This window comes from Chenopodium quinoa, unplaced genomic scaffold (assembly GCF_001683475.1).
Source record: "Chenopodium quinoa cultivar QQ74 unplaced genomic scaffold, ASM168347v1, whole genome shotgun sequence".
NCBI classification, from domain to species: domain Eukaryota; kingdom Viridiplantae; phylum Streptophyta; class Magnoliopsida; order Caryophyllales; family Amaranthaceae; genus Chenopodium; species Chenopodium quinoa.
Window position 1 is genome coordinate 655,638 of NW_018744062.1, and position 66,977 is coordinate 722,614.

The 66,977-nt window shown below is 35.6% G+C and overlaps 3 protein-coding genes and 1 long non-coding RNA gene across 15 annotated transcripts in view; 2 read left to right on the forward strand and 2 right to left on the reverse strand.

Moving 5' to 3' along the window:
- The window catches only part of LOC110690659, a 12,588-nt gene extending 5,281 nt beyond the window's left edge, over positions 1-7,307 (reverse strand). Inside the window, exons 1-2 of one of the 2 annotated variants that reach the window (XM_021867514.1) lie at positions 6,340-7,307; positions 1,736-1,921 (exon numbers count right to left, since the gene is read on the reverse strand). In XM_021867514.1, the coding sequence (XP_021723206.1) occupies positions 1,736-1,921; positions 6,340-6,567 (414 nt within the window). In that variant the 5' untranslated portion in view covers positions 6,568-7,307. The remainder of the gene's footprint in view (positions 1-1,735; positions 1,922-6,339) is intronic. The other variant, XM_021867513.1, reaches the window with a different exon arrangement.
- An 8,243-nt stretch (positions 7,308-15,550) lies between these two features.
- LOC110690661 lies at positions 15,551-22,106 on the reverse strand. 11 transcript variants are annotated; one of them, XR_002505131.1, is made up of 7 exons: positions 21,889-22,106; positions 21,682-21,741; positions 19,329-20,682; positions 18,687-18,778; positions 18,366-18,578; positions 17,916-18,061; positions 15,551-15,909 (listed from the first exon to the last, which is right to left on the reverse strand). It is a non-coding gene; the product is annotated as an uncharacterized LOC110690661 (long non-coding RNA). The 11 variants fall into 11 exon arrangements; XR_002505130.1 differs by having other exon boundaries at positions 19,329-21,374; XR_002505135.1 differs by having other exon boundaries at positions 19,329-20,077; positions 20,552-21,741.
- A 10,792-nt stretch (positions 22,107-32,898) lies between these two features.
- Positions 32,899-51,672, forward strand: LOC110690662. The gene is made up of 9 exons (XM_021867516.1): positions 32,899-33,137; positions 33,237-33,299; positions 33,445-33,500; positions 35,284-35,377; positions 36,896-36,956; positions 47,306-47,387; positions 50,466-50,521; positions 51,170-51,233; positions 51,355-51,672. Exons 1-9 carry the CDS (start codon positions 33,012-33,014, stop codon positions 51,413-51,415), a joined length of 663 nt encoding a protein of 220 aa, XP_021723208.1. The 5' UTR covers positions 32,899-33,011; the 3' UTR covers positions 51,416-51,672.
- A 4,015-nt stretch (positions 51,673-55,687) lies between these two features.
- On the forward strand, positions 55,688-60,465 carry LOC110690773 (casbene synthase, chloroplastic-like). Its single transcript, XM_021867664.1, has 6 exons — positions 55,688-55,958; positions 57,925-58,285; positions 58,509-58,727; positions 59,029-59,170; positions 59,302-59,550; positions 60,154-60,465. The coding sequence occupies exons 1-6, from the start codon at positions 55,688-55,690 to the stop codon at positions 60,463-60,465; spliced, it is 1,554 nt and encodes a 517-aa protein (XP_021723356.1).
- The last annotated feature ends 6,512 nt before the right edge of the window (positions 60,466-66,977 follow it).

The following is a 66,977-nucleotide window of genomic DNA, read 5'->3' on the forward strand; positions in this document are numbered from 1 at the left end:
ACTATGAAAAGTCCTTGGATATCCATCTTCAGAAAAGAGACACATCACACTGGGGAATTAATTGACCATGCCAAACCAAAAACAGCAATCCAATTTTAACTCTGTAAACATGTTGACTTGTAAAAAGCAGACCAAGTGAAGCACTAGTAAGGAGGATTGAAGAGTGGCAAAGAGTTGGGATCAGTGGATCATGAGGGGTAGGGGAAACCTAAGAAAGCTTAGAAGAGGGTGATTGAGAGTGATATGAGTGCCTTAAGGATTGGGGAAAATATGGTGTTGGATAGGGCGTAGTGGAGGAAGAAAATTCACATCCAGGTTGTGTAATAATTTAACATATATACACGTACACTTTGGTTTACTTTATTTTAGTACTTACTTCTATTATTGACCCAATTCGTGTTTTGCGAATTTTACATATTTCCTCTGCTAACGTTTCTCAAACCTTTATGTTTTTTACTCGCATGTTTCTCTTCTCCTTTTTATCCCCTTACCACTCTAATAAAACTCTCTTAAAATTTATTTGTATACTCTTTCTGTTTCTCACTTTAAACACCTGTTTTTAAAAAGCTTTTATTCAATGATTATCTTGTTATGCTCTTGATCCCTTTCATACAGTTCCTTCAGACGATTCATGTTAGCCGGCCCCAATTCATTTTGGGACTAAGGCTTTGTTTTAGACATAAAAGTGTTCACTTGCCAGCTGCAAACTTCCTTTTTAAAGATCCTTCAGAACAACCACACCTATTTATTCTCTCAAAACTAGATAAATTGTCTTTCTTAACCTTCATCAATGAAATGATATAGAATTAGAACCCCTATGTTCAATCAGATAACATCATTTTATCTAAACATGTTTGTTCCATTAATTACAATTCATTTACCATGATCCAACTACAGTTAAAGAAAACATAGCAACAAAGTAAAGATAACCTTTAATTATTAGGTATTGTTACAATAATCAGAAATGGCATGACATATATTGTGCATGTGTACACGCGCGCGTGAGTGTGAGTGAGTGTGTACGCGCACGCGTGAGTGTGAGTGATTGTGTGTGTGTGTGTGTGCGCGTGGAATTGCATATACATAATGAAAACAAACGAGGACTAAATAGGCTTTTCAACTCATTTCACTTTTCTATTTTTCTTTTGTTTTATATTAACAAACAATCCTTCACGCTTTATAGTGAACCAGTACCTCTCAAGGGTCAACGAACCTAGCTACACGAGTCAACGCTTGAGAGTAGGGAGGGAAGGTGAGGGAATCTCCACTACTAAGAACAAGTAGAAGGTGAGGCTCAAATTTGTGACCCAAAAGTCACAAGGTAAATTTACCACCATCTCCACCAAGTTAGATTGGTAACTAATCATTCACGCTTGGTTAAGAGCAAACACTTGGTTAAAAACAATGGATTGGGCATAAAAATACAGAAAAGAGACAAAGCATGAAAACTATCAGAATATAAAAGGTTTTACTAAAAATAAAGCACCAAAATCTTAGTGGAGCACAATATGCATATAACAAAGTGATTGAAAGTAACCAGCAAGGGAATAGATATGGAATGTAAAGAGTATGAATGAACAGTATAATTGATTCCAATAGGGGGGAAAGACCAAAGAGTATAGTTTAACTCACAGCATTGTACAATCATTGTATCTATTCCTAAAGCAGCATTAAAAAGATCAATCTTATGGACAAAGAAATGGCCACCAATTAAATATTAAGTTAAAAGATAGACCTCTGCACGAATATACTGCACATCCTTTACAACAAATTCGGAGGCAGGGTTACGATCTTCTTCTACTAGAACAGTGTACACATCATTTGCAAACGCTTCCTCAAAATTAAAACCACAAAATGCAGTAAGATCAATGTCCCCATCAGGAAGATATGTCTTCAATGGTACTGATCCGAAAGGGAAAATCTGACAACATCAAAAATAGAAGTCAGCTTTAGACAGCTAAATATCATCACGTATGTAAGACCATGTTGCAGCTATAGAAACATTACACATGATGTCCAGTTAATGGGGAAAAAAAAATTGAAAAAAAAATTAAAATTAAAATTATAAATGTGCAATAAACATAAAGCTTCTTGAATAGCTCCAATTATGCTAAGAGTTAAGTTGAGCCTATACAATAGCTCCAACTTATATATCATCCTTTCGCATGACAGTAAGAAAAATATGATCAATACTCAAGTCAATGTTAAAGCATAGTTATGAGTATGTCATGTCAGTATATGCATCTTTGCACATCTAGAGCAAGAGTAATCCCTATTTTCTTGAAAAAATAATAAACCAATTGTACTGGAAGCAATTAGCTTCTTGATTTCCCAATTAATACATACAACTTAATTGTATTAAATACACAAAAATTGTGTCCTCCTACACATAATATATTGATTATTAAATCTTTAATTTCACTATGACTTTACTTACAACTAGCACTGCAGTCTGTACTTCATCCTCTTTTATTATGCTGTCCTTCCCAATCTAACATACACAGTAACAAGCCTTTTGCCCTAATCGGCGTAATGTTCAAGTCACAGCAATTAACAATCACCATAACACCATAACTACAGAATGCAGGAATTTCCCAATATGGAGAAGGATTGAAGAAAACAATTCTCTTCATTAGATGTAGGGCAACAACAACAATAAAAAAATATATATAAAAAAATAAAAAATAAAAAAGCTGATTTTGTCTAATTACCAGCTCCCCCGCCCCGGCCAAAACAAAGGCGGAACTGCAGAAGGGGGAAGAGTAAGGAATTATAAAATAGAAGAGTGAAAGCTAGCAATATCACCAAAGCAAGAAAAAATACGGTGCTTCCTTCCTAGCAATGATTTTGTAGCCGACCCACTTAGTTGGTAAAGCCTCAAGTAGATTCAAGAGATAATTCTTTCAGGCTATCTATGTCGCCAAAGCAAGAAAAATACGGTGCTTCCTTCATAAACCATCAATGCTAAAGTTTTCTAGCAATGATTCTATAGCTGAACCACCTAGTTGGTAATGCCTCAAGTAGATTCAAGATATAAACCTTAAGGAATATAATTCGATATTCAAAGATATATACTTAACCTCATCCAGCCAAATGGTACAACTGAGGGAGCAGATCTATCCATGTTCAGATATAATTATATCCACCTAAGCTTGTAAAGGAACAAGTGCTTCTTATGACACTTTTTTCCAACAATATTACTATAACATGTTTTCCTGCAAAAACATTGAACGTTATGCACATGCTTTGGGACACACTTCTAAGTTCTACCACATCAGATACACTCTGATATGTGAAAGAAGATGGAGAAGATAGGATGGGTGGTTTGATGACTCCAAATAGAAAGTAAAAAAATCTTCATGGGCACTTGACCCATTGAACCTGTTTCCATAAATGCTAAAAGCCTTCACATAGAATCATTGTTTAGAGAACCTGGTAATTTGACATCTAATCAAAGGGACATGATTTTTCATATTTGCCAATTACTACTTTTCTAATACGGAATATTGTGACTTACAATCTTCTGAAAATATAAGCTACAAACCTGCCAGCTAATTCATTTATACATTTTAACACTACCTTGGCTAAAAAAACCATAATCACTCTCTCTCAATTAATGAATTCAATATTATAATCTGTGAAACCATAGACATTAGCAGTTGCACAAACTTCCTTGCCGTAGAGAACCCTTTTGTCTCCCTTCTCATTTGCTAAAGTTGCGAGTGAAAGTTTGATATTAATATAGATTAGGAAAGAGTAAGGCAAATTATGAGATAATGGTGGTCAGTAATGAGAAGGAAGAGAATTACTGCATTTCAAGAGTAAGATTAGATCTCAACATTAAAAGGGGAGAGGATACTCCTTCAATTTTACAGGGGCAAAAAAATTAGGGATTCCATTGGGCGGAATTCGCAGTTTTATACTACCTCTGTCCCTTTTTGTTCTTTATGCTTTCCACACAAGTCAATTCCTTTTTGTTCTTTAAACTTTAAATTTATTCCTTTTTTGGCAATGATTGTTTATTATTTTATCTTCCCATACCCTACACAATCACCCTACTATTATTCTATCCTCCCTTACCCCACACAACCACCCCACTTATTCAATAGCTTATCATGAATTGCCCCGATTCCATGCATTTGCCACATGTTGCCCACTATTTAATTCTCTTCTTTTTGTCTTAGTTCTTATGAGAATAGTAATTGTCAAGGACATAGAGGATGGAATTAGTACATGAAAGTGCCTTAAGAAAAAAAAGCTGAAACGTCACAGAATTGGCACATTTACTAGCTTTACACCGCTTCTTAATTTTATATGGACAACAACTCCTTTAGCATACCATGATGATAACATAAAATTGGTTAAAAGGCTACAAAACATATACTTTTCAGTGAAATTTTAGCACCATTGTGTTCTATAAAATCCATGGATCAGCCTCAACAAGCAATAGCTATGAGTTTCACTGAGTTTCACTGTATATTTACTCCAAGCTCCTGCTTACCCCTAATATTAACCCAAGTAATTTCACCACATCCCTCCAGCATAGTGTCTAATTCATCCAATGTTCCACTGTTATTCATTTCACCATTAATTATGTTATCTTCGAAGCAATCTGTCAATGATTTTTAAGCTTCTGACTTGTAAGCGATGTGATTAGACAAGGACCATTTAACCAATTTTATTAAAAAAAAAAAAAAAAAAAAAAAAAAAAAAAAAAAAAAAAAAACTATTGAACTAAAATATAGTATAATGACTCCCATCGAAAACTTGCTCATTAGGACATAGATAGATATCCCTTGCTACCAAAAACCCACAAACACTACAGCCATGAAAATCCATATTATATAAAGGTGCTCTCAAACATGTATTACAGGAAGCAATCCAAGGGAAGATGACTTAGATTTTTCTGTGAGTAGGACTACAAGTGAAATAGAGTTTTACTTGGTTAGAATATAGGAACCATTAGAATAATGCAAGAGTTAACAACAAAATACAATGCATATAGACTTAAAAACAAAATCCCAAACAATGCCCGCAAGTTTTGAGAGCGCAGCCATCTAACCACTGAATCAACAAGTTCAGTGTTTTTTTTTTTTTTTTTTTTGAATAATGTATCAACAAGTTAATAGTTTTAATATGTAGAGCTTCTCTTAAGTAGGTTCCAATGCGGCACTTTCGACATAAAGCCACAATTCTAGAATTATTTTATATTAAAAAAAAAAAAAAAAAAAACAATCAATCATAAGTCCCAATGGAGAGGCTCAGATTTCCTTGCAAACCCATCTAAATCCTCTACAAAACCAATTTCTATCAGGAAACATGAGGCCTACAGTACAGTTCATATCGAGCCAATGGACGAAAGGATTTGACAAAAAATTATCCAACCAAACTCACCAAAAATGAGCATTATCAGAAGATTCATACATTGTATTCAGCCATTGTCCCATTGATCCAAAATTAATCAACAAGAATCTTGGGAGGGGAGGATATCATATGAAAAAGGAATACCTCAGAAGCTTCATTCTGACAGAAAATTATCCCAACCAAGGACCTTTAATAACCATCTTTAATACGCAAAAGAAAAAAATCATTTTCCCTTCAATAGTACACTCGTTCATAAACCCTTTTCCCTTCCATAGAACAATCAGTCAAGAACACACATATCTAGTACAGGATAGCATGTCATGGACACTGATTCAATCAATCCCAGATTAATTCCCTCGTTCATCGTCAAACATGTTACGAATCCAGCCATAATCATCACCATGCAAGACTTCAAAAGCATATATCTATGCTTAAGAACCATATTCTCATGAAGGATCTAGCCAACAACCATCTATTTGTAAGAACCATACACAAATCACACTTGTGTCATGGTCCTCGTAAAATCATGCAGGATAATTTGACGAAACAAGCTGAAGAACCCCAAAGGACAGCCAGAACCATCCTTTCAGCAGATTACCACGCACTTAACACACACCCGCGAATAATTACATTCATAAAGCATCTCAACAAATCACTCACCCAATGATAACCTACTGTGACAACAATAGCTATTCGAAATAAATCCACCCTCAGCTGCCAATCATCGAATTCCTTCCTCGAACTTTTTATAAACAACTAATCTTATCTAAAACCCTACTCATATTCATCACTCAACCCTTTTTCCAGCATTCACAAACATCCCACAAATTGAACAAAAGATACACAATCATCAAAAATAACAAAAACACAAGTACAATCAATTTACATACACTATAAAAAACATAAATAGTAGGGATTAATCAATCAAACAATTAATTAATCAAGCAAAGAAATAAAATGCAGAAAATATCTAACCTCACAACCAAGACAATTTCTAAGAAGCCTTTGAACATAATCAACAACATCTCGTCTCCTCTCCTCAGATACAACAGTGGGTTGAACCTGCAATATTATTTCATGGGTCGCCTGCTCGGCCCGGGCCCACACTTCCGGGCTAAAAGAGGAGAGAGAAAGAGAAGAAGAAGATGATGGTACCGGAGATTCTTCCAAAACGACACCGTTTGGTTCTCGAAAATCACCCATTCAGTAGAATAACCTTATTTTCCCCAAAAAAATCAAGGAAAAAAAACCTACAACCTCAAACCCCCCAAAATAACACAAACCCAGAAAAATTCATCAACCCACCAAAACTATATAATCAAATTCTTGCAAATGGGTCAATTAAAAATCGGATTTTTGGATAAGGGTTTGATGCAAAAGAGGGAATTATCAACAGAATCGAATCTGGGCACTAGCTCAAAATGTCGAATTATTTACCTAAAATTAATCATACAAAAATTAAAAAAAGAAAAGATCGAATGTCGAATCCAAATAAAAAAAAAAAAGGGGGGAATTAAATTTTTTTTGTTGTTGTATTCAAACTTATCATCAGCAGAAGCAGCATACAAATCCCATCAATCTGTCTCGATTCTCCTCTTCTCTCTCTATCTTTCTCGATCTTTTTCTCTCTCCTCGAATTTTTTTATTTTTTATTTTTATTTTTTGGGTATAAAATTTTTGCCCTCTTTAATTTCCTCCGTTGTTGTCTGTGTCCTTGTCTTTGTCCCTGTTTAGTGTTTAACCTTCTTCTTTTCCTCTTTGTCTAATTTTCACACCTTGACCCTTTTCGTTTTTCTGGTTTTTTTAATTCTTCTTTATTTATCATTAGTCCTACCGTAAATTAGGTCTTCCTATCGCGTAATCGCTTAATTGGTAAATTTATACTCCGTAATATGTCTAAACGTGTCGCATCGGCTTGTATTTGTGCTCATGCTCATCCTTATACTAAATTATTAATCAAGTTGAAAACCTTAACCCTAACTCAAGCTAAATTTATGATTAAACAATATGTATCATTTTTAATCGTTTAGTTAAAAGTGACAAAAAATTCTAACAATTTTTTTTACTTTATATCGTAATGTCGTGTTATACGTTAATAACTTAGTTTTGTTTAGAATATTTATCTTTAATTTGATAAAATAACTATTTTTCTTAAACAAGTTGATTCGTGTTAGTTTCATGCTGGAAATCTCGGCATGTCGTATCGTGTTGACTAATTTAATAATATGAGTCGTGCACCCTTTACACTAACCTTGTTTTTACTCTATACGTTTGCACCTTGTGAATACATTTGTGGAAAAATAAAAATAAAAAAAAAAATATTACGAGTAGCTATATTTTGCATGGTACTCGTATAAGACTATAAGTATAGTAGTATAATATAACTAATTGATGACCGGTTGGGACCAATGAAAATGAATATGTGCCAAAATTCAAATTATCTAAAAATAAATAATATAAAGTTGGCATTATTTAACGCTAATACGTGAAATTTTGAATCATTTTTACAAAATTTTCCTAACTAAAATGATAAAAAAAATAATAATAAAAAATAATAATAATAAAAAAAAAACCTACTCCCAAATAATGAATAAACGAGTTTAAATCTCGTGCAACGCACAGTTTTTACTTAATCAAATTATGAATCAGTGAATTATAATGTTAATACAACAATAATTTTTTTTTCAAAAAAAAAAATATTTTTAATTGAAACAAATACTTGAATTTCTTTTCAAAAAAAAAACGAAAACAAAAACAAAAACAAAAAAACTTGAATTATATTATATTGTTATCAAAAGTTATCGATTATTAAACATTAAAAAAAACACAAAAATTTAATGATTATAGTGTTTTATATGAGAATGCAATTTATAATTATAACCCGTGCAATGTAATTATATACCCATATGTCCCTATTTTGTTGGCATGTTTTGACCGGCATAATATTTTATAGCATACTTTAACTGGCACAATGTTTTACCAATTTAATTGACTAATTTTTATGAAAATTAATAATCATGATTTTTTAATTTTGTTTTATATTTATGTTTATAGTTATTGAATTGTAATTGTTTTATCAAATCCTGGTTATAGCAAAAAAACTTTCAAAGAAAAAAAACGTTGTAGAATGATACGAAGTACGAGAGTAGTACATTTTATTATTCTAATATATTACCTTATTATGTGTTTGTTTATTATAGAAAAATACCTATTATAAAAAATACGAAAGATATGCATATAGAATATATTTCGTATATAGTTGCCAAATTGAAAGTTAAATATCATAGGATATTTAAAATAATATTAATGAAGATTTTGTACAAAAAAAAATAATGGAAAGAAAAAAGTGGCGGGAAAATTTTTAATCGGAACATGACAAGTGTCATGTCAGATTCGCTTTTAGTATATAGTTATAGATAGATTGGTTAATATGAAAATGAGTTTTAAGTCTAATACACGTAGTACTGCGGTTCCTTCAAAAAAAAGTCTAATATACTATCGTACTAGTAACAGCCACTGAGAAGTGAGAACCAGAGTCCAAATACGGAGTACTTGTTAATTTGTTATTAATGTGGTAGTTCGATGAAAATTTCTGTGACTGTAAAAACTATGGTTATTTGATGAATATCATAATGATATAACAATACAAATTTTGTTTTGTCCTCCCACCTACCTAGCCCCATTCCTATGATCCTATCTCTCCAATTTTTTATTTTGGGGCTTTTATGGGTTCTTCTGATTTGTTATGACACCCACCGTTTTTGGTCAAATTTTGTGGAATTTTGACGTGTCTTTATTGGGCTTCTATAAATCTTGAATCAATGATCATATATTCAACCTGGGTTGGGTCCAATTCTATTTACTCCAATATAACTACGTAGTATAACATATGTGAGCATATCTAATCAATCCATGTCGGCATTCGTCCAAATACACCATGTTCCGTGTAAATAGCATGTTAAAAACTATCTAGATACAAATATAATATGATAATAATACTTTGATCCTATAAAATGTGTTTATGTTTGTCAAAAAAAAAAAAAAATTGTGTTGATGTAGCAAAGTGTCACAATTCAAATAAGATCTATAGTTTTAATATTATGTATTTGTGTCAATTGGGTTACATTTTACAGTTTACACTAAATTATTATAAAATAAGTTTCATCACGCAGACAATGTAATAGAAAAAGACTAGATACATTTGTCAATAAACTTTTTTTTTTTTTAAAAAAAAAGTTAAGATACGAGAAGAACTACCTACCTTATCACGTGAATGGGAAGGATGAGTATTAGAGTCGGTTTGGTTATATTTATGTTATTATTGTATTTATGTTTAAAAGTTAGATTTATGTTGAATATTTCTTGAGTTTAACAATGAGGAATCCAACCCCAAGTCCTTGGGGAGATGGAAGGGACTAACCCTAATGATGGTAATATGGTGTCAAATCTGTAAACTGGTGCCAAAGAAACTAATCCAAGTCCCCTAATAATTTCTAATTTAGTCGTGGACTTGGAATAAATGGTTGTTCAAATATGGGATCCAAACTTACAAGCCTTGAAGGATGCCTTGAAGAGTTGAAGATATACAATTATAGGGAAATAGTTGAACTATCTAGCACATACTTGATGTTTGTACGAGTGTAGGATATTATAGATGGTGGCATGAGTGGCATCCTAATGGAGTCTAATGATGAGAAGATTAAAAAGCTCTAAAAATTAGTTGTTTTCCTATAAATAGGCATGGCATGCATGAAGCTTTGCATTTGTAAATAGCACAAAATATTGTATAACTTTCTCATGAGTAATAGTCAAATGATTAATGGCACACAAGTGACTAGAATATAATCCAACATAATTATAGAACAACTGGTCTATGTGTCTTACTGAGATAGCTAAACAAGACAAAAAAAAATAATGGGAAATAAAACGTGACAAAGCCACTCCTATTACATCATTACACAAAATACAATATAAGGGTAAAGGGCACTTGAATCAACCCCGTCGAGTTGTTCTAATGGGTTCGATGGAATTATTTTTTTATTATATAACAAAAGTCATACTTTAATTACACTTAATCTTTACGAAATTTAAAATATCAATATATACTTGAAAGTATTTAACACTTCTAAATTTATGGCATCACTTCTGAACTAATTTGAATAATTTTAGATGTTTTTGTATCGTTATGGAGCTCCATGAATGTATAGTTGCAAAAGTTACAAAAGTTAATAAATGTGGTTCAGAATCAACATTCAACTCTACAACCCTAAATAGATTGATATAGTGAATCTATAGGAATAGGTTTGAAGAGAAAACTTAATTTTTTTTTTTTAGATTAGCACATTTTAGTGACACAAATAAAAAATGCAATACAATTAAATCTATATTATAATTGTACAGACACTTTTCACCAAAATCCTCCAACAATTACTTTTGTATACACCCGGTTTTCAGTAATTTACTGTACATCGAGTTCACTTTTGTCAAATTTAGTGTCACTTTTGTCAAATTTAGTATCACTTTTGTCAAATTTATCAATGAAGCATAAATAACTCTTATATATGTCACAGTAACCTTTGTGCGTTTTAGTGTAACTTTTGCGCCTTTTATAGTCACTTTATAACGGATGTTCAGTAATTTACTGAACATCCGTTTTATTTAAAAGTTTGTGATCCTCCAAAACCCAAATGCTCAACTCTCATGCATTTAAGGTTTTTTTTTTTAAAAAAATAAAAATAACTACCTATCCAACAACTTTATTTTTACTAGAGTGTACCCGCGCAAAATGCACGGGATATATATTTTATAGAAAGATATTACAAAGATTTAATAACAAAAATATATTTTAAATACGTGAAGTTGTTTGTGATATAGTAACTTGCTCCTTTATGTGGCTGAATACACCGTGTAGCTAGCTATTATGGAAGTTATTTTGTTAATGTTATAGGGATTATTCGGTCAATATTTTAAGGGTTACTCGTTTAGCGTTATAGTTGTTATCCCGCCAGTGTTATAAGGGTTGTGCGTTTTGTGTTATAGGGGGTTACTCCGTCAATATTATAATGGGTTATACTTATTCCAGTGCCACTGCTGGCTTGTCGGAAAAAAAAAATGTGTTGTCGCACAAAAAACATTATGTATATATTTTTTTCCGATGATTATTGAATTAATAATAAGGTAGTTAGCTGATTTAAAAATATATAAATAAACAATTAGAAGAATTTTTAAAAAGGAAAATAGAAGAACTTATGGTGGCGATATTATTTAAAAAAAGTGCACGTAATTTTGGAAAAAAATGTGCAATTATTGTAATATTGGTGTTTCTAAAAAAAATTGGACAACGTAAGTAGTTTTTTGGGGTAGTGTGTGTTATTAGGAAAAATAATAGTGAAATTTTTTTTGGAGGGTTTTTATTTTTTAAAAAAAAGACATGTGGAAGTTATTTATAGGGCAAAAAAAAGGGAAAAAAAAAGGGAAATTCTCTTTGGTAACACTGTAGTTTTAAGTTTTCTCAGTGGTAAATTGCAAAAAAAAACTTATTATCATTGGTAAACTTGAATTTTTGATACCAAAGAGAATAACTATTTTAACCAATTTTCCTTAACCATGGTTAATTTAATTAATTTTCTAACAATTAATTAAATTTAGAAATATATTAAAAAAAACAATCTCCCCTTCCACCACCAGCCAACTACTGCCACAACCAACAACCACCGTCGGCATCCCAACCCCTCTCTCCCCTTGCCGGCGCACATCCCCTCCTAGTCGGCGACCCTATCCCCCTCCCTTTCCTCAACCACCACCAACCCAAAACCTCACACCACCACCCACGATCCTCCTCCCACCGCAACTACATTACAACCATCCTCTCAATCTATCTCCTCCTTTCACGCAACCTCCCTTTCCTGCGCCAGATCGAACCCAAACCCACGACCTAAACCACCGGCGAAAATTAGCGGCGCAAATAAGGATGAAATCAATCAATTTCAATGGCGAAAATGAGCGGCGTCGCTTCAGGTTGAAGGCCATGGTTCTAAAAACCGTTTGGTTTCGAAGGTGGGGGATTTTGAAGCCAATTAGGGATTTTGATGGTGGGGTATTGGGCGGCTAAAGAATTTTAGATTTTCGGGGGTGGTTTCTGGGATTTTCGGGGGAAGGGAGGTGGGTTTCGGGGAAGGGGGAAAGGTGCGGCGTGGTGGATGCTGGTCGGGGAAGGAGGGCTGGATTTTCGTGGGGAAGGGAGGTGATTTTCGGGGCTGGAGACGCCGATGCTGCGCCGGCGAGAGAGGTGGCTAGGCGTCGACGTGGGTTGGGGCAGGGGAGTGGGCGCCGGCGTGGTGGATGCTGGTCGGGGAGGGAGGTGATTTTTTAAAAAAAAATAAATAAATTAGTTTTAAAATTATTTTTTAAATCATTTAAATGTCAAAAAAAAAATAACTATTGTCAAATATTTAGTTAAAATTAGTCATTAATGTTACCGTTAGCTTAATATAAGAAATTCGAGTTTACCAAAGATAATAAGCTTTTTAACTTTTTTGCAATTTACCACTGAGAAAACTTAAAACTATGGTGTTATCAAAGAGAATTTTCAAAAAAAAAAAAAAAGAGTGAATGAGAATTGAGAGATTGGGTTTTGGAGTGTTGTGGTTAAAAGTTGAAAAAACCACTCTACAATTATAATATAGATTTATTTTTTATCAATTTTTTTTTTTTACAAAAAAACAATAACTACCCATCCAATATTTCCTTTTTGTTTTTTTCAAAAAACTACTACTAACATTTAACTTTTTTTGGTACGTAGTATAATATATGACATATATTAGCACGAGTATACATTTTCTTTATCAACAATTCACTATAACACTCAAAATCCCCAACATTTCACTTTTTTAAAAACAATATGTACTAACATTTCACTTTGTTTTACGAGTATTTTTTGGTACATAGTATAATATATGTCATGCATTAGCATGAGTATACAATTCATTTATCAACAATTTACTGCAGTACTCTAAATCCCCAACCCTTCAATTATATGCATTTTTTTAAGCACTACCCTCTAAACAATTTCCACTTCTCTTATCATAAAAAAAAAGTACATCACGTTTTTGCGCAACTGGCCTCACCGAATAACTATTTGCAACAGATTAAAGTATATAACTCTTAGAGAAAAACATGCACTAACTCATATGTCATATCACTAACTGTGTAACCCGAGTAACCCCTATAACACTAAACGGGTAACCTCTATAAATTTGACAAAGTAAACCCCATAATATCTAGCTACATTGTGTGGCCACCGACATAAAAGAGTAAGACTTTGTTTTTTGAGCTTCTAAGCAAAGCAGGGAATATCATATGCAGAGCAGGTGTCAGCATGACAGAACAAGTATCAGCATATTGTTAATACGATTATTAATACTCACTAGAGCAAAGCTAAATAGGGTTCAACAGAGTCGACCAGTCCAAAACCGACCATTGCAGCCCAAGTATAAATTTTGACATTAAGATCAACTTTCCATATTTTAAATATATTTTTTCTTATATATCCCGTGCATTTTGCACAGGTACACTCTAGTATATATGTATAAAGGGGAGTTTTTTCCCGAGTTTTTAGAAAATCACGTATGATTTAATTTTTTTAGTGCGCCATGTAAGATAATAAATATTAGTGGTAGCCAATTAAATACGAGGTATTAATTTCTTTTATAATTAAATAATTCAAATGACCCGTAAGCAAAATTGGCGAATGAGGTTTCCCAATTAAAATTAATTAAATATAAAATATTACCTTTTGATATGAGGAATTTTATCTAAATATATAACAAATTTTAGCACATAAATATATATATAACTAGATGAAGCCCGTGCGATGCACGGTTTGTTAGTATTTTTTTAAAAAATATTTTTCATATTTATGCGATTAAAATTGTTATTATATTAGTTTTAAAATATTAGATAAAATTTCTAATCTCAAAAGATAATATTTTGTATTTAATTATTTTTAACTTTAAAATCTCATTAGTTAATTTTGCTTACGTGTCAATTGAATTATTTAATTGTAAAATAAATTAATAATCTTTTATTTAATTGGCTACAACTCAAATTTATAATCCTACATGGCGCACTAAGAAAATTAATTAAATCCTACGAGGCTCTCTAAAATCTCGGGGAAAAACTCCCCTTTTTATATATATATTAGATTATTTTTATAAAAAATTTAAACAAACCGTGCATCGCACGAGCTTCATCTAGTTACATTTATAATAAAAATAATTTTTTTAAAATGTGAATAACATCCTTTGATACTTTATTATTTTATTTAGAAACTCATAAAATAATGATTATTTAATTTCTCAACTACTATATATATTTTTTTTTTGACTTTTTTTAATGAATTTGTCATCTTATTGTTCTCTTTTAGGAGCTACATCATTTCTATCTAACTAGTTGTTGGTGCGCGCACAATGCGCGCGCCCCCCAACGCTATGATATGTAATTTTGTTCATGTTAATAAATATGTTATCTTGAAGATTATTAAAATGCATGCAAGTTTGATTTATGTTAATTGGATATGTTTTAATGATTGTAATGTGTTTAGGTTTGTATGCATGTGAATGGTAAAAGCAGCGTCCTGCTTAAAAACATATGTATATAACGTGTTTCGTAATTTTACTCATTAGAAATAAGTTCGATTCTTTATTCATAATTAATGCCCAAGTCACTACTAAATTGATATTATAGTGTAATACTTGACTTATACTGTAAATGTATATTAATATTTATGTTTTATTTGTTGTTATTTGACTGTTGGACGACACCTTTCTTCATTTTCATACTCTTAATCTTCCAACTTATAATAATCATTAACTTATATGGTTTTATTTGGATAATAGGTCATCCTTTGATAAAAAAGCCATAAACAATTTCAAAGTAAATTTGCCAAATATTTTCACAATGGGTTATACTTACACTTTTAAATTAAAATTAAAATATAATTAGACTTTGCAAAATTAAAATCAGATTACACTTTAAAATACCAAGGACAATGATTTATAATACTTTTAAAATTAAACTAATTTCAAACACCTTATTACTTATGCTAAAAAATTAAACTCATTCCAAAGCATTGCCCTGCTTACGAAAGTTTGATATTTGTATATAACAGGGAAATTTGGTGAATTGATTACATTCAAAAAAACATAACTCTTTGCAATTAGGCAAATTTATTGACTATTGAGTTATTTCCATGTACATTTTCCTATAGAACATTGGTCTAAGTAGTAGTTAACAACTAAACATATTACGACACAAATGTTTATAATTACAAAATCAAACAATAAAGGGCTACATCACCCTTGTTTACTAAGATGATTACTTTATATACCAATTATTGTCGACACCTAAAGCATTCTCTCAACTTCAATGGAGTTAAAAAAGCTTGGAAGCCCACGTTCTTGAACAAAACATACCCGAATATCAGCTTCTCAACAATGACCTCTAGTCTTCTTCTCTCCATTTTGACATCTTCTCGACGGTGACTTCCTAATTATATAAAATCAAACAGACTCATTGGATCATATAAGGAAACAGACTCCATTAGATCTTATAATGAACAGGTCCATTAGACCAATTAGATCATATAAAACCAACCACATATTAAATTTACTATAATCCCACATACTTTCCAAACTAATCATACATAATTAAATCAAGTATAAAATACAATCAATCACATTATCAATTCCTAATTAAAACCAACATAATCAAGCTAGGCAAGTAAAAGGTAATACAAAAAAAACCCAAAACAAGATCTACACAAGATTAAATCATCATACGATACAAAATGACCAGAAAACCAAAATCAAAATGAATAAACAAAGAAGAATTCATATCATCTCTATCCTTGTCGAATAGTCTAAATCTGAAAGTGATTCATCATCCATCGTTACCAAGCATGACTCCTTCCTAAGAGCTAAAAACTACTGAAAAGATTATAGTACTATCCCCATTTGGGTTTCATTATAGAATTGTTGGCTCAAACGACCCTTTTATCATGCAATTAATTTTGAATTGAAACAAAATTAAATATAGCATGCCAAGAAAGTTAGATAGGACAATCATCACTACATCATCTCATTATGAATCGTGTACAAGCTGTCTGAACAGATAATCAGATATGCATGCTCACCCACCCCTTAAAGCTATTCTCCTAATCGAAAAAATGTTCAGCCTTGCTAAAAAATGATGTGATCCCTGCATAACAGGATAGCAAATCCCAACAATTGATCAGAAGCTCTAGAAAGTTATCATACAAACATACAAAAAGTGCTCCCTACATTTGCTCAGTGTCTCTATAATTAGGCATTCAATTCCACCCTCTGAGAGCCCTAACCCTCCAACTGATAGAGAAAAGTCTTTAGCTTTTTCTTCATATTCTCACTCAATGACACAAATTTCCTCACAACATAACGACTCAATTAAGCTTCGTTAACCTCTACTTGTTTAAACTTAATTTATATTAGCTAAATTTAACTTATTTTTGTTTAGCTTAACTGATTTTTAGGATAAAAAGAACCATAGTTATCCTTTCGTTTTCGAGTAATTCGCAACTCACATACCTAAACTATGCATTCATCTCTTGTCCCTTTAATAAAGGTCACTCCACAAACTCTAGAGCTCCCTTTTAACATAACTACTAAGCTAAATGAATTTAATAAGCTAGACCTTACGCATTCACTTAAAACTCTTTATCACATTAGCATACACTATGCTATACCAAAACTCTTTAACTTGGCAGTGTAAAATGATTATTAAAATTAAAGATGCTAGCATAGTAGCTTGTTAGACCAACCAATCAATAATTGAGTGATTACTAAACGCTATCCACGTTACAACAAACTAGCACATCAAAATCTTAATTAATAACCAATCCACATCACTCTCTTTCCTTGGCCACTATACAACGTCAATATTGAAACTCTTCCAGCTCTATTGCATCAAGCCGTTTTCCAAGATATGTGCTTTACAATAATACTAAAAGGAAAAATTTTAAAACTTATAGAATGAGATTTTTCACCAAACAACCCAAAACTGCAATTTTGTGTACAACTTCTCAGCCTACAGAAAATTGATTCAACCAATTCAGGATACTAATCATGAAATCAATACCGCATTGTTCAATAATCAACATAAATAGGAAATTAAGAGAAAAAACACAAAATAAGCCAAGTCCTTCATTTATATTAATTGATTACGGTTCATATCATAGAGGAAAATCTTCAAAATTCAATAACATGTCATCAGTTATATAACTGTGTCTAGGGCATACAAAAGGTATCAAACATAAAGGAAAAAAAAATAACAACCTAGAATAATGTACATGTAAAATTAAAACCTCGCAAATATCCCAAAACCATTCAAAAAAGAAAACATCAGAATATCAGATTGATTATTAAGATACCAACTATGAGTCACCGACATCCCATGACTCATTTGTGTCATTTTTTTTAACCAATGTAGAGCCAAAGAAGAAAGTATGAGTTACATACTTGCTTAAAAAGCCCATGAACCGATTCCAACCAAATCCTTCAGCTGCACATATATTTTTTTTTTGCAAGCTTTGTATAATTGGATTTGTATAGCTGTAAAAATAAAATCCTTCGTCAAGTTAACACTTGACAGAAGCTTCTTGTACCTGTAATTAAACATCTACATAGTTAAAAACCTAAGATTTTTTTGTATAAAAAACAAAGTTGATTAAAAAGTTTACCATTTGAAGTAATAAAAACCGTAACTTTCACAGTAATTTAAGAACACCCAGATAATCACAAAACTGGTTTTAAAAAAGGTTTCAAAAGATAATCACAAAACTCTCAAAAATTAGCCAAATTGATTAAAATGATTATGGAGTAATAAAACATCACCAGGCTGAGCAACAGAATTAAACTAAACAGATCAATTAAATAATAACATATTTACAAGAAAAAGAAAATAATCACATTGAATTAGATTCAAATGAACTCAGCTGGGCATGAATATTGACGACTCGGTCAAGAATATCTTCTTTAATTCAATCATGACCACCAACCCCTGTAATTCTCCAACGTGTGCAGCTAGAAATGAAAAATTACGCACCATGGCCGGGATTCTCTAAGATCCAAACCTCTCTCTTTCTTTCTCTTCCTTCCTCCTGATTTTCTTCACTTTATGCCCTAGAAAATTCAACAATGTTCTATAAAATTAAACCCCAAATATTCAACATAATCATAAAAATTAAACGAAAACCCAAGAAAAAATTAATTTCCATTAGCCAATCGCACCTAGCTAGTAGATAAAACAACAGGGTCCAACATAATGTCTCTAAAACAAGATCCATCAAACCTTGCTCCGTCTTCCTCCTTCTGGCTTCCGCCTATTTTAGAGAAAAAACAGAGAAACTGGAGGATAAGAAAAAAATAACGGCAAAAAAAAAAAAAAGGAAAAAAGAGGAGAAATAAACAAAAAAAAACAAAAACAGTCAACATTCATATAAAAGGTTAAATCTAATAGAAGAGATGAAAATTGAACCAATTAGAACAAGAAAGACAAAGGAGACAGATATGGTATCCACAGCACATCAATAATCCTATTAAACTGCATATTATGAAATAGTACTTAGAATTATTGACTTAAATGACCCTAGAACCTCGAGATTATGAAATCGATTGGTACAATATTCCACCTTAGAAGAAGCCTAAAGTTACTATTCTGATAAATAACGTGGTGATAAATGTTACTGTCAAATTGAATATGGTGTGTAAAATTTCCAGAAAAGACAAGTGGTGTAATAATTTAAAATAAGTATTTTATAATAATAAATATAATTTCAGCAATTTATAGTCATCAAAATTCCCAAAAAAAAAAGTACTGTAATAAATACACAAAACACTTAACAAAACAATATTGTCAAGCATCCTATAGACCTCAGAAACTCAGCTGATTTTTGCATTTGTTCCAGTTGTAATAAGCTAGATAAAATATTTTTTCTTGCCAACTCAAAGCCTTTGCCTTGGGGTTCCTTCAAGCACATAAGAAGGTGGTAGTAATGCTGCAACACACAATGAAAAATGAAGTCTCATTACACTGTAGGTTTGATTAATTAATGCAGCCATCAAATTGAACAAAATTTTGAGGCAAAATATTATTATATGCCAATAAATTCTTAAGCAAAAGCTGTACCTTCCCTGAAAATTGCAATTTAGTCACTATGTTAGCGAATTTGTATCGGGTATTACAATCAAAACAAATTTTACACATGCATTAGCACACAGCAACAGAAATAGAGGCATGGATTCCGAAGAATATTGCAGAGCTTGATGTCTTCCGTAAATAAATAGACTTATAGACATGAAAGATTAAAGGCATCAATAAGAACGATTGTCCTCTCAATATATGCAGAGAAGGAAAATAACGAAAAACATCCAGGGCCATTGTATTATACTGTATACAAGCTTAAGTGGCAGAGCAAAAAAAAAAAAAAAATCCAAAATAGCACAACACTCAAATCTCTCGTCACATTTCTCTTGATGGTCTGATGTAAGATTGGCAATCAGGGGAATCTATAAAAGTAGCAAGAGTATATAAGGTAAGACCTTACGAAACCATAAACGGCACAACAGAGCTCAGCAAAAACCCTCCTCTAGATCTGGATTGGTCTGCAACGGTTCTTGAACTGCATTCCAAGAACCTAAGCATTTCAGCAGTAAACCAAACTACTTATAACAACATTAAACACTTGACATAGGTTGCAGTAAGAGCAGCAAGCATCATGCATAGCTTTTGCCTGAAGACGTTTACAAAGAATAAGCAAGTGAACCTTTCAGCCATTCCATATTACCAAATTTAAACTATTTCTTTAGATGAAATAAAGAAATCTAATTTACAATAAAACCTTTCACAATTAATAACAGTCACACAAACAAATTGCTTAAACATAAACCAAGTCTATTAAGAATCCAAACAAATCTTAGAAAAAAATTCAATTAACTAAACAATTGCACAGCTAAATCTGAAAAGACTTGCAGCTTAGAACAAAGGCGGTTAAGCCACAATATGCCTAAACTAAAACCAAAATTTGCACGCATTTGATAGAAAAATAAGCATTAAAATACAAAACCCAAAGCAAATTTAAGGACTAAGAGATAACCAAGAGAAAATCCTTGCTTCCCAGGAGTCCGGTAATATCAACATTGACTGTAGTTTGGACGTGAAGAGGGCAACAGCAAAAAATCAATTCAATCCACCATAACAAATTTAAAACAAAAATCTATTTACAACCTGCAAAATTATAAGAAATAGAGGATTATGCATTTCTATCATGGTAAAGTATGGAAAAAGATGACAGTTCAGCACTTGACTGTAACTGTGAGGGGGTGAGGCCCGTGAGGATGAGAGTGAGTGTGAGGTTAAATGCATTTTTTTTTTCACTTTTCAAACAGGAGGTGACAAGAGTAGCTACATGCAAGTTGTGACTCTTAATAGCATATGACTAAATATTCAGACAATAACAAGGAGTTGTAGATAACTAACACTTGTTTTGGACCAATAATATGATGCATTAAAGTTAAAAAGCTAATACTTGGACATAGACAAATCTGTACACAGACATTCCTCCCAAATACATACAAACCAACCTAAAAACGATGTATTAAAACACTTTGACACATGTACCTGAGCAGAAACACCCTACCCAAAAAGGGAGGAAGGGAGGATGGGGGGGGAGAGGAAAAGCATACCATAATTCAGAAAGCCCCTACTTTGGCAAGGTATGAGCGAGAAGAAGACAAAGGATGAATGAGAACAATTGCCCAATGCAATCAGCACCAGAAAAAACCCCACGAACCCAACAATTTAATAGTCAATTCAGGATAAGAAAATCACTCACTTGCTCTTCAATTTGCCCCAAAAGGTGGATAATCATCTCAAGATCTCCCATTTCTCAAAACCAGCCTACCCAAATTAGCTCATATCTACATAAAGCATATAACATATGACACAAACATCATAAAATTCACAAAATGAGAACACCAAATCATGCAAATCAAAGATAAAAACACTCTAAACATGTTCCAAAAAAACAACCAACAGAACTATAATCAAGGGAGACTAATACTAAGTTCGAATTTCACAAAAAAATCGCCTAACTTCAACTGATCTTGTTTCTCAATCAATCAAAGTAAAATTCCATCAATTCCATAAACCACAAACAAACATCAACAACAATAAAAAAAATTCTAGAAATGAAATAAAAAAAATATATATAACAACCAATAACACCTGAGTTTATCCAACTCAAACTCGAGTCCACCAAACCTTGCTCCATCTTCCTCCTTCCGCCTAATTTAAAGACAAAATAGAGAAACAGGAGGACGAGAAAAAAAAAACAGTTAACATTCATATATAAAAGGTAAAATCTAATTGAAGAGAATAGATGAAAACTGGATCAATTTGAACAAGAAAGAGAAAAGAGAGAGAGAATTATACCTGGAGATCAGAAAACCATTGTCCACAATCGTAACCTTAGAAACCGCCCGAAATCGGAAACGCTGAGAAGAATCGAAGCCCATAACCATCGTCGAAGGTATGATCGGTGGTTTTGAGCTCACCGCCATCATTGGTTTCACTCTCCTTGTTTCCCCTAAAAAGCAACTCAACCTTTTTTCTCTGAGATGAGATGATAAGAGAAGAGAGACATCGAAGGAAGTTGGTGGGAGAGTAGCAGGCATCAACCAATTAGGAATAAGGGGCAGAATTGGCAATTCATTAATGTTGGGGGCAGTGGAGTAAAAGCACAAGAAAATACTGTTCCTAAGCACAGTGAAGAGTGAATAGTTGGGGGTTTCAACTTTTATAAGGGTTATAGATTTATTACTCCGATATTACAAACTATTCAATAAAAATAAAATTAGTAAGTTCATAACTTGATTTATTATAATAATTTAGGCGATGTGTTTATTCTTAAATTTCATACCCATCATCTTTTTCTAATAATGAAATTATACTATTCTCATTTTCGAATAAGTAATTCAGAGACATATATATTTGGAATTTCATTTTTTTGAAAAATTATCTATATACTTTCTTTTATATGTGGCTTGCCATACTATGTGACGAACTACAAACTACTTTTTTTATATGGCTCTAGTATTTGAATCTTCATACCTTCAATTGTTCGGATAAAACTCTCTTTCAAATTATTATCCAAACCTTTAAACGTTTAATTGTTCGAATAATAGTCTCTTTCAATAATAAATTAAGCATCATTTGCATTTTAGCGCGTTTTCAATGTACCTATCACACCATGTGGCTGGCTGACACACACCAAAATACTAACCAGGTAACCCTTGATTAAGTAACCCCTGACTGAGAATAACCCTTGAACGAGTAACCCCTAACTAACCAAGTAACCCCTAACCGATCGAGTAATTTCTAACCGAGTAACCCTTGACCGAGTAACCTTTGACTAATTAACCGAGTAACCCTTGACCGAGTAACCTCTGACTAACCGAGTAACTCCTGGCCTGGCTGACTAAGTAACACCGACTTATCGAATAATTCTTGGCGAGTAACCCCTGTCTAACTAAGTAATCCCTAAACAAGTAACCCCGAACACATATTAAACTTACTTTTATATGTGGTTGGTCATACCGTGTGACCAACCATCATAGGAGTCCATTCGTTAGTGCTATGGGGGTTACTCGGTTAGTGTTAATAGGAGTTACTTGATCAATATTTCATAGGTTACTTGGTCAATGTTATTGGCTACTTTTTACATGATATGGCAAGCCGCACACAAAATATATTATTTGTTGTTATTTACTACGTTTTTTTTTGTTTGCAATTAAATACTGTAGACACCCATTTGTGTCTCCCCAAAACCAAACCCAGTGATGAGTACCTTTCACGTCGAATCATAATCGAATGAAGTGAAAGTGTGGAAAGTTTAGTGTTGCGGACAGTTTTTATTTCTTTTCTCTTCTCTCTGTTTTTGAAAACTTATTTTTACGAGAACAGCCAATCCAGATTGGTTGGTCCATGATATGGATCCAATAATAGTGTAGTTGGATGGGGCTTGACAAGAGCTTTCCAACGATATATTATAAGCCCAATTCCGATGAATATTGAGGAAGTTATGGCCAAATTACTAAACTGGGCCCGGTTTGAACTTTATATGCGGCCCAATGATCTAGGGGAGGGCCTAATATGATTTATCATTCCTAATGCAATTAGGAATGGTTTAAGTCTTCTAGATTCTTCTAGAAGGTTTTTTTCATTCCTAATTCAATTAGCATTGATAAATTGACTTTTGTTGACTTTTCAGAGTTTTAATTAAAATCAAATAGTATTTTCGAGGAAATTATATGATTTTATCCTCCAGTACGGCAAACTTATCTGATTTTCGAAAACGCGTTAAAAACAGGCTTGGCGCCTGACTCCAGGCATTGGCGCCTGGCGCTAGCCATTGGCGCTTGGCGCTAGTGTTGGTGTCTGGCGCCAGTTAGCCAGGGTTTGCGTCAGCTCTGTTTTACGTGCGCCAAGTGCTCTGTTTGATATTTTATCTTTTTGGCTTATTTCTCTATAAATAACGTATTAAAAACTCCGTTTTGATTCACCTACAATCAGTTTTTATTCGCAATCATTAATTCTCTAATTTTCTCTTTAATCATTCACCAATTCTCATCAAGTTTTCTTCTTTAATTCATTAATTCATCTTTCACTTTCTTTTTCAAACCTTGCTTTTACATTCAAAATTCCGCATTCACAAGATCTAGAAACACCTAGCCATATTCGAAGTTGCCTTCGCCCTAGACGTGAAAGGTTTAATTTCTGAGGGTTTGGTCCCAAATGTCTCTTTCAATTATTTAATTTAATTGTTGTTTGTTATTTTCCTTGAAATTACTAACGAGTGTATTTTGTTATTAAAAAGAGGTACGAGGCATCAAAGTAAGTGCTTTAATTGATTTATTGATGTTATGATGTAGAAATCATGTTTATATTGTTATTATGATATTCCTAGTATCATGTCTAGGGTTTTTTTTAATATCAAATATGCTTATTATGATTCCTGTGATGTTTCCTACTCTCTTCCTAATATTTATGATTGTTAGTATCATGTTAGGGTTAAAGATTTGATTTTTATTGTTTAGTGACATGCTAGGGTTTGTTATTAATCTTGTTAGTATCATGCCTAGGATCTTGCTATTATTTTTATGCTTTAATATTAACATGAACATGATTATGATTATAATTGTTGTAATTTATGATGGTTATGATTATGATTATTATTATTATTATTATTTTGATGATGATTATTTTATTTATGATGATATTATTGTTTTTATTATTCATGATATTGATAATTTATGTTGCTTGTTATTTATTGTTATTGCTTGATCATACCTTTTTATGCATGCTTAAAGGGAATTGGTACTTGTAATCACACTTAATAAGATATTTAATAATCTTGTTTAGGGTTAATTTTGATTATAAATTCAAGTGATCGCTAATAATAGATTTATTTGTGCATTAATGCTCAACCAACATAGATAAACAGGTTTAGGGTTAATCCTATTGATTGCATGTTAATTAAAAAGCGCACATGAATACGATCAGAATAAAGTAGAGGCCTATTATTAGGACAGGTTCAATCTCTTTTAGGTTGGATTTGTACCTTCATCCCCGAACCCTTATTTGGTTCTAGACCTTATGGAGTTGACGATCTCTTGGATCGTTAAGGGGTGTAACCTTCACCCTGTGAACGGTTTACAAGTTCCTAAAACTGTTGGCGACTCTTTTGCTCTATCTTCTTCCCTTTTGGACGCCACCGTACTTTAGTGTATGATCACAGTGGGGTTCAAGCTGGGGGTTTAACGCTTGAAATCTATTCCCTACAATGACATTTATTATGACATAGTTTAATGGAGTAGACTCGGTTTGTTTTTTTATTATTATTATTATTAAACAATATAGAGTATAGATAACACAAAGTTTCATATGCAGCTGACCGCACCGTGCGGCCAGCCACAATTTTTTATTTTTTATTTTTAAATTCTTCTTCTCTCTCCTTTCTCTCTCCTCTTTTCTCTAGTTAGCCCACCCAAACAAAGCTATTTGGTGCAATAGTAGTGGTGGAGGGAGCTCCTCGTACTCCGTCGCCATAAAATAAGCTAGAGGTTTTCAAGGTCAAATTCATCCATGAAAACTCTAAGATAGATCTAGAGTTTTCATGGTCGAATTTGGCCTTTTTAACCATATTCGAAGTGAAATTTGAAGTCATTATTAATTTTTAAGGAATTTGTTCATTAAATTTTTTTTTAAACGATTTTTAATTTTTTCGATTGGATCTAGAGTTTGGGTGTTGTCGAGGTGTGGGTCTGGTTGGATGTGATTTGGTTGTGGGTTCGGTGAATTTTGGTGGTGGCGTAGGGCAGCGGGTACGACAGTTGGTGGGGGCGTGGTTGTTGGCGCCGTGAATACGAGAGTGAATGTGCAGCAGGTGGTGTAGGTTGGTTAGGGGTTACTAGGTTGGAGAGGTTACTTGGTCCAGCGTTACTAATTTGGTCAGGGGCTATTAGGGGTTACTAAGTTGGTCAGGGGTTACTAGGTCGGGGGTTACTTAGTCGGTCAGGGGTTACTAGGTCGGTTAAGGGTTACTAGGCCATTCAAGGGTTACTTGGTAAGGGGTTACTAAGTCAGTGAGGGGTTACTTTGACTGGGAGTTACTTGAGGGGTTACTTAAGTGAGGTTACTTGAGGGGCTGTTACTAAAAGGGTTAATGATGCAGTACCTTACCGCACCGTGCGGCTGGCCGCACCAGAAACGCACTGGACTTTTGTAATCCCCCATATTTTAAAAATATATTATAAATGAAATTATATATTATTTATAATATTTATTTGTATTTTTCCAGAATTTAATTTCAAAGGTTTCAATTTTTAATTTGGGTCAAAAATTATTTTGGTACAAATTTTTATACATACCTTCATTCTATAATTCATGTCCAAATAAACAAAGCCAAACTCATCTTACTTACTTAATTAACCCATTAATTTTATGAGGCCCAATCTTACAACTGCCCTACACCACTCTCTCTCCTATAAATACCCCATACATTCCCAAATTTTTCCCCACACAAAAAGGTTAGTCTTATTTTCTCTCCTCTTTATTTTATTTTCTTATTTTCCTTTTATTTTTCTTTTTCCTCTTATTTTTCTTTTTCCTTTTATTTTCTTTTCTTTCTTCTTTCTCTTTTCCTACGAGAGTTTCACTACTCACCACCACTGCCGCCTAGCCACCTCCGGCGCACCCCCCTGCCACCGCCGGCGACCCTACCGGCCCAGCCGTGGCCTTCCTTCCCCTTATTCCTCCTTTGTTTTTACTACTTGTTTAATTATAAATGTATTAGTTTTGGGTTTTGATTTTTGTAGTATAAAGATTATATTTTTAGTATCAAAATCATGTCTTTGATGTTTTAAACTAATAATTTCAGATTATAATTGTGTTATAAATTTTTAGATTTTATAATTTTAAAACCTAGGGTTTCAATTTGTTTAAATTGGGATTTTAGGGTTCTTATGATCAATTAATTTGGGGCTTTTGTTCCTATTGAATTTCTAATGATTAATTAAGCATAAAAACATGTTTTTGATGAAGTTTTAAGGAGCTTTAATCAAAATTATAATGCTGGAAATTTGGTTAAGTATTAATTTATTGTTGTTGCTTGTTTTCTAGGAAGTGATTATTTCTTAGGAGACTTTTAAGTGATTAAAAGTGGCACAAAGGATTGTTTACACGAGGTACGTACATGTCTACTTCGTTGTAAGTAGTATCATGTTTAGGTACCAAAGAAAAGAACTTAGTTTCATGATTAGAGAACACTTGGATGAAAATTGTTTAATTATACATTTAATTAATTCATGTGCTTATATTTATGAGACATGTTTTGGTGAATTAATTATGTTTGTATGGAATTATGGATGCAAACATGTTGAATTATATTGGATTAATTGTTTGTATGGAATGTTGATACAAGCATATTTTTATTGGATCGGTTTGTTAACCACATTTGGATTATTAAAGGATTGAAATTGAATGGTTTAAGTGGAATGAATTTATTAATTATTCCACAAGGTTGTTATTTATTTTATTACTCAATCATGAATTGTTAGTACGTTGAGTAAAGGTGGATTAAGCCGAAATGGCTAGTGAGTTAACTATGTTCAACAATTTGGATAATTTGGAAGTTTAATGAAATTAAAAGTCAATTTGTGATGTGATCACCATTGTCCTAAATAAGATTAAAAGTAAATTGATGTATGATTTTTATGTATGGTCTATTGGATTGATTCGGCTATTAATTAAAATTGTAATCACGTAAAGTGAAACATGGATGAGCAATAAAACACTAGAAAGCGTGCACTTCTAGAGTATTGACAATTATGGGTTGGGGTACACGGTGGTTGACAGGGTAAATTCGTATCCCCTAATAAAAAATAGTTACCTAAGTCCTCTAACTAAAGTAGATAGGGAAGTAGGGTCGAACTCCACAGGGAAACAAGTCTTTTTACTCCTAATTAATTATTATAATCTAAATTATCTAAGTAACCAATATTTTTGTGAATAAAATCTAGACTACGAAGAATAAAGTAGAGAGAAAATCAAATATTAAAAGGCCTAGGGCATAGGTTCACTAATAAACAATATTCCAGGGAAATTCATAATAAGCAATCATCAAGCATTGGTTAATCAGATTATATAGGGTTTTCGCTACGTATTATAATCACAGAGTTAATTTACCGGTATTAAATCTCATCTGTCGAATCTCGACTTAACCATTTATAAATTAATCCGCCTATTGAAACTAAGCCTAAATATCAATTCTCATCTGTCGAATCTCGAATTAATATTGCTAAACTCATACAATTAAATCTGGCCAAACCTAATTGCACATCATTAAAACAATCAATAGGAAATCAACCAAGCACTGATAATTAACAATCACAAAATTACCCTTTCATATCATTTATTAGATCCCCATAAACCCTAGAAATTAAACTACTCACGCATCATCATAACTAAACTAATTAAATAAATAAATAATAGCATAATCAAAGAAGTAAATAAAATAGCTGAAATTAAAAGAGAAGAAATTGTTACCAAAAAGAAATATGGAATTAATGGAAGAATTAAGAACAAAAGTTGAGAGAGAATTTAAGAGAGAGAAAAATTCTAAGTAGAGAGAGAAAGTCTAAGAAAGAAGGTAATCTAAAAATCCGTACAAAAATCGTACTTAAACGTTTTTTCTAAAACAAAAATTAAGGCTAAACTAATCAGGTCTTTTGAAAACGCGCGCCCGATCGGGCCCGCCTTTTCTTCACGTTCCTTCCCATCAGTGTCGCCCGATCGTGCTAGAGGCTCGCACGATCGGGCGCGCCATAAGCCACGCACAACACTTAGAGCGCCGCACCCGATCGTGCTAGAGGTTGCCCGATCGGGCCCTTGCTCCATTTTGAGGCTCGGAATTTAATTGGGCTTGATTTCTCGGCCCAATCCGGATTTCCTCTTCGGGTCTTGAACACTCGGTCCGAATACCTCGGGATCCAAATTACCGAGCCCTTAATCACCGACTCTCACCGATCCCGGACTCCAAAAGTGGTCGTGTCCTTCTAGCTTCCGTAGTTGATCCATAAAGCCCGGGAAAATGCTCCAAGAGTGCAATTTCCTGTAAAATACAACTGAAACTACGAAAACACTAGAAAACACAAATTAGTAATAAAAGTGGCCCGAAAGAGCCAAAAACACTACTAATAACGACCAAGGGACGGGGGTAAAACATTATAAAATGGACATATCAGTGGTAGCCCGTGGCTTTCCGAGGCTTGTTTGATCAACATGTCCTTTTCTCTTTTGGTATTTACATTTTTATTTTATAATGAAAGTTAGATGGGATCCTAGACTAACTTTGTGAGAATGGAGTCGCGCCCATTCTTGCATCGCGCTAAACTTTTATTTTAAATGGTCATTTGGGACCAAAATGATTTGGTGGATTGGACAACCTTGTCTATTGCTTACTCCAAATTAAATTAATTAAATTAAATATAAAGAGTCAAGTGTTTGGAATTGATTAGCAAGTATGTTGAGTCGATTGAATTGTTTAAGTGTGGAGTCTTGATTAATGAATTCGAGTTGTATATTTATTTACTTTAACTAGTTGAGCATGCTAGATTTTGTGCGTTGTAGCTTGTATGTACTCAGCTTTGCTGATTGCGTGCTTTTGTGTGTTTTCTTTTGGTCATGGCCTTCGCTTTTCAATGACCCTGTGATGATCCAATTATTACACTTGTATTATTGGGGAGCAGTATTGCACAGATTAGCTTGATGATGTGAAGTTCGGTGATTTGACATACGCATTGTCAAGGGATTGGTGTGATTGAGAGTATTCGTTCTTTGTGTTGAACTTATTTATGTTTTACTACTTTAATTATGTTTTGGGACTTTGATTATTGGTTTGGTTTTAAATAAGGGCCTTTATGGTTCCAATTTGTAAGCTTTGACTTATTGGTTTTCTAAATTATATTATTTTAATATTTAAGTTGGATTTTCGCTGCAATACTTTGATAAAGCCTTAACGTTTTAACACGTGGCGGTAATATGCCAATGGTTCTCCTCTATTTTTAGTTAAAGTAAGTGGTTTGGAAAAAGGGAGAATTATTGGGGTGTTACAACTTTTATAGGGTATTTTTTTAAAATGGGTCTAATGACCTCTAACTTACTAAACAGGTCTTATTATTATTATTATTATTATTATTATTATTATTATTCACAAGTCCTAACCTCTATCTGGCCACCCTCATTTCATTGCCCCTTAGCCACCAACCCATCCATGTCCACTAGCCCACTCTCATCCCCCAACCACTCAACTACCAACTCAACTCCACCTGCTCATGAATAGTTGGACGGTAGGGGGTGTTTTTTGATTGTTCAAGAGGGGTCCGAATCCTCTATCCCACTCACATGTCCCATTCCATGTCCCATTCGTTTTGATTGGTCCACGTCACTTTAAATATCAATATTAATATTAAAAAAATTTAATGGCAAATTAAATTAAATAAATTTTACATAATTTATATTTTAGTCCTTATCTTTTTTTTGTTTCTCCTTTACACAATTACGTTTAATTCAATCGCATCATTTTTTTTCCTGTATACTACCTCTATAACTCTAGAAGAATCCTTGATAGACATGATAAAACAATCCGAGCATATCAATCATTATTATAAAAATTCATAATTGAGTAAAGATACAACTTCATTGTAAATTCAAAACCTTTAGGAAATTGAAAACGCAGAAAACACACACACAAAAATAAAACTGATTTACTTAACCGGATTCCGAATCCAATAGCTCTAGAATATCTGTTGTAGAAATCATAAGCTATATACTCTGATGCAAACTCCATCCCTATCATTGGAATGGCTTCATTGGGCAGCTTTGAGTGAATTTCATTCATATTTGGCAGAAAATTATCTTCTTCAACTTTATTATCTTCAAAGTTATTTTTAGAGTTATTGACCACATCATCATTATCATTCAATTGCTCATGCTCCTCAAAAGATAATCTACGACTAGTTTGTAATGACCCAATTTCTTTATCAAAATGACAATTCTGTACCACCAAAAACGCATATAAAAATCAATAAAAATACAATCATCCATAACCTAAACAACTATATACGCAGTATAATTTTGACAATGCTATGGCTTATACTAATAGTAATTATCAATATGCGCTCTAATAGCTACCCTAATGACCAAAAACAAACAAAACATATGCATATAGTATTTTAGATACGTAATTCAATAAGAATCATACCTCGTATGGTAAATTGTCGAAATCGCTTGTCAATACTTCTCGTGGAGTATCCATTAAAGTGAATTGTAGTGCTTTAGTATTTATGGATGCAATTAGAGAAAGAATAAATTGAGGTAACTTTTTTAAAAAAATTAGGGTTCTTCTAGAGTTATAGAGGTAGTATACAGGAAAAAAAATGATGCAATTGAATTAAACGTAATTGTGTAAAGGAGAAACAAAAAAAAAGATAAGGACTAAAATATAAATTATGTAAAATTTATTTAATATAATTTGCTATTAAATTTTTTTAATATTAATATTGATATTTAAAGTGACGTGGACCAATCAAAATGAATGAGACATGGAATGGGACATATGAGTGGGATAGAGGATTCGGACCCGTTCAAGAGAGGCTAGTGGCTTTATTTCTGCCGTATACTGAGGGCGGGCTAAAGGGTGCAAAGGTGGGTTTCATCACCGCTAAGGAGGGGGATTGTGTTCGGTGATGGAGGGACGAAGGAGGTTGGCGGAGGTGGGTTAGTCGATGGTGGGATGGGAGAGTGAAAAAGGGGTTCGGGCGGGTGAGAACGAGAGTCTACAATAGGATGGGAGAAAGAAAAAGGGGTCAAGGCAAAGGTCGACAATGGGGTGCAATGGTTGTTGTTTATGGCGTTTTGTTGTTCTATAAGGGCACTAGGGCATTGGTCGGCCACAGGACATGTAGGGGTGGAGGTGGAGGCTGGTTTGCGGTTGGAGAGTATTTCAATTTTAAGAATATTTTAATTTTTTGAAATTAATTAAAATAAGTAATTTTAATTAAAAAGATAAAAATAAATCAATCGCATTATGACACATGCTAATATTAACCCATAGAATCGGTTAATTTTCAAATCAACCAGTTATGACTCATTTTGAGAAAATACCCTATAAAAGTCGACTTATTCTTAGTTAATTAAAAGGTTGACTTTTTTTTTGAAATAAAATTGATTCATAAATAAAGTCATACGACATCTACAAAGAGATTTAGATCTAATGAATACATAATAATTGAATCAAATAAAAACATTCCGTAAGCAAAGCTACGATCGTTGTTGCAAATCGTACATTCTTCATACCCTATTTCATATCGTTGTGATTTACAGCCTTCATCGGCGAGGGGGTCTATCGATTTGTTGTAGCCGTGTAGAAAATTTCTGTCTGATTCGCTAGATTATAATCGAAATATTAGCCTGTTTTTCGATCCCGCTCAAAATTTTACCCATGAAACAACTCTATAGCAATCCATGAAATAAAAATGCAAATCCTTCCTCAAAAGAGAGAAGAAAAACCCGGTCTTTCGAAGGAGCCAAATCTTCTTATAGAAAATGAAAAACCCTGTCTTTCGAGGGAGAAATATTCCTCCTAGAAGCCCCTCTAAAATTTAACAATGGAGGCTAGAGTTTTAGAGAGAGAAGAGAGGAAAGAGATGCTAGGGTTTTTAATTAAAAGGTTGACTTATTTAGATATAACCGCTTAAAAATTGCTTATTCTTGACAAATTTTCTTAGGCGAACAAAACACGGTATGAAGGTATTATCCGAACCACACAAATTCGACCACGAACCTCAAAACTCGAACCAAGCCGAAGGCTCGAAGACAAATGTAAATTCAGGCTCAAAAAAAAAAAAAAAAAAAAAAAAGCAGAGAAGATCTCTCTTTATTTTGAAGCGTAGGAGAAGAGAGCCAAGTTGAAGTAGCGAGCTCTGAAAATCGCAACAATGGCGGAAGATGGAGCAGCAATCTTTGCTGCAATCTCAGTGATGTTGCTATCAATGGCTACTCTTTCTGCCGCATATAGACCTGGCGACATCGTCCCTTTGAGTAGGATGGGTCAATACCACTCCGTCTGTTTTCTCTCTCCTTTTCTCTGTCAAAATTACTGCAATTTTTGTCGATGATTTCTGATTTTTTCTTCGAATTTCTTGATTGATTATTGATTGTAGTCGAGGACTGTTTGGCATGATATTGTTGGTCGTCATTGTCCCATTTTTGCTGTTAATCGAGAGGTAATTTCATGCCCTTTTTATTATTTTTTTTTTAATTTTTTTCCTGATTTTTGTTTGATTATTGAATTTAATTTCTTGCTTTGAATGTTTGGGTGATGAATTTTGTTACTGATTTTGTAATTTCACTGATTTGAATGTTGCATAGGTTTTGATTCCTATTCCGAAACCAACTGGATACACTGGTGCTGATCCTTATAAAATGTAAGCTTAATTTCACCTTCAATACTTGTTTAAGTAGCAACTCTGTATTCCTATTCTCAAATTTCGCATATCGAGTTTGAAGGCTTACTATTCTAATTATTGAGTAATTTTGTAGAAAGTGGAATTCTTGTTAGATTGATTTGTGTTGTTTAAGTGCAATTAAGACCTTTTCCTGCAAAGCTGTAGATTTGGATTCTATGAGCGAAATCGGGTAGATAAATGGCTAATGAGGTTTTGGGTGAGGCCAAATTAATGAAATGTATTGTAATTTAGCACCAAGAAATTTAACAATCAGCTTCAGAGATTTAGTAAATGGCCTGATTAGTAGGCAGAAGGCAGCAAGATGGCAAAGCTTTATGTGATTCAGATGTCCAAAAATTGTTATTTTTATGTTGTTTTTCTGAAGACCAAATGCTTGGCACTATAGTCTAGTCTGATCTGATTTTGACATATGTATGTCATAATAATTAGTAATAAGTAATAAACTATACATATAATAAAATATTCCGGTCTATTTGATTTTGACAATTATATGTAAAAAGTTATTGAAGTAAAGAAATCATGCCCTTGGGGGAAGGGGGGGGGGGGTTGAGGTTCCACATCACATGAATTGGGTGGGTTAAGTTTTTAATTTATAAAGTGACAAGAAATTTTGGACATCCCTAAAAGAAGTAGATTTTTAGCCGGACAAAAAGAGAAGTTTTTTGGGCTCAATTGGGTGGAATTTGGTGTTAGCTGAAGGTATAACAGTGTAAGCCTATAGCTGGTTGAGAATTCTGAGATATTCTAGAATGTTCAGTATTCTTGTGTTAGGTACTTAGGTATGTAGTATAGCATTTGAAGGCAATTTTGAACCAATCATTTTCTTGGGTCCCAATTTTAATTAAGTAATGTAATTGAGGGGCACTTAGGCTGTTAGGCGTACTAAGAGGGGATGTGTTAGAACCCATCTCAATTTTGTGTGTATATACTTTACTTTATCCCTTGTGTTCTTTGAAGTTTCCTAAGCTTAATATTCCATAACGTTACCGCTGTGAAGTTATCTTGCGGACAAGCCTCTTTTTGTGGGATTTATGAATAGTTCACACCACTTGCTTTATTTACCTGAGTGTTGCTAGACCAATATACAATTTGTGCTTAAGCAAAGTCCTCTTGCCATCTCAGCCTAGTTGTGCCTGCTAGCTCTTGTTCATTACCCAACACACCAATTGGCAAGAGTTCCTCTTCTCATTTCAGAGCTCCGCATGTGCCTACACATTCACAAGCCCTTTCCTGCATCAAGGTTGCATCCTTGTCATCCGAAGACAAGTGTGTACCACATGGTTTGAGTGTTAAAACATTCACAGCATGACGCGATGGCTCTTTGCTCTAAACTTGACAACTATTGCGAGCACACTTCCTATGGTGATGGTCTATTTGAAATGTTTTATGATTGTATAGCTTGTTTACTCAATATATATCATGTGCATGATGAATGTCCTTCAACATTTGAGCTGTGCAACTTGCTTTGGCTGGTACACATCCTCACTTCATATACTTTAGATCTAGAGTTCATGATCTGCCTCCTCAGTGGACATCATGCCTTTATAATACTGGATTTTCTGGGTGCTCCAATACTTGTCAAGATTGTTGGTCGGCTAGTAATTCATTAGGCTGTCTGTCATCTATTGTTCTAAATTGTATTTTCTTGTTGATTGACTGTCCTTCAATTGAGCTCCTGAATTTTTAACTGTTATTACTACTTGGGGTGTTACCCACTCTGATTTCTTATTGCTTTCTGTAGAACGTTCCAAGTTGGGAAAGAAAAATTTCAGCTGCCCTGGCTTTACATCATAAATCGGAAGAGTTCTGAGGTTCCAATGATTGACATGCATTTGGTACGTACCGATTATTACTAGTGCCTTGGATGAGGCTTCCATTTTTGGAGTTTGAGAAGGTGGCAGGTGCAGTTTCTGTGGCCATACCTTGTATTCATAGAGATGATGTTTTTTTTTAGAATTGGATTGCCAAGGCATAGCTAGGTTCCCATATAATAAAAGGAAGAGAAATCGTAAAGCTCAGTGAGACAATTGCATTAATCTTTTTCTGATACTTAGTTGGCTTGTGTGAGTAAATTTATGTCTATGTGTTAGATGTAAAGCCAAAAGATCTTTTTGGTACTATTATTTTTACTCCCCAGAATACCTCATTAATATCCTTGAAAAATACAAAGGGAATTGTTTTTTATTTTTTGACGGGAAAGGGAGATTGAAAATGATTCTTCTCATAATTATCCAAAATAAATAAAAAATTTAAGCCCTCAATACATTTGCTTTTCTCCCAACAAGTTATTTCATGGAATTGTTTTATGCCCTTTCCCCTGTATTGACTCTACTGCTTTATGCTAAATTTTTTGACATCAATATCAAATCATTAGTCCTTATGGGGACGCATAATTTTGAAAAATAACATATGTAATCAATTTTAAGATAATATCTTTCAAGCTTTTACATTAAATTTAAGATTTATGTGTAACACCACCAAAAAATGTAAAGCTTATCCACAATTATCCTAAACATTTTTATTATTATTATTATTATTTTTTTTTTTACAAGCACATAGTCTTATGGAGCACAATTCCCACTTAAATTGCACACAATGCGTTTGTGTCTAAGCTTGTGCCAAATATTGTCTTTAACTATTTCTAGATGTTTCTGTCACTTAGTTTTACTTGCATTTGATGTAGCCTGTCTCTCAGAATAGACTTAAAGCTAGCAAAGAGATTGCATTAAACAGTTTGTGCTCTTTTGATAACAAATGGGTTGGCACTCTCAATCCTAACAAAGCCGTGTGAATATATTATTATTTGTATGGAAATTATAATGATCTAGCTGAATGTAAAAGGCACATATGTATTTATAGTATCTTGTAAAGCATGGTCCAGCTTTAGCATTTCTTTTGTTACTTAGCCAACTTCCGCATTCACCTTTATTCTTTCTTTGGGGGCCTCTTTTCTATTTTTAATTAAAGGGTAATTGGTTGATGCTACTTATGTTTAGGCTAATGCTAATTTAATCCATTTAAATAGATGTTTTAATGCTTCTTTCGGTGTGTGAAGTCACTTGATTAATTGGGTTGTAAACTCAACCTGAACCTGTTAATTATTGTGCTGGTTGGTACAATTGTCATGGACTCATGGTGGCCAACTTTCACATTCACTTTCTTCATCAGCACTTCTTAAGCTGTAAGTTGGCTTGTTATTTGTGAAGCTAATACTTAAGGAGTTGAATTATTGGTGAAAGAAAGGCTTGGTGATTGGCATTATGAGTGGAGTTGCAATTTCAAGTTTCTATGATGGAGCTGATTCTAGTAGGAGAAACCTCTTACCCTTGTCTTTCTGATGTTTTCTCATGCAGAGGTATTCAGGAGGTGATTTGCTTGGCATAACTGCAAAAGTTGTTGATATGCCTCATCATTGTATGTTACATTTTCCTTTCATCTATACCCGTATAATTGTTTTGTGCTGATTGTATCACTCTATCTTGTTTTGAATGGTTTACCAGTTAATTTTAGCAGATTTTTCACACATAGTTTCATGGACTCAAGTCCTTACCCTCATTCTTGGTTCAATTGGTTCTGCCTCTGTATATCTTCTAATTAGACATTAATAGGTGTTTGCATGCCTTAGATGCTCAATATGTCTATTAAACAGTGGTTCATGTTGAGTTATTGAGCATGAAAAATGATCCTTTTTATTAATTCTGGATTTATATCTATATTTTGTATATATTTAATAACTTTTTAAAAAAGGTGGTCCGATATACCCCGTAATTACGATGTCACTTTCAACTCTTATAAAATGTATCTTGTATCTATATATTTAGCTCTTTTACAATTGGAAAGTACATATTCAATGAATTGCTTACTGGTGTTTCCTTTATGTTCTTGTATGTAAAGTAAATGACACTATAGTAAGCCAATTAAGCGACAAAGTTGCTCCACATCTAGATGCTGGAATAGCTAGGTTATTTGAGTCTAATTTCATTATATGGACAATATTTGTGGGTTTGTGACATTATGTGTGAAATCCATGACTGACTTCTTTCCTATTCTATCATTTTATATTTTCTTTTGAGATGAGAATATGTAAAAATCATAGCTTAATGAATAGGTCTTTATTGTTTAACATGGGTGGGGAGGAGAGGGGGGGGGGGGTCACGAGTTCAAATCTTGTATTGACCTTGTTTGTATTCTCTTTAAAATACATGTGGATGAAGTAGCATGAGATCTGTTTAATGTGAGAAAGTGTTGTGTGACGGATGGACTAGAATATGAACTCTTTTTAATATGTGGAAATCTTATGGTTCCTTTAAAATTTCAACCAGGGGCATCAGCTGCTGCCTATGTGTCATTGTTTCATTGCTCATTCTTTGCAACGCTTATAGCCTTCTCTCAGTCCTACATGATTAACTTCTCTCAATGATCTCAACATTGCCGTCATTACTTTCATAAGTCTCATTAGGTACATGCAAACTGCCCCAGATTCTTGTTTATTTTCAATAGCTGAGACCTCTATGTATATTTACTTTCAACACACCACTTTGAAATGGACATTAAGAAGAATATTAGATGTAAACGGATTATTTAATTGAAATGATTTTACCACCGACAAGAAGAAAGTTTTAAGTTGATATGGTTAAATTTTTATAACTTAATTTGTTCATTTACCTTTTCTCATAATTTTCAAGGTGTGCCAAGGGGGGTCACGAGTTTAATTCTTATATTGACCTTGTTTGTATTCTCTTTAAAATATATGTGGATGAAGTAGCATGAGATCTGTTTAATGTGAGAAAGTGTTATGTGACGGATGGACTAGAATATGAACTCTTTTTAATATGTGGAAATCTTACGGTTCCTTTACAATTTCGCACATCAGCTGCTGCCTAATGCCTATGTGTCATTGTTCGATTGCTCATTCTTCGTGCCAAGTTGTGTTACAAATATAAAGAAAGAGGTAGTATAATTGGATACGTAAAATTAGCATAAGACATGTACAATACTTTTCCCCCTTTCCTGTCACCAACATGGTAAAAGAAATCATTTTGCTCAACATTGCTTTCCCTTTGGAAATAATTTGTTGTTTTTTGAAATATCTTTGACTTAGTATTAGTTCTCCTATATGTGCGACAATGTGTAGCTCTAACTAGGACTTTGTTGCAAGTCAGGTGTGTAGCTAAGCTCAGTGCTGTAATATTTGGTGTTCTAGAACTTAAATAGCATCTCAGCTTCAGCGCTGAGTAAAAGGAATTTTGGTTTGGAAAATGGTGGAGTGATTGTGAGATTTCTGGTTGGCATTAGGAAGTTGGAATATGTTTAGGAGAAGCCGTAGATATGTTACTTGGACTTGGGTACCCATGTCCGACACGGGTACGTGTCCAAGCGTCCGACTCGCTACTTTGTGAAAAAATTCCATGATTTTGAAATAAAAGTAAAGTGTCCGGGTGTCATACCCATGTCCGAGTGTCGAGGGTCCGACATGGGTATGTGAGGTGAAATGAAGAGTCCGAGTAACATAGGACTGTGGAATCGTTATTGATATCTGAATCCAAAAAGGAGAGACTATGAATGTCGATGATAGTTCATATGGATGATGGATTATTATATGATGAGTTTGAGAGAAAGTGCCTTGCTTGAAAAATATTCTGGTGGAGTTACTTTTGATGTGAAGCAGCAACATTTAGCAAGAGATGGAAGAAGGCGCTTCAGCTATATATGCGATACTGCTATTGTATTCTAATAAAATTTGATGATAAAGGTTTTTTTAGTCAATTCTTGGATGACGATAGGTTAAAAGATAATCGTTTGACTTAGATGCCAAAGGCTAATGTTGGCCAAATCACCTATTCATGTAAGAACCTGTTATATATTAAGCGGCTGAGCAATGTAACTTAAGAACAATTACTAGAATGCTTGAGTATTTGATTGATTGAATTGAAAGTTGGAAGGATTACAAGATGATAAGCATAACTTGAGGTTATGAGTCTCCTAGTAACTTTAGGCTACCAATCTCTATGTTGTTTCTTCACAATTTTCTGGATACCTTGCTAATGGAATTGACTACCTTACATATACTCAAGCTTAAGGGATACATGTGACTAATTAAGCTAAGAATGGAAAAACCATCAAATGACATTGTTGGAGTAGCTTGCCTTCTTTCCTTGAATTCTCTTAATTAACTTTGTCTTGTTGCACATTGTCTCTGGCCACCTTTGACTCTTGCTGCCCCTGTTTTGTGCACCTTGAATACACCAAAAGTGGTGGTTGACCTGACCGTTTGGTCCCATTGACCCATTCCATAACATCACTCCCCCCTTTGAGTTTCACCTTGTCCTCAAGGTGGAAGGAAGGAAAACGCATGTTGACCGTGTCGAACTCTTCCCAAGTGGCTTCATAATCGGACAACCCGTGCCAAGTAAGTAGGACTTCCAGTATGAACTCAGAATTTTTCCTCACCCTTCTCACATCGAGGAGTTCCTTTGGTTCCACCACTAGTTCCAAGTCGGAGGAAAGTTGTTTCAGAATAGTGGGTTGACAGGGGAGGTTGCCAAGGGCTCGCTTAAGTTGGGAGATGTGAAATACAGGGTGAAGTTTGCAATCATCAGGCAATTTTAGCTTGTAGGCAACTCTGCCAATGTGTTCCAGAATTTCAAAAGGCCCATAAAATCTAGCTGCTAACTTCTCAAATGGTCTTCAAGCAAGTGACCTTTGTCTATATGGTTGGAGCTTGAGAAATACCTTCTCCCCAATGTTGAATGTATCGTCCCGTCTGCTTTTATCCGCATTGAGTTTCATCACTTGCTGGGCACGATTCAGATTCATGCGCAACTCCTCCAAAATTCCATCTCTCTCTTGCAAATTCTCCTCCAAGCTGACCATTGTTTGTCCTGCCCCTAGTCGCCACAATTTTGGGGGATCTTTGCCATAAACGATCCGGAACGGTGTCATCTTGGTAGAGGTGTATGGTGACGTGTTGTAGGAATACTCCGCCCAAGGCAGCCAACGGGCCCAGCTTTTCGGTTGTTCAGCAACGAAACACCGTAGGTAGGTCTCCAAACTTTTGTTGACAATCTTTGTCTGACCGTCGGTCTGTGGGTGGTATGCCGTACTTCGTCGCAAGTGAGTCCTTTGTAATTGAAAGAGCTCTCTCCAAAATATACTCATGAAAACTCGATCGCGATCAGAAATAATGGATGCTGGAAATCCATTAAGGCGGACTATCTCCTTCACAAAGACATCCGCCACTTTAAGGGCGTTGAAAGGGTGTTTTAGCCCTATAAAGTGGGCGTATTTCGAGAGGCGATCCACGACTACCAGCACTGCATCTAAGCCGCGGGATAATGGCAAACCCTCCACGAAATCCATGGAGATATCTTCCCACACAGCCTCTGGTATCGACAATGGTTGGAGTAGGCCGAGAGAACGCTTAGTGACGGTTTTATTTCTTTGGCAAACGTCGCATTCCCGAACAAATTTTCCGACGTCCTTCCGCATTCCCGACCAGAACCAATCGGCGGCGAGGCGAAGGTAAGTTTTCACCTCGCCGTCATGGCCTCCCGTGGCAGTGTTGTGATATTCCTGCAAAAGCATAGAAACAAACTTGGAGTGGTTAGGCAAAACAATTCGATTTTTATAAAATAGCCTGGAGCCTTCCACATGGAAGCCCTTTGGCCCAGCCTTTCCTTCCTTCAGGCCCAACACAATCTACACAATCTGGCCCAAGAATTTATCCTCCTCCAATTCTTTCTCCAGCTCGGCCCAGTCCACATAGCAAGAGTGGACCAAAGCCCCAAGTTCAGCATTTACTGTTAACCCGTCTCCATTCCTCCTTTCAGTCCCCTTTACTGTGCGATCTAACAGAGCTTCATCCCGACGCGAAAGGGCGTCAGCTACCTTGTTGGCGGCGCCGGGTTTGTAATGAATGGTGAAATCAAATCCCACTAATTTCCTCAACCAACGCTGTATTCTCCGCCAACCTCCCGCTACTCGGTGAGGTACTTATGGCTCTCCTGGTCGGTGCGCACTTCGAATGGCCGACCGAGTAGATAGTGGCGCCACCTCGTGACTGACAGCGCTATAGCCATCAATTCTTTCTCATAAATCGATCTCCTTCTAGCCGGAATTCCAAACATTTTGCTGTAAAAAACGATTGGTCGGCCATGTTGCATCAATACCGCCCCGAGCCCGAACCCAGACGCGTCAGTTTCAACCACAAAGGGCTCTCGAAAATTAGGAACGGTTAACACCGGAGCAGTGGTGATAGCGGTCTTGAGCTTCCTAAACGCCGATGTCGCCTCCGCCGACCACCCGAAACTATCTTTCTTTAACTGTGAGGTAAGGGGATTAGCTATGTGGGCATAATGGGAGATGAATTTCCGGTAATAACCGGTTAATCCCAAGAACCCAAGTAATTCTCTAAGATTCCACGGTATTTCCCACTCGAGAATGGAGCGGATTTTCTCGTCATCCATCGCAACACCTTGCTCGGAGATGACGTGACCCAAATAAGCAATCACCCTCCTCCCAAATTCACATTTTTAAAATTGGCGTAGAATTGATTTTCTACCAATTTTTGCAAAACCAATTCTAAATGACATTTGTGCTCACTCACGGCTTTACTATACACCAATATGTCGTCAAAAAATACGAGCACAAATTTTCTCAAGTAGGGTCGGAATACCTCATTCATAAGAGATTGAAAAGTCGTCGGGGCGTTGGTGAGCCCAAACGGCATGACTAGGAACTCATAGTGGCCTTCATGGGTCCGGAAAGCCGTCTTATGGGTGTCTTCCGGTTTCACCCGAATTTGATGGTACCCCGATTTCAAATCGAGTTTAGAAAAAATTGTCGCCCCATGTAATTCATCCAATAGCTCATCAATCACCGGAATCGGATATTTATTCGGAACGGTTTCCTTGTTGAGGGCCCGGTAGTCTACGCAAAATCGCCACGAGCCATCCTTCTTCTTGACTAACAAAACCGGACTCAAAAACGGGCTTGTGGATGGTTTGATGATGCCGGATTCTAACATTTCACGCATAAGCCTTTCAATCTCATCTTTCTGAATTTGTGGATACCTATAGGGCCTCACACTAATTGGGTTGGCCCCATCTCTTAATACAATAGAGTGCTCATGGCCTCTATTAGGAGGTAGCCCATTGGGCATTTGAAAGACCTCCTCAAATTGGTCCAGAACCTCCACCAAAAATGAAGGTGGGCTGTTTGGAATTGGGCCCAATTCGCCTACTGCCAACTTGCTGCCAACGCTTTTCCTTTTTTAATACTTTCACCATAGCCTTGAGTGAGATCTTTGATTTCTCGAGAGTCGGATCTCCGGTGAGGGTAACCGGAAATCCTCCCACGGAGAACTTCATCACGTGGGTCCACCAATTAGTGACCACGACCCCCAACTTCTCAAGCCATTGCACTCCTAGAATCACCTCGGCACTTCCCAACGAGAGTGGAAAGAAGTCCTCGGTTATGGTGAGACCCCCACGTAACTCCACCTTGACCCCCTTGCACACCCCATTTCCACGAATAGTATCCCCGTTTCCTAAGGATACGACAAATTCTCCGCCTTGGTCGACCGGAATGGCCGCCCACAACACCACCGAATTTGCTAGGATATTGTGGGTAGCTCCCGGATCAATCATGACAACCACCTCATGTCCCTTAACTCGTCCCTTCAACTTCATGGTTTTAGGGTTATGTATCCCAATCACCAAGCACAAAGACATTCCTCCGTCCTCCTCTGGTGGTGCTTCCTTCTCTATCTCCGACTCCTCTAACTCAACGTCCTCTTCCGCGGCTATTAAAACACTAAGCTCTTTTCTTTTACATTGATGTCCCCCGCCCCACCGCTTGTCACACCTAAAGCACAACCCTTTTGCCCTCCTTTCCGCCGGTTCAAATTTCGACAACCGTCTCGTTCCCCCAGCAGTAGTTTGACTTGGGCCTGAAGTGGAACGGCCCAAGTTAACGGAGCCTTGTGACTCGGGAGCTTTGGGCCAAGTTTTAGGAGGCCCGTTGTTGCTGGCAGCCCGTAGGAAGCAATTAGGCCCCCTTTGTTCATTGACTTTGACCTCCCCTTTCCAGTTGCTCACACTCCTTTTTCCTTGCTGAACTCGATTTTTCTCCTCTATTCGTCCTGCCATTTCCATGGCTCTTTCGAGGTTTTGTGGACTGAGCAATCTCAGCTCCGTCTTGATTTCTTTACTCATGCTGTTGATGAACTAGCCGAGCATGATGCTCTCTGGCACATCCTCCAAGGGCGCCGCCAGCTCAATGAATCGCCGGCGGTACTCCGCCACGGTCCCTTCTTGAGACACCGTGAGCCATTGCTCATGAAGAGTTCCCGAGTGCGAGGGGCGGAACTCGTTTAGGGCTCGTTGCTTGAGATCCGGCCACCCGTAGAAAGGGTGTTGCTTTTGTTCCCATTGGAACCATTTCAGGGCAGCCCCATCCATGGCCACCACCGTGGCATCCATCTTCTCCTGTTCCGTCAATTTGTAGAAATCGAAGTACATTTCTGCCCTTGCTGTCCAATTATCTGGCTCGGTTCCGTCAAACAATGGCATCTCCAGTTTCCGATGCTTCCAATGCCCCCCACCACCAGTGCCCTCTTCGCCGCCGCGCCACCCACCTCCGCGCCATCCACCTTCGTCAGGTGGGTGCCAATTCTGTTCTTCGAAGGCCCCCTCCAAGACGGGAGACAGAGGATGCTCTTCCTCCTGTCGTGGGCTATTTTCTCCCACTATGGGTATGTTTACTTGCGGAGTCGTCTTCTTCGCCTTCTCCAGTTCCTCCCGTAACCTGGCCACCTTGCCGCGATCGATGGCCCCTTGAGTGTTGACATCCTCCCGAAAGCGATCTATACGATCCTCCACCCTACGTCTAGCAACCTCCAACATTTCCTCCGTCTTCTTTCTCTCGTCGGCCATGGCCGCTTTTACCGCTGCTGCCACCACCCTTGTGATGGTGTCCTCTTCTGGCGGCTACAACTTCTGTTCAATGGCGGATAACTGAGTTTTTAAACCAGCGAGGGACTCTTCCACGGATGCTAATCGCGGCAACGTACTGTCTCCCATTTTTCTCTTTTTTTTTTTTTTTTTTTTTTTATTTTATAAAATGGGGTGGTGGTTTCCGGTACCGGCGGCCGCAGGACCACCACTCTGATACCAAGTTGTTATATATTAAGCGGCTGAGCAATGTAACTTAAGAACAATTACTAGAATGCTTGAGTATTTGATTGATTGAATTGAAAGTTGGAAGGATTACAAGAGGATAAGCATAACTTGAGGTTATGAGTCTCCTAGTAACTTTAGGCTACCAATCTCTATGTTGTTTCTTCACAATTTTCTGGATACCTTGCTAATGGAATTGACTACCTTACATATACTCAAGCTTAAGGGATACATATGACTAATTAAGCTAAGAATGGAAAAACCATCAAATGACATTGTTGGAGCAGCTTGCCTTCTTTCCTTGAATTCTCTTAATTAACTTTGTCTTGTTGGCTTGTTGCACATTGTCTCTGGCCACCTTTGACTCTTGCTGCCCCTGTTTTGTGCGCCTTGAATACACCAAAAGTGGTGGTTGACCTGACCGTTTGGTCCCATTGACCCATTCCATAACAGAATCTTTTGTTAGAGGAAGTTGATAATTGACATATGTTGAGACGGTATGACTTGAGCCCTAGTTAGGTGTTATAGGGATTGAAGTGGGAAGCTTTTGAAAAGTAGATCATATACACTGACACATGTTTTTGATTGTGAGATAAATGGGTCTTTAGGTCTTCTAGACACGACACATGACACATTACACAGTTGCTTATAGATAATTATGGGGTAATGTAATAGATTGTACATTTTGCTTCTGTCTGGTTGTTTCTAGGGGATGTCTGTTCTGTTGTGATTAACGGTTATAGGTCTATAAACCTCTTTTTCAATTGGCTTTAGGATTTTATTATTAGGGGAGAAGAGTATGATCGTATTGCTGTACATTGCTCTTTTCACATGGTGTGATGAGATGAAGTGTCATTACAAATTAACAATACATGTGATACATTTTTTAATTTCAAGACTTTGGATGGCTTAGAGGTAGGAGTCGCACATTTTGCTTGATATTTGAGCTCATTATATCTCGTGTCATTGATCAATGTCGATACCTCGTTTAAGAATCTTTTGTAGGTTTTTTTCCCCCTCTTCCCGTATTAAGACATTTGTCGAAGCTTCCTGAGTTTTAGGGTATCATTTGGTGCGAACTTGAGAGGTTTTTTTTTTCTTCCTCTTTTAGGCATAAAATCAAGGTAGAGTCTTAAAGTTTGATGGAAATTTATCTTTCTTTAGAGGGGGTTTTAAGTGTTACTCTTTTGTAGTTGCTTGTCCAGCATTCCTTGTTATGTCAAGTTGTGATGTATGTGCGGTAAAATCATTTTGTGAACTAAGAGCCTGAGACTTATTTATCGGCAAAAGAAGAGGATGCTTGGGTTTCAGACTGTGGTTTGTAAAACTGTTCTAGGCAGAGATATGACTTTGGTGGTTTTAGCTGTAGCTTGCCTTATGAATGGATATATGACTTTAAAATGAAATCATTGAGAGCAATGCCTTATAAAAAATTTGTTTAAAGGACAGGATTTGACATTAGCAATCAAGCATCTTTAAAATACTTATCTGAAACTTCGTAAGAGATTGGTTTCAAGTTATTAGCAAGACAAAATCTCTTGTTTGATGGAAGAGAAATAAGGGAATGTCTTGTGAATTTGAAGAAGACCAGCCATCCACTTGAAACCTTGCTAGATAGTTAAATATTTAGAATAGAACCCCAATATAAATGCTTCATAAAATTAAGAGAATCTATGCAAGAGAGCTTGCTGTTCTCATACTTAAAGTATTCTGATGAGCATTTATTGCCACTGTGGTAATTTCAAGTTTGAATTTCTAAAGGACAGGAATCTGTAAGTAGTTCAAACTGGCATCGTGCTTCAGTGAGCTTGTTTTCATTTATTGTAATAAACTAATCCAAGGAAGGGCACTATTGGTTGTCTAGTATCTTTATTCTTTCGGTTAAGTCTTTAGATTTATTATAGATAGAGAGATGAGGAAAGGAGTAGACAGAGATTTGTATTAAGGAAACCTTAGAGAGTTATGGCCTAAAGCCATTACTGGGAGTTAAAGTCTCAAGCTATTTTAAGAGTAATAGCCTAAAGCTATCAAACCTATATGTCATTTGTAACCTCTTTTGCCATTATCAATCTATCATCAAGCTTTCATCTTTATTATTCATTCTTATTCACTCAATTTACAAAAATCAGATTATCTAGTTTAATCAAAGAATCAATCTTTTTTCTCTCTATTTTTCCTGTTATCTGTATGACTAAGTTAGCAGTAATCTCAGTCTATCACATTTATTTATATTTAACTATTTTTTTGATAAAATATCAATAAAATGCAATGCACTTCTGCGTTGTTGGCTCCCAAAGCACGAGGCAAATCTTCCACTCACATTGTCGTCAATCGCATGGAAATATGAATTGTATTTGGTAGAATAAAGCTTTAGAATACAATTCTAATTTACTATTAATTGTTTTTGGAAGTGACCCTAATTTGTACATCTAGTGATGACTGCCTGGAATAATGGAATGTCATAGTAATGTCTTGCAACTTTCCTTACTAGAGTAAAAATGTTTTTGCTAAATGGCGGAAGAATGAAATTAAGCTCTGTGTGGGTTTCTGTTAATATTTTATATTTCTGACCTTTTTGCCCCACAGATGTTGAAATTCATCCAGACATACGTAAGCAATTCTGGGATCCTCAGCATTGGCCAAAGCATGTGCTTGTCAGATATACTTGGTTAGTATTGGCTTCTAAACCTAGGAAGATCATTTCTCCTTCTGAGTTTCAAATCTTTTCCCCTATTTGTTTAAGAGTTTGTTTTGTTTTGTTTTGTTTTTTAATTGTATGTGTTTGGAGGCTTTAGAAACTTGACAGACCTTTCCAAGGTATAATTCAATTCATATGACATCTCACTCTTTAGTATGAAAATTAACTTGTTTCATCACCTTGTAGTAATATTTTGAGTGTATATCCACACACGTCAGTTTTAGTTTCTCCACTTATCTACTTTCCAAGTAATGTATTCCCCACCTTTTTATAATTCATTTACTATATTTGTTTCATATTATTTGCAACAAATGAGTTGCATGGCCTCCTAGGCAAAATTTGTTTGTAAGTATTAAATGTAGAGAGAAAGATAGACATGCATGTCATAAGGAGAGAGATAGACAGAAATGTCAACTTAAAAAGGAAAGAAATATTTGTTGCATATAATTCAACAATTTTTACTAAATGTTGCACATCATACGAAACGAAGGTATTGTTTAGAACTTTGACCTCTTATAAAAGGGTAAAGCACAAATACAATCCCTCAACTTTGGTATTAGTAGCATTTTAGTCGCTCATCTTTCAAGTGTGGCATAAAGGTCCCTCTGCTGAAAAGAGATGGCTAAGCAAAGTTGAGGGGCTTTCTTGATGACTAAGCAAAGTATAAGGATGTAAATGTTGACTTAGACAAATATATTGATATAAAATTTAAATTTTAGGAATCTGTAGGCTTACGTGGTAAGGGATAGAAATTAAATAAGACTTGGGGGACTTATAGGCTGACGTGGCAAAAAAACCATTACAAAGGAAACTCAAGGGGACTAGCTTCACAAGTAGAGAAATGAAAGTCCAAAATTAATTTTGTTAGAAAAAAATATCCATTTTAGGAGAATTCATAATTAAATTACCTAATAGGCTAATAGCAAATTTGGCTCCTTACATCAAAGTGAAAAATGAGACTTGGATTTGCTAGATTTCCATCAATTCTAAAACATATTTTCTTAATTTTAAAATTATTTACTTATTATCTTAAACTTGAAATGAAATTCGTTTCTTTTGCTATAAAATCTTTGTTATTATCTCTTAATTATCAAGGAAACTAATTAAGAGGATTAGGAAGAGACTGAATCTCAATGAGACAATACTCTTTAAAAATTTAGATGCAACTGCAGGATGGGTTCGGTGTCGGCCTTTGAATCACCGTCGTTATTAATCCCACAGAGACGCTTAATCGAAATCTCCTCCAGCGAAACGCAGTGTTTAAAGACAAAGTTTATGCCTTCAGCACTAAAGATGCTTGACCCACAATGACAAACGCGGCGATTGCGAGGTTGTTGAGGTTGGGGCAACCCTGGAGTTTCAAGTAAGTCAGGTTCCATGTACCGGAGAGAGACTAGAACGAAAGTGTCGTCGCTTATATTGATGGATTTATGGTTGCATCGAAGAGCAAGCTTCGTAACCAAGTCGAATTAGGAGGGGAGGTAAGTTGAGATCCCTGGGTTGTCATTGAGGGAGAGGCGGCAACGACTTTGACCTTTGAATAGGAACCACCATTTACAAACGAGGGAGCACTGTTTACAGTTGTCAGAGGAGAGAGAGTGGAAGGTGTTGGCCAGACATTAGTCCTCCACCCATCAACAAATGATGTTTTCTGCCCATCAGTTTATAAGTCCATGAACTTTCTTATTTACTTTTTATTTTTTCCGTTAAGCCTAAGTTTCTAACAATGTGTATTGTTTTATTTGTCCAAGTCAGCATTTACATCCCTAAACTTTGTTTAGTCATCAGGGAAGTCCCATAACTTTGATTAGTCGTAGAGGGACCTTTTTGCCACACTTGAAAGATGAGGGACTAAAATGCCTATTTGTACCAAATTTGAGGGATTGTTTTTGTGCTTTTACTCTCTTATAGAAGGATACCATTGTGCCTTTGTTGCAGAAGGCTTAAGTGTTCTGTACTAAATGATCCTCTAAAAAGCAAAAGAATATATCCAAAATGAAGTTCCCATTATAACATAAAATCATTGGCTTTCACAAATTCCACTTTGTCGGGTAATATAGGGTTGGGAAGCACCTCATAATAATTCCTCATTTCCTGGGTTACTTTTGTCTCTTGATGTAATGTTGCCCATTTGGAGGAAATACTGTTTTTGATGGTGATAAATCGAGATCTACTTATCAGAAGCTTCTTAGATCCTTATTTGCTTTGAGCTTGTGGCACTTATTATTGTTGTTGTACTGTGAAATGAGTCTGATATTGCTTTCCTTTGTGGCCTCATTATTTTTGTTATTAAAATGAAAAATTTGAAGCTGCTTTTAGTTGGTTAGACACCTCTTGCCATTTTCAATAATTCTTTTTACGGTAAACCTCCCCAAGCAAGCTGCTATAATGAGAAATGGAAACAATAGCATCCAATACATCTACTATCACAGCCCTTTTTTATTTTCTTTTTGAAGAAGAGGTATTAAAGTCATTACTTCATTAGAAGCTTTGCTCTTCTTGAGAGAACATAGCTTGAAATGTCCTCTAACTATCCCTTACAGACATGCACTTCAGATTTCGTTTTGATCTTCAGAGATATATTTGTTGGGAACCTGCAAGAAGATACGCAGCCATCTAAGTAAATAACTGCTGCAGTTATAAACTACAACAATATGAATTACAGTTGATTATTCCCCTTTCGAATAAATGATGCCCTTATCTGTTATGAAACCCACAATTGATGCTTGATGGTTCCAACTGTATAATTTGGATGTATTCATCTGGGTTTTACCTTACATAAATGGCCTACCTACGTTTTTCTTGAAGGCTCCATGATGTAGGCCCCTTCTAATTTTTTTTTCCCCTAAATAAATAACTTATTCCCCATTCGTTTTTTCCTTTTGGTCAATTGATTTTAATTGTGCTTATCATTCTAGCTGTTTCCAATGCATTATTTTGATTTGTTATTCCAGATGATCTATCTTGTTTAGCTTAATGTTGGATCCCTCCCTAATCTGTCTTAAGTTTCCCTTTTGATCGATTTATGTGTTTTGTGATGTATTACAGGGAAGAACACTCTGAGATAGATGTCAGTTCTGGATTTTTTGTCCTCTTTGGTTCAGGTATTTATGTTGGATTCTTTGAACTACTTTTTGTGCATTCTCAAAGTGAATTAAGTAAAAGCTCCAGTCTCCAATCCTTAAATTAGAACACAACAAGAAAATTGACACCTAACATTGTAAAGTTATATACTACCTCAGGATCGTATTATATGCAACTTTGGGGTATTATTTGTGAGGTATAAAAAATTCTAAAGTTGCATATAATATGATCCGGAGATTGTACAACTTTGCAGCATGTTCATTGAAATTTGTGCGTTTCTGTGGAGTTAATATTCAACTCTTAGAATTCTTTTAGCAATGAATCAAGGATCCCAATTTGATTTAAGGCATATCAGGGGTGGCCTAGTCCCCTTCATGTGAAGTAGAATAGATTTGGTTTCTTTTTCTTTAGTAGGCTGCATAATCAGTAGACACTCTGTAAAAGTTCTTATACGTTGTTGCAATTATACGCAGTTTATTGGCAATCTGTTTGACTCATCAAACTAAGTACCCACCTCTGCGTAAATAATGCATCATATTTTTTTACACCAATATAGTTTTAATTTACTACTCTAAGGTATCAATAAGGGAAATACGAAGTGGCCTATTCTATTGGGAGGTTGTATCTTGCCATACAATCATTATTTTGACTTTGGTGCTTTTTAACAGGTCTTATGCTAACAGTTGTTTTATCGATCTATATTCTGCAATCTTCTAAAGAGAAGATAGCAAGGTACAATATCCTGCTTCGTTTTGATTTACAGTCACTGAGATTATAAATGCTTCAAAATTTATTCATCATCTCTAAAACGATGTCCTCACGTTGTAGTTTGATATCTGTTATGATTTTCCAGGTTTGTGAGAGAAACTGTTGCAGATAACAATATGGCAGGTGGAGTGGAGAAAGTCGAATAATGGAAATCTCAAAGAATTATACTTCATAGCTGTAGTTTTATCTGTTGTTAGCAATTCCTGTGGTTGTAAATCTTCGACATGGTTATGCTTAAAAGATGTCGCACCTTACAGGGATATGTATAAAATTATAGTAGCTGAGATAAATTTACTTAATTTTCAGTTCTCCTTAGTATCATTTGAACAAAATCTGTCGCCCAAAAAGCCTGATTGACAATTACTCAAATTGTATGCAAGCTAATCCGAGTCATTAGCACTAATTTCACTGATTCTATGCAAGCGTAAAAAAAAAAAATACAGAATTTTTTTTTTTCCTACTACATTTGGATTAATGTAAAATGGAGCAAGTAAATTAGAACACCCAAATTAAGAAACCCTACCTCAACACATTACTCAAACCAATACCTTGCCAAACCCTCTTATTTTTTTTAGGATAATTTGCCAATTACTAACGTAAGTTAACACCACTTTGTAAATTGCTACCGTAAATTAAAAAAGTTGTGAATTACTATCGCAAAATTTTTTGAGATGTTGCGATTATTACCAAACCCCCATTAAACCCAACTATGACGTTATTATATCCCTTTAACCCGTGTTTGACCATGGTTAAGGGCTTTAACCAGCCCCCCTAAAAAAGAAAATGGTTTAGGGATATAATGACGTCATGGTTAAGGGCTTTAACCATGGGTTAAAGTGATATAATGACGTCATAATTTGGTTTAATGGGCGTTTGGTAGTAATTGCAACATCTTAAAATTTTTTGCGGTAGTAATTCACTACCTTTTCAATTTGCGATAGTAATTTACAAAGTAGTATTAACTTGCGGTAATAATTGGCAATTTTTTTTTTTTTTAAATAATGTTTTGACCTGATCCAAACATTTACCACTACTTTAAACGATACTGCTGAACAAGGCTTTAATAAAAACCTTCAATCTTGTCTTCTCAAAATTATAAGTGTGGATCATTATAACAAAGAAGTTAGTTAAAAAATACTGTAGTACTTCGTAATATGTTTCCAAAAAGATAAAGTATTTATTTAATATACTCTTTTCGTATTTTATTAATGTACTTGCTTCATTTTGTATTTGCGGAGTTTTACAAGAAATAGTAGAAAATAATAAAATATGAAGAAAGTGGAGTTGGTGGAAGAATAAAGTTTGATAGTTGAGAGGAAAGAGAATGTAGACACTCGTACTCCCTTCGTTTCTTTTTAGTTGCAACACTTTTTTATTTTGGAAAATTTTAATTACTTGCAACACTTTTCATTTTTGACATTTCTTTCTCCTTATCTCTCTCTTACCCACATGGATCCCTCTTATTTTTCTCTCTATCTATCTCTTCTTAAAAAATTGCTTAGGAGAACGTGAATTTAAAAATGTTACAACTAAAAAAAACATAAGAAATATATTAGAAGAAATTAGTTAAAGGTTTTCAAAAAAGAAAATGTAACAAATAATAAAATAAAACCGTAAAATAAAAGTGGAACAAGTAATAAAATACATAAAGAGTACCAATTACTTAAAAAAGCAGAGAGAGTACCGCCAGTACCGTTGCTCCGCGTTTTGTATCCATGAGATAAATGACTTACTCATACGTAGGGCTGCTAATTGAGTTGAGCAGCTCGTGAGCAACTCAGACTCAACTCGGTCAAAGCTCGGCTCGAGTTGGCTCGACTCGAGATGTTAACGAGCACGAGTTGAGCAAGTTCTAACTCGACTCGATAAACTCGTGAACCACTCAATAATATATTTTATTAATATAGAATTTACAAACAAAATTGTTACCATGAACAAGTTTGAAACTTAATAAGAGTTAATATATATTATAAAAAAAAGAGTAAATCTTTAATAATAAATAAAAGAAAACTATATAAAGTGAAAAAAACAATAAAGGGCTTTAATTTTAAAAGGGCTAAAACTTTAACGAGCAAATTGTGAGCTACTTGACTCGACTCGAAATTTTAACGAGCACGAGTCGAGCAAATTTTATTGGCTCGAAACTTTAACGAGCACGAGTTGAGCACATGAAAAAAGTTTTCGAGTTGAGTCGAGTCGAGTACCCCTTAACTCGTAATCGACTCGCTCGATTAGCACCACTACTCATACAATTTTTACAATACAGACAAACAGTACAGGTAGCTAAACGTGGAAGCGAGATTTGCCAAATTTGACTTACATGTGTTCGATTTAATAAATGATATTGGGAAAGATTGAATTTGGGAATTGGGACATCAAGTAAAGTTAAGTTAACCCACCAACTACAAAGTATCACCCATCATCGTAATTATTGTTGTTACAGGAGTATTAATTTATCATTATCATGTTTGAGCTGTCCATTTGGATATTAAAAAAGGGTTTGTTATTAATAGGATCAACGTTATTTTTATCATTATCATGTTTGAGCTGTAGGGGTGTCCATTCGGTTAACGGTTTGGATTTAGTCTAAATCCGATCCAATTCGAAATATAATTCGATTTTCAATTTTCCACTCTGATCCGATCCGAATTTCTATCTTGATCCAATCCGAATTAAAATTCGGTTATTTGGATCCGATCCGAAAATCCGAATTATAATATATTATTTTTTAGTGCCTAATACAATTATATATAAAAAAAGATTTACTATAGATAAAAGTCTTCAAAATCATGATTAAAATATATAGTTCAACGTCAAGTCATTAATTAATTACGGAGTAATACAAAGTCTCTCTAATTTATTTTATGTAGTAGTAAGTATTTGAGCAAAACTTCAAAATATACAGAAATCCATATTTATACAAGCTTAATTTTACAATTCGGTTTTCGGTTTGGATTGGATCCAATTAGGGTCAATTCGATCCAATCTGAAAATCCGAATTTCCATAAAATCTCAATCCGATCCGATCCGATCCGATTTAAAGTTCGGATTCGATCCAAATAGATAATTCGGTTTGGATTGAATTGAATTTCGGGTTTTATTCGAGTTATGGACACCCCTATTGAGCTGTACATTTAGATACTGGTATTAAAATAGGATCATGATTCATTCATTCGATATATATAGCCTCTAAGTTGGGTTCAAGTTTCAATAGAGTCAGATTTCATTTGGTATAACAAAAGGTGTCCCCCTTATTCCAACAAAATTAATAACTTATTAACTTATATTATAATTTTTTATTTATTTATCATAGCATAGAAACCAACGCGAATATTAATTATAGATTTATAATTGAGTCAAAAATTTTCATGAAGCCCCACCGTGTGGTTGGGGTTACTTATTTAGGGGTTATTTATTATGGGACTACTCGATCGGTAGGGGTTACTCGGTCGGTTAGGGGTTACTCGGTCGGTCAGGGGTTACTCTCACGCAGAAAACGCGCTAACCGACTAAGTAACCACAGAATAAGTAAACCTTTGACCGACCGTGTAACCTTTAAATAAGTAATCTCGGCCGCATGGTGTGGCCAGCCACACATAAATAATGTCTACACATATTGGTAAATTAATAGTTCATAAATATTCTATATCTTAGACTCTTTGTCTCAAACTCTCTACCCTCGTTCGAGTGCAACTTCACCCCTGAGGTTCACTAATTTTCATAGCCATGTCTTTCCCTCTTGCACTACTCACACCGCCGCGCTCATACCAGTGTGCGACACCCTTCGCCGCCCCTCGATGCTATGTGCTCCCTTCCTAAAATACCAGAGTTTTGTGGCCAAATGTGATTACCGACGACAAAGTTCTTACTCCCCGACCAACACATCCAAAGGAGCAACATCTTCTCAAGAAATTGTAGATGTAAAGGCAGATAAGCATAGACCTCTTGGTCATTTTCCCCCGGACATATGGGGTGACCGCTTCGACAACTTCACTCTTGAACACTTATCGGTATTACTCTTTGTGTCCAACACTTGATCCTACACGATATATATACATATTTTTGAGCATCTAAATATTATACTACCTCCGGTCCAAATTACTAGCAACTTTGGGGTATTATTTGTGAGATATAAAATATTCCAAAGTTGCGAGTAATTTGAACCGGAGATAATATTATACTTAAAAAAAACACCTATTAAAATCTTATACTATTCCCTCCGTTCTTTTTTACTCTTTTCATTTGAATGATTGACATTATTTATAAGTTATGGAGGGTCTTACTTGATCTGTGTCAATAAGTAATTAATTTATGAAGTATAAATTTTCAATTGATATAATTTTACCATAATTTTTTTAAAGATATTTTACAAATTGATGTGATTCTAACGATTTTAATTTTTTAATTTTTTTTAGAGGATGGATGAATATGCAAAAGAAATCAAGCCACTGAAGGATGAAGTGCGATTAATACTAATGGATAATTCTACCGATCTGCCCCAGAAGATGCGTTTGATTGATGTTGTGGAACGTTTAGGGTTTCCCTATTACTTTGAGAATGAAATCAAAGAATTATTAAAAAAGTTTTATACACAACTTAAGAAAAGTAATTTTGTTATGGCCTATGATTTATCTGATACTGCATCGTTTTTTCGAATTTTCAGGCAACATGGATATAGTATGCCTTGTGGTAAGTCTGCGCTTATTTTTTCTCCCCGATTTAATATTAACTGTTTTTTATCGTCTTATTTAATGGTGGTTGTTAAAATTGGATGATATTACATACATAATATGTTAGATTTAATCGGAGTACAAACTCTTAAATAGACATGGTACACATTAATTTATTGTGGACCACTAATGGTAGAATTACTATGGTCATTTTATTAATAAAAAAAAATCACTATGTTAAAAGACAAAAGCTAATGAGCGCCCCCGGGGCGTTAGATAAGAGAATTAAAGTGCAAATATTAGAGTAAAATTAACATTAATTACACCGAATGACGCGTGATTTTGTCATGAATTCCTAACTTAATACCATTTCAACTAATATAATTTATCCTTATCTAACGCCCCGAGGCGCTCGTTAGCAAGATCGTATTTAATATTAGGGTCATTATGTTCAATACAATGCCAGTTGCGCTGCACATGTTTAGTACTTCGGATCCACAATAATATATTATTGTGAACTAGGTCCACACAAGTTTTTCTGAAATCGGAGTATATGGTTACTTAAAAATTTACAACTGGGCAATAAAACGAATAAATGAGCACACAGTGTTAATTTTTTTTTTTTTTTTTTTGAAACAAGCACATATTGTTAAATAATGTGGTCAATGCCATGTTAGAAAAAAAAAAGATTGTGGTTCTCTAAACACAAAAAAAAAAAAAATTTAATTTAGAAATAAACTTCTATAAGATCGAGTTAATTTTTTTTTTAAAGAAATTTTGCATTTTAACAACACAAAAAAAACACTAAATTAATTTTCAACCCTACAAATAAAAAAGTTTAATTTAATACCACCAATATTTTAAAAAATTGGCTTTTACCATCCCTTAACTGATAAAAAATTATATATATATAAAAAAAACAAAAACCCTAAAGCTAACCTAGTCACCCACCCCCCACTGTCAACCCAACGCCGGCCGCGCGCAACCGCCACCGCCATTGCCTCACCCTAAACCCCCGTTTCCAGCCCCAACCACCGAAAACTTCGCCCCCTCCCTTTCCCCCTCCCCAAAACCGGCAGCTCTCCCCAACGGCCGGGGAGAGCTGTCGGTTTTGGGGAGGGGGAAAAGGAGGGGGAGGATCGGGAGTTTTCGGTGGCTGGGAACAGAAGTGTCAGGATGGGGCTTTGGTGGCGGCGAGCTGTCGGCGGTGGGGTTGGGTTTAGTTTAAGGGTTTTTGTTTTTTTTTCTAAACTAATAATATGGCAACACGTGGCACAATGGACCCTACTTACCGGAATTTTGGATGGCAAATAATAAGTGGTGGTATAATCAAATTTTTTTTAATTTTTGACGGTGTTAAAATAAAATAAAACTTTTTTTTTTTTTTGGTAATGTTAAAAACCATTTTAGTGTTTTTGAGGTGTTAAAAGTCAATTTTTTTTTTAATTTTGACAAAAAAAAATCAAATTTTTTTTTAATTTTTATTTATTTTTTTTAAAGAAGACTTTTCAATGGCTACAATAAAATTGTAGCCATTGTAATTATTTTCAATTTAGACCCTTTATTTACAAAAATCAATGTTGTCCATCCATTCAATTGACTTTAAAAATTATTTAAATATAAAATAAGCAAGGAAAAAAAAAACTGTTTTGCAGTTAATTTTTTTAATTAAAAAAAAAAAACAAAAACTGCTTGTTACAATCGAATCTCCATTGTTATTGAAGTTTCAGCGCAACGTTCAAATTGAGGATGCTAGTATTTTTGATGCAACTGAGGGAAGATGATCTGTATTTTTTAAAATTTTATTTTATTACTAATAGAATTGTATAGTCAAATAAATGAATGGCCATGATTTAATATTGCATATCAATGGTGCATATTTAAAAGTTACAATGGCTACAAAATTATTGTAGCCATTGCAAAACTGTCCATTTTTTAAAGAGGAAATATTATATCATCCAACTAAAAGAATTGGAACATTGCAGATGTATTCTACAAGTTTACAAATAATAAAGGCAAGTTTAAAGAATCATCAAGGAGCGATGAAAGGGGCATGCTAAGCTTGTATGAGGCTGCCCATTTAAGGATACATGATGAACACATTCTTGAGGAAGCCCTTACTTTCACCACCGATTTTCTTAACTCCATTTCAACATTCTCTGAGCAAGCTCGCCTCGCATTGAAGCAGCCCTTGCACCGTGGAAATCAAAGGTTACAATCACAACGATTCATTAACTTTTACGAGCAAGATTTTGAGTCTTGCGATGAAAAGCTTCTTCAACTCGCAAAGCTTGAATTCAACCGGTTGCAGTTGTTACATTGCCAAGAGTTGAGCCAAATCAAGGAGTTAGTAGCTAATCCATCTTTACATACGACCACTTAATTAACCCCAAATCTTGGCATGCCTTTAATTTATTACTTTATCCAATTTCTCCTAAAATTCCGCGCATGAAGAAATGGAGCAAGTATTTAAAAACGGAGGGAGTATAACAAAAGGAAAAGGCAATTAAGGCTATAATCTGAAGTGCCTTAAAGTCTAATTATTTTGATGATTTTGCCTATTTCACAGGTGGTGTACAAACTTAGATTTAGCAAGAAAATTTCCTTACATAAGGCAGAGATATGTTGAATCTCACTACATGTCAACTATTGTGTATTATGAACCTCAATATTCTTTTGCTAGAGTATTATTCGCCAAATTTTATGTTCTTCTCGGAGTATTGGATGACACATATGATGCATATGGAACTTTTGAGGAACTCGAGGGTCTCACCGATGCATTCGAAAGGTACTTTACATCTATACTTCATGTATGTGATTGAGATGAGTAGAATATATTTCGATCTAAAGAAGGGATGAAAATTATGTTTGATTTATTTACACGCATTTAAGTGTCTAGGGTTAGGATCCAATGAGAAGTTTCTTAAAATGAGAAGGATGAGAAGAGATGAATGTACATATATTTTAAACTAATTCAACTAATGTGCAAATTTGATTTTTGAGCTAATAAAAAAGTACAGTTCAATTTAAGTACATATATTTTAATGAGCTTTTCATTTGACCCTAAATTTAAGTACCTATATATGCAGGTGGGACTTGAATTCAATAGAAAAGTTTTCGCAAGATTATATGAATAACATGTACGAGTTTGTCATTAATACTTTGGACGATGTTGCCAAGGAGATGACTAGCATCGGAAAGCCATATGCGATTTATTTCGCAAAAGAACACGTAATATAACGCAATGCCTTACTATTTTGTCTATCATTTTGACACTTTTTTTTTTGTTTTTTTTTTTTGTTGTGTTCATGTCATAAGGTTAGTTCTCAACCTTTGTATTGTATATATGTACCGCGATTCAGGTGCAAAGATTGATAAGAAACTACTATACTGAGATCAAATGGATGAAATCAAGGTATGTGCCAACATTTGAGGAATACATGTTTAACGGGAGAAATACGTGTTGTATGCAAATACTCGGTACTCTTTCCTTGATGGGTATGGAAGAGGTCACGGAAACAAAACCATATATACAGTTACTGCAATATAACAAGGTGACCATAGCTTCCTCAAACATTGGCCGAGTCATGGATGACATGGCAACCGGCGAGGTAAGGCATCAATTCATCGCAATTTTGATGGTGGATAAGCGTCTGTTCTCATACGTTGAAATTCAGTTCAGTTTAGTTTAGCTCCTAATTTTCTTCTTTTATAAAATATTCATTTCAGTTCAGTTCAGTTCAGCTGGTTGAGTTGAGTTCAGTCAATAAGAACAGGCCCTAAGAGTGTATAGTGAGCAATAAATTCCATTCAAAAAACACAAGCGTTTTGTGTTAAAATACATGACTTTTTATGGGAAAAAAAAAATAGCATGGGTATGTTTTTGATTTATATAGCAAATTTTAAAATTAAAATAAGAGAATGTATCTCATTATTCTCATATTCTTTTTAGGATTATTTTTTGTGAGTAATTACCTTATATAATACAAATTTTGCAAATAACTACCTCATTAACTTTATTTTGAATATAACTGCCTTGTATATATATACAATTTGTGTTGTTAGCACTACCTTTAAACAAAAAACATCCAAATTTTCTTTAAATTTATTTAGGTCATTTTTGGCATAAAGGTGCATTGTGGTTAGCATGGAGTATTGATGGAATTTCTTCTTACATTGCTGACTTTGGTTCCATTTAACATTACTCATAACAGGCAGAGCTTGCTAGAGGTGTGCGCCTAGCGACAAGTGTGGAATGTTACATGAAGGATTATAACATGAGTAAGGAAGAAGTGTTACAAATATTCCAGAAAATTATTGATGATGCATGGAAGGATCTCGTAAATGAGGGGTTGCTAATCAACCAATGCCGTAACGACGACGACTATGATCACTTGTCCAAGCCTGTCTATGATCGAATACTTAACCTTGCTCGTGCAGCGGAGTCTTTCTACAAGTTTGGAGATGGCCTCACTTTTGTTAAAACCACAATCAAACAAGATATCGTCTCAACCTACGTTCCATAAAGTGGCAAATCCAATATGATGAGTTAGTTCCCTATTGGATTTTGAGAATAATCCATTATAATTCTGGGAAAAAAAAAATCTATTTACTGATTTACTATAACAATTGGGAAATTCGCTGTTTCTCATGGTTTCTCATAATGACATTTTCGTGAATAAATGAACAACTATTTTATTTGTGGGCTCCACAATTGAATAAAGTTGTTGGTTTATTTACGAAAATGTTTCTCACCATGAGAAATTGGGGCATCCTCGTAACAATTACACGCACAATAGGCTACATTGTAGTAAAGTTTAAATTGAAAGAAGGTAATCCAGGTATTGATGATGAAGACTTCGAGAGTTTGTTGTGCCTCTAGTTCATCAAGGGCTTTTGTGTAGGGGATGTTTGCATGGTTACTTGGCAACGTATGTAGCTGATGGAGTTACATGTTATTATTTCTTTGGTATTTTAATTTCAATTAATTGTGTACTTGTGAGGTTGGATTTTGTCAACCCTTGTTACGCATAAGTGTGAGTTGTTAGGGAGTTAGCTAGGTAGGAAATAAAAGTTATAAATATTATCTTATCTTCTAAGATAATATCTAGCAAATAGCAGTTGTAAATATTATCTTTATTCCAAGATAATATTTAGCTAGTATTGATCGAGTTTGGGTTGTTATGTTGTTAGGCCAGTATTTAAGCTGAATGTTGTACTCATTTATCATTCATTGAATAGAAAGAGGAAAAACAGTATTCCAGCCTTTTGTGTGTTAAGTAAAACACTTGACGATGGAAGGGAAGGGAATGAGGAGGAAGGGAAAAGAAATGAAAGGGAGGGGGAGGTGAGCTCCATTTTCCCTCCAAATTTGGAGGGATTATGCTTATTAAAAAGAGAGGGGAAATGGATCCCTCCATATCCTTTCCCTTCGTTCCCCCAATCCTTTACCCAAACAATAGAGTTTGTTCTCCTCCCTTTCTCTTCCCTTCTTTTCCCTCCATTTCCTTTTTATCCAAACAACTGTCTCGTACCAGGTTCTTGTGAATGGGAGTCTTACACCCTCCTTTCGACCACAATGTGGTCTTAGACAAGGTGATCCTCTGTCACCATATCTATTTGTTTAGTGTATGGAGGTGTTGTCGACCTCTCTTAGGCGGGCGGAAGAACATGCTTTGTTTTCTGGTATTCGTGTGTCTAGGGGCGGACCTTCGATTTCCCATCTGTTCTTTGCAGATGATTCACTGTTATTTTTCCAAGTTTCGCCCCAGGCGTGTGACAATGTCATGGCCATTCTTTCGATTTTTGCTCTGCTTCGGGTCAGATGATTAATCTTCAGAAGTCCTTTGTCAAGTTCAGCCCGAATACGCCTCAAGACTACCGTGATTTTTTAGCTCGCAGTCTTCGACTACAATCGAAGGCTTCTTTTGGTACTTATCTAGGTCTTCCTGTTGACCTTGGAAGGAGTAAAGTCGCGGAATTCAGGTTTCTAATTGACAAGGTTGCTAGCCGGTTGTCTGCTTTTTCTTCTCTTCGCTTGTCAGCAGCAGCGAAACTGGTTATCATAAATTCAGTTTTGATAGCATCGTTTAATCATATCTTGTCGGTTTTCAAGATTCTGTCTTCTGTAGCTTCTCAACTTGATAGCATGCTTTCCAACTTTTGGTGGAGATCGTCTGGTTCTCGGAAGGGTTTGGCGTTGCGCTCAGCATCTCTTCTTCATTTACCAAAAGGTTTGGGGGGTTTTGGTGTGCGCAACATTGCTTGCTTTAATTCAGCTATCCTTGCTGGTACAGGGTGGAGGATGATTCGAAACCTCAACTTTTGGTTTCTAGACTCATGTTTTCGAAGTACCCCTCTCTGCCAGTCAATCCGGAAGCTCGGATTTCTCGCCCCTCTTGGGGCTGTCGTGGGTTGCAGATGGCTCTTTCGGCTGTTTCTTCTGGTGTACGTTGGAAAGTGGGTAGAGGTGACAAGGTACACATAACAGCCAACAACTGGGCTCCTGGGGGTCCAGTGTTATTCAAGGATGGTTTATCTCAGTCGGATCTTCCGACTCATGTGTCTGGTATAATTGATCTGCGTTCTAACGCGTGGGAATCCTCGAGAGTCCATCGGTTTTTTGATAGTCCAACTGCCGTTAGGATCCTTAGTTTGGATCGTCCGCAGGAGCTTATGGATGATTTTGTATATTGGAAATTTACCAAGGATGGCTCCTTTTCTACGAAGTCTGCCTATGCTCTCTTACTTCAGCAGACTATCAGGAGTCCTCCTTTGGGGTCCTTGCCTACTCCCTGGTGGAAGAAATTTTGGGCGCTCCCCCTTCTTCCTAAATGGAAGATCTTTGGCTGGAAAATAATTCATGCTGGTATTCCGGTTGCCTCAGCTCTAGCTGTTCGCGGCGTTTCCGTGGATTCGACTTGCTACTTTTGTCGAAGGGAGCAGGAGACGATCAACCATTTGTTTCAAGACTGTGATTTCGTTACTCCTTTATGGGTTCGCAGCTCGTTTCATTTCAATAGTCAGGGTCTTCTTCATCTTCCCTTTCTCCAATGGTTTTCTGTTATGGTCTCGTTGTTAGCGACTGCTAAGGATTGGGAGAACTTGGTGCAATTTTTCTCCCTTCTTTGGGCTATATGGTTGTCCCGTAATAATGTACATTTTCGGCAACAAGCTGTCTCTCCCGATGATGTTTTGCTTCTTGCTTCTCAGTGGAATGTGTGGGGGAGGCAGGCTCAGGATTCTCACCTTCCTTCCTCTACTTTGGGTCCTAGCCCTAGGCCTGTTGGTTCGGGATTTGCTGCCACTCTTGCTGGGGACCCTACATCGGGGTTTGATATTTGTTTGATTTGCGATGGGTCTTGGTCATCCTCGGATAATTCGGCAGGTGCTGGTTGGGTTCTTCGTGATTGTGGTTCTCTTTCAGTCCGAGGAGGAGGGGCCCGTTCTTCTTTCTCTTCTTCAGCCTTACAGTCTGAGTTACAAGCTTGTTTTTGGGGGTTACGTAATGCATTTTCTCGTGGTTTTCGTAGGATTCTTATTTACTCGGGCTGTGAGCCTCTGTGTCGGATGTTAGCCCAACAAAAGAAAGATGAGGTTTCTTTATACTGGTTACTTCGGGATACTCGGGTTCTTTTGTCTACCTGTGCGGCTTGTAAAATTCTTAAGGTTCCTAGGGAATGGGTGTCTCTTGCACACTGGTTGGCTGGAAAGGCTCGTGCTCGGGAGTGTCTTTTTTGGTCTTTTTAGTCTATTGCTTATGTTTTCTTTTCTTTGTTCTCACTGTAAAAAAAAAAAAAAAAAAAAAAAAGAAAGTTGGTGGATTAAGCTTATGGTTGAGGCCCACGAATATGTTTTATACTCTATCAGTATTTCCTGTAAACAAATCAAGGTTAACCAATTAAACCTTAGCTAGTTTCTGGTGGATTTTCTTTATTTAATTAACATTTGTTCTTATTTCGATACATTGGAAATAAACTCATTAGATTACGCATCAGAAGGGAACTCAATCAATTAATTTATGTTTGCTCGGTTTGTGTACTAGGAGAGCATGCCTAGGAGGAAATACAAGACGATCAGCCTGATCGACTTGTGATGCACATCAGGTGGCATTTTATGTGAATACTTGACACGGGTTGGGGGATATGTGTAATTATACGGGGATGGGTCTCACACGATAGTTGTATACAAAAATTTGTTGACTAACGGTGAACTTAGTCAAACCAGTAACGTGAAGTCCTGCCGTTTTTGTAATTCACTTTCCTAATCTGAAATTCCCCCATTTTCATTTTGACCTATCTTCATCTTCTCCGACGATATCAAAATAAAAAATTTCCAATATTGATTGTTCATGATCAATTAAGCTGCCGTTTCATGCATTTGGGTTCGCTGACTGGAGGAAGTTATTAATTAAATTTCGCATTCAAATTGCAATTGGGATCACAACACTTCAATATCGAATGACGAAATAATCTACCCAGGTGGAATCACTGTAAGTACAACTTTATGATTGCAATGCAATGTTGTGGTGAATAATTGTTACAATTCCGAATAGAAATACCTGGTATTACGAGATAAAGTAATCTATGTTTGCTCGATGAACCTCAGATCTGAATGAGATGGGAAATGGGTAAACATTTGAAGTGAGAATATCCCCTATTTCATCATCCAAAACTAAAATGGATCGGCCATGAGATGTGAATGAAATCCTCTTAGAAATGGGATGACAATGGCGAACACTATTCAGCTAAACAATAAAGAAAAAGTAGCCAATTTGCCGTTACTTTATGATCCTAACGACGTTAATTGCTAGATGGTGGGCCCTGTTGGAGTTTTTACAATTCTAGTAATGCAAATCGGAGATTTACCAAGTGAGTGTGCAAGGAGTTGATGATGGAGTGGTGTGTCAAGCAAGTTAGTGAGTTGCGCGAGACCGAGCTAGCAATGGAGCTAGCGAGAGAGCTATAGATGGCATGGCAAGTAGACTACGCAAGGTCGAGCTAGCGTTAGAGCTGTAGCTCACATGGCATATGAGCTATTGCAAGTCCGAGCTATAGCTCGGATGGTAGCTCGTGTGGTCGCTCTGCTGATGGCAGGTGCGAGCTATAGCTCGCGTGCTAGCTCGCTGCGCTTGTTGCTTGCGGTAGGTGCGAGCTATAGCTCGCGTGCTAGCTCACTAGGATTGTTGCTTGCGGCAGGGCCGAGCGATAGCTCGCTCATATAAGAGCGAGAGCTCGGCCGCTCGTGGGCTTATCGTGGAGGCCTTGTTTGCTTCATTCATATCCTTTCCTTGTACACATATATATATACTCTCCTAAACCCTCAAAGAGTGATATATAGTTTTGTTATCTCTGGAAACCTAAACACAAAAACAAAAACCTACCCTTGAGATCTGAACAGTTCTTGAGTAATTCCACGCTTCGGGTTCGGGTACACGAATTACGAAGGAGAGTTGCGTTAAACTTGGGGGGCGTGCGTCATCAGGAAACCTGTACCGGTGGTGGCGTATTTCGCTTCTAAGGCAGTGGATTATGTTCCACGGCGCGACTGTGAGTTTGAGATCTTCGATAAAGTATTTTTTTCCCTTTCATCTTCTCTATTTTGTCATTGGAATCAACAGGTATTTTACCAACAATTTAGAAGCGAAATAGTATTATTTTATTATACTTTTGATTCCTGAATTATTTGATTTGGGAAAAAGGATTATTCCCAAGAAGGATTAATATTAAGAAATTATATTTTGTACTTTGTGTTTAGGGTAATTTTACCCTGCCACGTGGCCCAGTTAGAGGATGACACATGTCATCCTCAGAATGGTCCAGAGTGGACCAATCCCTGCTTGACACGTGTCACTCCAGAAATAAAGGGAAAAAAGGCAGCCTTCAGGCCCAAATCCCGAGAACGCCGCAAAGCGTACAACCCACCAATGATTAGGGTTCAGTGACCTAATCAGGGGCACAATTTCCAAAGACCCATTAAATAGGGAGATGTCCCTCATTTTGAGGGCACGTTTTACCATTTATTACACTTGCATTCTCTTACATTAGAGAAACACCTGAGCTTGGAATCCGAGCATATACCCACCTTAATTTCCGTTCTCTTTATTCCGTTTCAAGTTACTAACTTGACCGTCGGAGGCGGAGCTCCAACCACCCGGAGTCTCCGTTATTTTTCAGGTACAACTCAGCCGGATCAGACTTCGTGTTGTAGCTCTCCCGAGGGACAAAAACACCCAAAACATTTGGCGCCGTCTGTGGGGAGAGTACCTCGAAGATGGTTCAAGAGTCTGTACCACCCCCTAACCGTCTGGACGATGACCCAGAAGTTTTTACAGACCAGGAGGATGAAGATCCTCAGGTCGAAACCTTTACAGCCGAAGACGGCTCTCTCAGAATCAAGCGCATTCGGCCCAGAGAGACTCTGGAGCGGGGTGCCTCCCAGGCGGGTCCGAGCAGACCCACTGGACAGCCGGAAGGGGAAACCCAAACGGCCGCTGGATCAGCCCCTGTCACCCGAGACGAACTCATGAGATTCATGACAAGTTTCAAGGGTGAAATTAAAGAGCTGATCACCAAAAGCCGGGCTGGCCCAAGTAAAGGTCAGTCGGCCCGAAGACTCCTCTAGAGAAGGGGAAGTCAGTCAGAAATCGGCAGCCCACTCCTCATCCAAAGGAGAAGGCAGCCGGGACCATTGATTGGTCAAAAATTCTACTTCCTGGGAAAAACACCAATAACCCTCGCCGGACTCACCAGCCGGTGAGAAGTAAAAAATCGACTCTTGATGCCCGGGAGATCATTAACCGGAAGAGAAATCAATCGCTGTCTGAGTCGGCTTCAACGTTGAACTTTCCAAACAGCTTCAATAATATTTCTGCAGGGAGTGCACCCTCCTTGCATGAGAGCCAGACAGGTGGTAATACCGTCCATTCTGGCCCTCACATGATTGGAGCTGTACCGTATGTGCCTACTCAGGCTTACGGACAGTATCCTCCTCACTTCATGCAGCCGGCCTTCTTTGGAGGTCAGGCGGCATATCCAAA

Bases quoted from the DNA above. Each gene is read 5' to 3' on its own strand.
- LOC110690662 (XM_021867516.1), top strand. From the start codon at position 33,012: ATGGCGGAAGATGGAGCAGCAATCTTTGCTGCAATCTCAGTGATGTTG. The intron at 33,300-33,444 runs GTAATTTCATGC...AATGTTGCATAG, and splicing joins TTTTTGCTGTTAATCGAGAG to GTTTTGATTCCTATTCCGAA. The intron at 35,378-36,895 runs GTACGTACCGAT...TTTCTCATGCAG, and splicing joins CAATGATTGACATGCATTTG to AGGTATTCAGGAGGTGATTT.
- LOC110690773 (XM_021867664.1), top strand. From the start codon at position 55,688: ATGGATGAATATGCAAAAGAAATCAAGCCACTGAAGGATGAAGTGCGA. The intron at 59,171-59,301 runs GTAATATAACGC...ACCGCGATTCAG, and splicing joins TTTATTTCGCAAAAGAACAC to GTGCAAAGATTGATAAGAAA. The intron at 59,551-60,153 runs GTAAGGCATCAA...TACTCATAACAG, and splicing joins ATGACATGGCAACCGGCGAG to GCAGAGCTTGCTAGAGGTGT.